Below are 60948 nucleotides of genomic sequence, written 5' to 3' on the forward strand. Positions count from 1 at the left end.
AATTCTAATCTAGTGTCACGCAAAGTCACTACCCATTTGTTTTAGTTCAGTTGGAGTGATAAACTAATGTAACTAGGCACAATGCCCACTCTGAGAAACCACTAATTGTCAGCATGAAGACAGCTATCAGCATGACTGACATAATGACAGTTGGCTTGTGGGCACACTCATCACCTGTGCCTTCCATGATTCTATTTAAAGAAGCAGTTATGGAAGCTTGGGAAGTAACAAAAAATTGTTCTTTATCTATAATTGGATGCATTGCATATGCTTGCTTTGCTGGTGGCAACCTTTTATGAAGAGAATTATAGCTGTTGTTTTTGGATTGAGTTTGCATGAGAAATTTTAGTTCACTGGCAAAGATGGACAGAACACAAACATCTCCCCTGCTGAAATCATTCTAATAGAAGAGGGAACGGTTTGAATTACTTTGTGCTAAAATAAAGGGATAGATGGCTTTTTAAAATTTGACGTTTAAATTTTTTGTTTTTTAAAATGCTGGCTCATGTTTTCAAACAATGTAAAAGGACGGGAAGCTACAGTGAAATTAGCATGCATATTGCATTTGTTAAAATGTGGCCTAAATATTGTGCTTCAACAATTGTGATTTGCAGCTGTAATGGGCCACAGAAAGCTAGCCCCGTGCTATTCCCACACACAGATCATTGCCAGTTACAGTATTTGAGATGTTAACATACAGTGTTTGCATGTATAAAATCTTTGTTTCACCACAGTGGCTGATGGGATGGTAAACAGGGGCAATGGTAATTTTTTTCTAGTCAATTGCACAAAATATCCACAGCAACCCACCTTCAATCCCCTTTTTCTTTGCCATGGCCAAATCGTTGTGCATTTAGCTTGCTCGCGCTCTGAGGCCCTTCCTCTTGATTGACACTCTCAGAGGGAAATCCTGCTTCGGCCTCAATGGCTTCAGATGACTATTCTGTTGTCTCTCACAAAAAAGCAAGTACTGGTGTTCATGCATTATAGAGCAGAACAGTACATGCTTGTATACTGTATATATCCTTTCCCTCTTCGCAGTTCATAGAGTTACTATGGGACTAAGAAATGAGTTATGACAAACGTAGGTTTGGAATTTGTAATCTAATGCCTAAAAGCACAGATTCTTTATGTAGGTCATGTACCTAGTTCTCCATTGTATAAGGGAACTGGGCTTATTTAGTCTTCAGAAGAAGAGTGAGGGAGGATTTGTTATGTAGCCTTCAACTACCTAAAGGGGGGTTCCAAAGAGGATGGAGCTCGGCTGTTCTCAGTGGTGGCAGATGACCGAACAAGGAGCAATGGTCTCAAGTTGCAGTTGGGGCGGTCTAGGTTGGATATTAGGAAAACTATTACACTAGGAGAGTGGTGAAGCCCTGGAATGGTTTACCTAGGAGAGTGGTGGAATCTCTATCCTTAGAGGTTTTTAAGGTCCAGCTTTACAAAGCCCTGGCTGGGATGATTTAGTTGAGGTTGGTCCTGCTTTGAGCAGGGGGTTGGACTAGATGACCTCCTGAGGTCTCTTCCAACCCTAATCTTCTATGAGTCTATGATTCTAAAGAATATTTTACAACATTTAAGATATTTAAGGATTGTAAGATTATCAACCTGAAAGGCTAACGTGTACACACAAATGAGTCAAAAACAGGAAATATTAATGAAATGTAAAACAACAAGTTTTCACAAGTTTTATCGGGCATAATTTGTCTTTCCTTTTCTAGTGGCTATCATACAGGCCTAGAGGAATAAAATAAAATAGGAAACACAGTAAAGAAATATTACATCATTTTTTCCCCATAACAGTCATAGTCTTCATTGAGATAACAGTAGCAGACAAGCTGTGGTGAGCAGGATGTTGTAAAGATTTGAAGTTTTTCACTTGTGTACACTAGAAGCAATGCAGTGGCGCAGCTGCAGCGCATTTGGTGAAGATGCTCTATGCTGACCGGAGAGAGCTCTCCCGTCGGCCTAATAAATCCACCTCCATGAGAGCTAGTAGCTATGTTGGCAGGAGAAGCTCTCCTATTGACATAGCACTGACTGCACTAGTGCTTAGGTCAGTGTAGCTTACTTCGCTCATGGAGGTAGCCTGCAGCAACATAAGTTATATCAACATAAGTGGTAGAGTAGACCAAGTCTTAAACTTGGGGTGACCACAGTATTGGCAGTTGAGTATACAGGCAGATTCCACCACCCACCACCTTCCCTTCACAAAATGCATAATCAAAACGTTAGGAAGAAAGAGCAAATCAAGTCAGATCGGAAATAACTGCTGGCATTGCCAGCATTCTCCTTCAGTGAAGTTTGGTTTGAGCATCTGCTGAAATTAGCAAATATGCAATCCTTACGTAGTCCGTCAATTCGACAATGATGTTTTCATGCTCTCTCTTTTTATGGATTCTGGAGTGACTCTGTAGTCCAAAGCATGACGCACATTCTCATGAGCAGATCAGGCAGACAAAGTCATTGGTGAGCATCTTGGTAGCTATAGCAGTGGTATGACACTTTTTTCTCTTGCAGCTAACAGTCGATTATTTCTGTCCTCTTCAAAAGCTTGGAAAGCTCTGAGTGCTGTGTGTTGCCATGCTGCTCTATTTGATGCAGCCTTTTCAACATCATTCGGTTTTATTGCACCAAAGTGTGTGCTGTTCTTGATGCTATCCTTGTAGCACTTTCTGGGGTGGCCTTGATTCCAGTGACCTTGTGCCAATTCTTATTGGAAATTTTTTCTGAGGAGTCAATATTCAGGCATCCTAATGATGTGTCTAACCCAGCATAGTTGGGCTTTTATCAGCATAGCTTTGATGCTTATGGTATTTGACTTTTGGAGACCCTCCAGTTTGGTAATTTTGTCTTGCCAGCGGATTCCCATAATGACACGCAGATGGAAGGCCTCTAGCTGTTTGATGCTCCATTTGTATGGTGTCTAGGTCTCAGAGCCATAAAGGAGAGATGTGAGCACAAAAGCATGATAAATTTTTTTTTTGTTGTTGAGAGGGTTATGTTGTGGGATTTCAGGACTTTGCTACATAGCTTTCCTAATGGTTGAGAAGCTTTCTCTATCCTGTTCGTGATTCCTTTGTCAAGAGATCCATCTGTGGAGATGTTGCTGCTGAGATAGGTAAAACTGCCAACTTGCTTTAGTTGAATTCCACTAATGGATATGCTAGGGGATATTGCATGTAGTGGTGAAGATGACTCGCGCAACACCAGTTTTCTCTAGGTTTATTGTGAGGCCAAACAATTTTGATGCTTCAGCGAAGCGATCTGTGATGCATTGGAGCTCTCCCTCGGTGTGTGCTAGGAGGGCACAATCATCCGCAAAGAGTGCTTCTCTTATTAGTAGTTCTATTACTTTTGTTTTTGCTTTAAGCTGTGTAAGACTGAAGACTGAGCCATCGTGTCTGTGTCTGATGTATATGCTAATGCTGAGCCCATTTGTAGCATTGTTGAGAATTTGGATGAAGAAAAGGTTGAATAGTACAGGGGCAAGAACACAGCCTTGTTTGACTCCATTTGAAATGGGAAAGGAGTCAGTGAGATCTTGACCTTGCAGCCCCTCATGGAATAAATGAATTATCTTTACCAGTTTTGCTGGGCAACCAAGTTTGCTGAGGATCATCAAATATGCAATAGGCAAAAAGTAAAGCATGGAAAAGATAATTTTACTATTTTCATTCAATGAGTAAAATTGACTGTAGCAAAACTTTGGCCACCCTGTACTGTGCCCACACATCATGGCCCTCAGAATTTCCTGACAACTGGGGATTTAAAAATGCTCTCCTCCCACGGAACCAGGTAAAAGAGAATGGTAAAAGCTGTTAGCAGCATAGGACAGTTACCTAGACCTGGGCAAATAATTGAAAAAGAACTTGAGTATTTGAATGGTTAATGGCCTGATCCAAGTCTCAGGTTAATGAGAATCTCTCCATTAATATCTATGGATGTGGATTGAGGACCTTGAACTGATGACTGATCTATTCACTTGTATTTCCCCCGCCCCCTTTTTGAGTATTGGAATGACTGCCACAAAAACTTTCACCGATGGCATAAATTTGGAGTATTTTGCTGCAAATGATCATTTGCCTGAAAACTCATCCTAGACATAGAAAGGGAAGGAGAGAGGTTTGTCAGAAGGAAAAGAAGGTATGGAAGAATGAAAAATAAATAAAGAAATAATGCAATTAACACAATAATAAGATTGTTCCCCTGGATGCCACGCCCAGGCCAATAAATAATACAGCAAGGACATAGGAACACCATTAACAAAGACACAAGTGGTGTGGTGAATGGGTTGTGACTGACAATATAATATAAAATGGAGACCAGCTCATTCATTCCATGCATATGACAGATATATGTGATTATGCAGAGGACAGGAGGAATATACAGTAGCTCATTGGTCAGAGCACTATCTCTCAAGCAGTTAGGACTATCCACGTACAGAGTTTCCAGGTCTGAATGTGACAAGCGAAAATTAAAGTCTGCTAAATTGTAAATATAGCACTTAAGATTTCCTTTTGCTTCAGTCAGGAAGGAAGTAGCTTAGCTATTTCAAGTTCTGCGGCCCAGGACATAGATGTGTATATAATGTTCATTCTGATGCAAAAGAGAATGGAAAAAAAATGCAAATGTTCTAAAGTTTGCCAGGTCTGTCTGTTAAGTCTTAAAGTGTACCCTTTCCCGAGAGTATTAATTTCCCTGTTTATTTCCTCATGACCTAACTTCTTTTTTGTGACGATTAGGCACACAGTCAAGGAATATAAACCATCACATGTGACTTGTGTCCAGTCATTGCTGAATTGTGAACACTGCATTCTGCGTACACAATGAAATACAGTTCACTAAACCTCCATCGGGTGAAATATACTGATTTGAAATGACTGAGGAATTATGAATAATGGATGATTGACACAATAATACTCATAATTTAATAAACAGCTCACAAAGAAGATAGAAGGTCAAATTTGATGAACAAATTGTTTCTAAGATACTTTGACTAGCTCAGACTATTTTGGGCAAGTAAGCAAGTCTGTTTCCTTTCAGTACAATATAGTAGTGTGTGTACACACACACACACACACACACACACACACACACACACACACACACACACACACATATCTGAGCAAATATATTGATTTTTTTTTTTCAGTTTGGGAGGCAATCCAAAAAAATATTGGTTCAGTTCAAAACTATATTGATTTTTTTTTCTCGCCAACATTTTTTAACATCATTTTGAGCTGCACAAAATGTTTTGTTTGACCCAAAATATTTTTTTCCCCAGTTTTTCATTTTGGATAATTTTTCAGTGTTTTTCACCATTTGTTTGTTTTTAACAAACAAAAAAACCCCCCTAAATTTCAAAACAAAACACTGTTTCAAAATTAAAAGTCTAAATATGTGGATTTTCCACACTCCTGAGCGACGTAGTTATACCAACATAAGTTGGTAGTTTAGACCAAATCTCTAAGGTTAGGTCTACATCTAAAACAGTGCGTCGGTGCAGCTGCACCACTGTATCACTTGAGTGAAGATACTTCTTTGGTAATGAAAGAGCTGCTCCCATTGCCATAGTTAATCCACTTCCACAAGAAGTGACAGCTATGTTGATAGGAGAAGCTCTTTCGACTACATAGAGCTGTATACAGTGTCTCTAATCAGTCCATGATTTTAATGTCTAGCAAAATTATGAATCTAAGTTCCCAGTCTCGTCTGTTGAAAGTGCTGTGCAGGTTTCCTTTGAGAATGAGAACTGATAGGTCAGATATAGAGTCATTGCTTTGTGAGATGTGTTTACCTACAGGTGATATAGTTATTATGTCTTTTATCATTTTCCTGTGAGTTCATTTGACAGTATAGTGATTGTCTGGTTTCACCCACATAGTTGCTATTGGGGCATTTAGGCTATGTTTACATTGCACTTTTGTCAGTCGTGGTTCCCAGCCAATGGGAGCTGTGGAGCCAGTGCTTGGGGTGGGGGCAGTACTCGGAGCCATCTAGCCAGGCCTGTTCCTAGGAGCAGCAGGGACATGTCACCACTTGCAGGGAGCTACCCGAGGTGAGCACCGCCCGCATTCGGCACCCGAACTCCCACCTGTACACCAACCTCCTGCCCCATGCCCCCTCCAACATCCAAATTCCCTCCCAGAGCCTGTGCCCCTGCACCTCCTCCCATGCCCCAACCCTCACTCTGAACCCCTCATGGCCGTTCCTCCACCTAGGAGCGGCAGGGACATGTCGCTGCTTCTTGGGAGCCACACAGAACTGGGTAGGGAGCCTGCTGGCCCCGTGCCAACCAGACTATATACTTTATAGGATCTGATAGCCTGTCAGTGCCTAATCCCTCATTTCTTCCTGGTCCTCTGTCTGCTGAGCCTCCAGCCAGCCCACAAAGGCCTTACCTCTGTCGTCTTCTAGCTGTGAGGCATTATATTAAAACTTAGAATCATTTAATGTGATGATAAAAATATTCCTTAACATCTCTTTAAGTCCCACTTAACCAATAGAACAGAAGAGTTTCTCCCCACACCCAGCATTCAATAACTGTCTTCCAGGGGACAAAAAGCATCCTTCACCTTTGACCCCGGAAGACAGCAGGAGTGCAGAAGCTCCTTTGGCAGCTGGCTGCTATACTGAGCACCCCAAAAGACTGAACCCTGATCTACACTGCAGTATTACTTTGATATGACTGTTGCTCGGGTGTGAATAATGGTTTATTACAACAATCTATAACCCACTCAACAGCTGCTTCTCTCCTCCCCTCTCTTCATTTCCTCCCTATGACTGGAGGGGTGTTAATGGGCCATTCCACCTTGAATGGTGCCTTGAAATGTGTGTTAACTGCTTAGGCTAAACAATCTTATTCACATTGTATTTAGCTGTGACACACTGATTCAGTTTCCCAGACCTGAAGAGCTCTGTGTCAGCTCGAAAACGTGACTCTCTCACCAACAGAAGTTCGTCCAATAAAAGATATTACCACACCTACCGGTTTCTCTGAGACAAGTGAGAATGGCTTCTGCTGACCCTTTTTAGCACATTGGCAGGCTCAGCCAATTAGGGGGCCATAAGAGATAATGTTTTACTTCAGCCATTCAATTTTTTGCATCACATAGCCAATCCCTGCTCAAAATTTGAATATCCCATGGAAACCTGCCTTCACGTGTTCATGGAAAACTAAATAGTGCCCCAAATGTTGTGCGCAACTTGTTCAAGTTTCATTGATGCATAAAACGTGTTATAAACCTGCTGGGCCCAATTCTTTGCGGGTATGTATCAAAAGAGCTACTCCGACTTACATTGGCTGAGGATCTGGCCTTGCATGTTTGTGGAAGCTCTGAACTTAGAGAAGCAAATTTTTATTGTTTTTTTTTAATTTTGCATTTACCGGTACTATCTTGTCCGCTTCCTTTGGAAACCATGTGCTTTACTGGGGAAGACTACTTAATGAAATGTAGTGGCAACACTCACAAGAAGCCGCTCAGAAAAGCCTAAAACTTTCATCTAGTTTTGCTCAACTCCATTTTTCTGATGTTAGAAATGAGACATTTAAGATTTATTAAAAGAATTATAAAGCCCAAACTTTCATAAACCAGCAGCTGCCTTGTAGGAAAAACCCAGCAGTGCCCATTAGTCACTCGGGGCTGAACTGTCACAGCCTTTACTCAGCCATACAGGGGAGGTAGGGATGTGAGGCCTCCCTTTGCTCTTCAGTTTAGCTCTGTTCATATTATGACTGACTAAGGTTGGAGGTGGGTGAGGAGCTATTCACCTGATACTTCCCACCTCAGAGAGGGAACAGAGAGGAATGGGAGGAACTTTCTCTACTCGTCAGCCAGAGCGCTGGCTGAGTGCATGGTGCAGACTAAGCCCTGGTCTACACTATGAGTTTAGGTCGAATTTATCAGTGTTAAGTCGATTTAACCCCACACGACCAAACCTGTTTTGTCGACTTAAAGGACTCTTAAAATCGATTTCTGTACTCCTCCCCGGTGAGGGGTTTAGCACTAAAATCAACCTTGTTGGGTCAAATTTGGGGTGGTGTGGACACAATTCGACGGTATTAGCCTCCGGGAGCTATCCCACAGTGCTCCATTGTGACTGCTCTGGACAGCACTCTCAACTCAGATGCACTGACCAGGTGGACAGGAAAAGCCCCAGGGAACTTTTGAATTTCATTTCCTGTTTGGCCAGCATAGCGAGCTGATCAGCACAGGTGACCATGGAGTCCCAGAATCACAAGAGAGCTCCAGCATGGACTGAACGGAAAGTACTGGATCCGATTGCTGTATGGGGAGAAGACTCCATGCAGGCAGAACTCCATTCCAAAAGATGAAATGCCAATATATTTGCCAAAATCTCCAAGGACATGATGAACAGAGGCTACAACAGGGACACACAGCAGTGCCACGTGAAAGTTAAGGAGCTGAGGCAAGCCTACCAAAAAACAAAGGATGCAAATGGTCGCTCTGGGTCAGAGCCCCATACATGCCGGTTTATGATGAACCACATGCAATTCTGGGAGTGGTCCCCCTGTCCGGGGACACCTGCAAGGGGGAAATCTTATGCAACAGAGATGAGGAGAAGGTGGTGGTTGAGGATAGTGCACAGCAGGCAAGCGGATAATTCCTTCTCCCTGGCAGCCAGGAACTGTTCATCACCCTGGAGCCAGTACCCTCCCAATCCTCCCAAGGAGGGCTCCCGGACCATGAAGCCAGCGAAGGCACCTCTGGTGAGTGTACCTTTGTAAATATAATACAGGGTTTAAAAGCAAGCGTGTTTAATGATTAATTTACCGTGCCAAGCCAGTAGCAAGTAGTTTGGAATCATTGCAGAATAAAACCTTGCAGCAAATGGGCCCGGGCTTTGGCTGTTTGCCTTTGGCAGTGCGGGGAGGCCCGTTCATGGCTGACCGGGATCTTCCCTTATACTAGCCACACGTTTGGGGGGGGTGTGTGTGTGTGTGTGTGTGTGTGTGTGTAGCGATCATCCCAGAGAATTGGGAGGTGTGGATTGTGCTGCACATTCTCTCTAAAACCATAACCCTTCCTTTTAAATGGCCAACCCAACGGGCTTTGCTTGGTATGGGAAAGGAGGGCGCTGCTGTTTGAAACCGTTCCCATGTGTTATGAAGGTTGAAGAAGTCAAAACCCTTTGCCTTACCATGGCTGCCTGCAAGCCGAATTCTGTTGCCCAGCTGAGTGTGTGTGATCTCTCACATCAAACTGGCAGGCACTCAATATAAGAGGCAAAATGTGACCTTGTACCAAAAGCACATGTGCTATGTAATGTGAATCACTTGATTCAGTGCGAAATAGTCTTCCCTTTGTTCTCTAAAATGTATCTTTTTACATGCTACTCTCCCTTTTTTAACTCCTGCTGCTGCAAATGTTTCTATGCTCCCCCATCATCTCCGTCCCTCAGGCTAGTGCAGATTAGAAGGTGAAAAACACACACTCCCGACGAGATGTTCTCAGAGCTCATACAGTCCTCCTGCACTGAAAGAGCTCAGCAGAATGCGTGGCAGAAAACAATGGCAGAGTCCAGGAAAGCATTAAATGAACGCGATGAGAGGAGGGAGGAACACACTGAGAGGAGGCGGGATGCAATGCTGAGGCTAATAGGGAAGCAAAATGACATGCTCAGGCATCTGGTGGAGCTGCAGAAAGGCAGCAGGAGGACAGACCACCACTGCAGTCTGCCCTCCTCCCCAGGTTCCATATCCTCCTCATGCAGACGCTCAAGAACGGAGGCGGGGGGCGGGGAGGAAGGCTACGGGCAACCAGCCACTCCACCCCAGAGGATTGCCCAAGCAACAGAAGGCTGGCATTCAATAAGTTTTGAACTGTAGTGTGGCCTTGTCCTTCCCTCCTCGCCTCATCCACCACCCTATCCAGTGCTTCCCTCCTCACCTACCCCTCCCAGGCTACCTTGCGAGTTTTCCCCATTTGTGTGATGAATTAATAAAAAAATGCATGATTTGGAAACAATAATGACTTTATGCCTCTGAAAGGGGTGATTGAAGGGGGGAGGTCGGTTGGCTTACAGGGAAGTAGAGTCAACCAAAGGGGCGGGTTTTCATCAAGGAGAAACAAAGAGAACTGTCACACTGTAGCCTGGCCAGTCATAAAACTGGTTTTCAAAGCTTCTCTGATGTGCAGGGCGCCCAGCTGTGCTCTTCTAATCGTCCTGGTGTCTGGCTGTGTGTAATCAGCCGCCAGGCGATTTGCCTCGACCTCCCACCCCACCATAAACATTGTGACGGTGCCACCCATAAGGCTTTATGGAAATATGCTTTTGAATGTGTACATATATAAAATAACTAGAATGTGTTTTATGCTACATATGCCATGTAACATATTTCTGTAAAGGTCATGATCTACTGAATCTATTAATCCTATTTTTATGCATGTATCATTTTTGTATTCAAAGTTATAAATACTGGCTGCATACTTGTTTGATTCTAAGTAGGCTATAGTGAAGCAGTTGGTCAGCTTCCTCAGAAAAGACTATTCTCAGTAAGTGCCCAATCAAGAAACACTTAAGCCAATGAACTTGGAGACAGCAGTTCACATCTGGGCTTTCTCAGAAATGTGGCTTGGCTGGTAAGGAACTCAGTCATGCATGCCCAGGTGACTCCAAAACTCCATTTTGTAGCTGGACTTTGCATAGGAGAGAGGAGGGGGTCTCCACCCACAAGAGAAAGTCTATTTAAGCCCAGGGGAGACCCCTCCATTTGGTCTTCAGCTGGCTAAAGAGAGAGCCTCTCCACCCTCAGATACCTGAAAGAAACTGGAACAAAGGACAGTGACTGCAAGGGGTGTGAGTGATTGCTGGACCCAGACTAAAAGAAGATTAGTCTGTAAAAGGAAGCATTCTGGAACTGGTGAGGATCTTATCTGTATTCACTTTCTTACTGTATTAGAGAGAGATTTTATTTTGCTTCATAATTCACTTTGTTCTGGCTGTTACTACTTGGAAGCACTTAAATCCTGCTTTCTTTATTTAATAAAATCACTTTTTACTTATTAATTAACCCAGAGTGTGTATTAATACCTGGGGGGGGGCACGGATGGGACAAACAGCAGATATATCTCTCTATCAGTATTATGGAGGGTGAACAATTTATGAGTTTACCTTGTATAAGCTTTATACAGGGTAAAACAGATTTATTTGGGTTTAGACCCCATTGGGAGTTGGGCGTCTGAGTGTTAAAGACAGGAACACTTCTGTAAGCTGCTTTCAGTTAAGTCTACAGCTGTGGGGCAAGTAATTCAGACCCTGGGTTTGTGTTGGAACAGACGGGAGTGTCTGGCGCAGCAAGACAGGGTGCTGGGGTCCCGAGCTGGCAGGGAAAGCAGGGGCAGAAGTAGTCTTGGCACATCACTTGGCAGTTCGCAAGGGGGTTTCTGTGATCCAACCCATCACAAACGTCTTCCCCCTTACTCTCTCAGATATTGTGGAGCACAAAGCAAGCAGCAATAACAATGGGAATATTGGTTTTGCAGAGGTCTAACCTAGTCAGTAATCTGTGCCAGTGAGCTTTAAACATCCAAAGGCACATTCTACCACTATTCTGCACTTGCTCAGCCTATAGTTGAACTGCTCCTTACTACTGTCCAGGGTGCCTGTATATGGGCTTCATGACCCATGGCATTAAGGGGTAGGCTGGGTCCCCAAGGATAACTAAAGGCATTTCAACATCCCCAATGGTTATTTTCTGGTCTGGGAAGTAAGTTTCTTCCTGTTCAAACAGACCAGAGTTCCTGAAGATGCGAGTGTCATGCACCTTTCCCACCCATCCCATGTTGATGTTGGTGAAATGTCCCTTGTGATCCACCAGTGCTTGCCACACCATTGAAAAGTACCCCTTGCGGTTTAGGTACTGGCTGCCAAGGTGGTCTGGTCCCAAGATACGGATATGCATTCTGTCTAGTGCCCTACCACAGTTAGGGAACACCATTGCAGCAAAGCCATCCACTATGACCTGCACATTTCCCAGAGTCACTACCCTTGATAGCAGCAATTCAGTGATTTCCTTTGGCTACTTGAATCACAGCAGCCCCCACAGTAGGTTTACCCACTCCAAATTGATCCCCAACTGACCGGTAGCTGTCTGGCGTTGCAAGCTTCCAGAGGGCTATCGCCACTTGCTTCTCAACTGTGAGGGCTGCTTTCATCTTGGTATTCTTGGGCCTCAGGGCAGGGGAAAGGAAGTCACAAAGTTCCATGAAAGTGCCCTTATGCATGCGAAAGTTTATCAGCCACTGGAAATCATCCCAGACCTGCGGTCCCACCAGTCTGTGCTTGTTTCCCGGGCCCAGAATCGGCGTTCCACGGCAGGAACCTGCCCCATTACCACCATGATGTTCAAATTGCCAGGGCCCGTGCTTTGAGAGAAGTCTATGTCCATGTCCTCATTACTATTGTGATTGCGCTGTCGTCGCCGCCTTGCCTGTTTTTGAAGGTTCTGCATATACTGCAGGATAATGTGTGAGGTGTTTACAATGTTCGCAGCAGCGGCGAGCTGAGCAGGCTCCATGCTTGCCATGGTATGGCATCTGCAGGAGAGCAGAGTTGCAGCGGAAGTGGTGGAGGACGAATGTTATCACCACACACATTTCCCAAGGAAGAACACACGTGCCCATGACAGACAACATGGAAAATTCGCTATCGAGGCAATAGCAGCAGAGCAGAGTTGCAGCGGAAGCGGTGTATGATAATGGTTTGCAGGCCTACTGCACCGTCTGCTGCCAGCAGCACCCAGGACACAACAGCGGTGGTGTCAGTGAACTGAACTGAGTGGGCTGCACACTTTCCGTGGTATGGCACCTGCACAGAAAAAGGCGCGAAATGATTGTCTGCCGTTGTTTTCATGGAGGGAGGGTAGACTGACGACATGTACCCAAAACCACCCATGACAATGTTTTTGCCCCATCAGGCATTGGGAGCTTAACCCAAAATTCCAGTGGGCGGCAGAGACTGCAGGAACTGTGGGATAGCTACCCACAGTGCACTGTTCTGTAAGTCGATGCTAGCCACGGTAGTGAGGATGCACTCCGCCAACTTAATGCACTTAGTGTGGACATATGCAATTGACTCTATAAAATTGATTTCTAAAAATCGACTTCTATAAAATGGACCTAGTTTTGTAGTGTAGACATACCGTTAGAGTGTAGCATGGAAGGAAATCTGTAAAGAAGTCATGCAGCCTGTGTCGGGCTTGTAATTGAATTAGTATAGCTTACTCCTGTTAGTCGTCATGCACCAGCTACATAAGAACTCAGCAAGAGCCAGTTTGTGTCTGCTCGACACAACAGCTGCCTGGGTCCTTCCCCACTAGGTGCTGTGTTGTGTTCTCAGAATACAGCCTGATACTGCTTCAGCGGAATCTGAGCCTGTTGTGAGAGTTGTCTTGTTCCAAGGCAAAATGTGACTCAGAGTCATTATTGGTTCCGTTCTTGGGGATGTGCCACTGCATGCCGCCCCTGAGTGTAAAGTCTCAGTCTCACTCTGAATAATGAAAACACAAATTGTGCCTGACTTCTTCCACTTTGAAAGGGTTTCAAGACAATTTGAAGTAATCGACTGGTGACACTGAATAGCTTCACTTCTGACATTTGTTCAAGGAATAGAAAAGAATGAGGTGGGAGTAAAGAGTTGTGATTTCCTCCTTTATTCAGGAAAGCACTTAAGCACATGCCTAACTGAAGTCTGAAAGACCATGGTTTTTCAATGTGTCATTTGAAGCTAACACTTTGGACTTGACTCCCTGCTACTTAGGCCTTTGAGTGAAATGCATTCATGTAAGTAATGGTGGTTATAAAAGTGTGTGGAGTGAAAAATTATTTAATAAAGAAAAAGGTGAATAAAAGTGTATTCTGTCTGCTTTACAAGTAGGGGAGAAGGGTTCACAAAATGCTGCTTTCTATTGGTGCTATATCTGCCCTGTGAAAGGATATTGCGAGATACTGAAGGTGGTCACTACTGTAGTGTCTTTCTTAGGAACAGTTAAGTATGAGCATGGTCTGACAATATTTTCATACATCAAAATTGAATAGAAAAGGTTGCTTAGTTCAATTATGTATGGAAAGCCAAATAAATAAATAAATAAACTAGACGATCCAAATCACTTTAGTTCAATGCCTGCTATTCTCAATATGTCAGTATGTTATTTTGTGGGCGTTAATTTGTATATTTTCTGCTGACTCACAAAATCTTTTGTTGCTCAAGATCTCCATCTCCAGCTGATATGAAAGAATGTGTACGTTTAAGATTGGTGACCCAATACTTTGGCAGCACCAAGCTACCCCGTGTGATATCTGAGCAACCTGGAGTCTTGACTACCCTGTGGAGAATTCCCCATCATTGCTAATACTGATTTAGCTCCACTGGCATCAGCTGCATTGAGAGCCCTATTGCAGGTCTAAAAATAGTCTGATTATGTCAAGGGAGGATGAGGACTCATTGGTGTTAGAGCTGCCTTGTCTAAACCTTATCAGTAATCTTCCCAAACCAGTGAAGGTTAGGAACAGGAGGCTCAGCTAAGCTCAGTACAAGCATACACAATTGTGGGTGCTTATTAGAACAAAAGCGAAGCGCTGAACTCTTGACATTCATCCATTTCCCTCATCATTTCTGCTTTTGTGGAGTACTAGCAAAGGCAGTAGCAGAGAAAATACAATAGGCCATTGAACCCTAGTATAACATCAGAGCAGGCTCCAGGATGTTTCTAGGCAACCAAGTGCTGGTATAGCCTGGTAAACTGGTAAATTCCTTTAACTGTACCTGCAAAGCTAGTTTTCTTCTTTCTGAACGCATGTACCTCTCTCTCCGCTGGCCACCATATGTGGAGTACTGCGTATTAGGTTCACATGTGAGAACAGAGAAGGACACAGTGCCCCTGCAGCCTGTTGCTCCCAGCAAATTAAGATAATCAGTCACATAATGACAGTTACAAGTTCTATTCTCATACTCTATAAAGCCTGCCAGCTTGAGGGCAAGGCCACATTGTGTTTCAGAGCCTCTGAGCGCCTGCTGTGTTCTGAGCTTCCCCTCACCTGCTATACACACTTCCTCTGAGTTGGTGTGTCCTGGTCTCTGAGCTTGGAGCGCTTGGGTGGGTGTTTGAAGGCCAGAAGAGGGGGTTCAGAAAAGATTTTTCAGGATGGGATCCCTGCTGAGTATGAGTTGTGGTTGATTGGTACCCCATATGGACTCCAGTGTGGGGTGGTAAGTGACAACTAGGGGTGTGTGGTCAGAGGGGTATTGTATTGTATTCGGTATTGAAGCAGGTTCTCTCGGGGTATTTGGGTGGCCCTTATGTGATGTGATCTACTTCTCTGGAAAAGCCAGTTTTGAGTGTGTTAAGATGTATGTCCCAGACTTTCTCCTCAGAACATATTCTTGTGATATCTGAATGTCTGGCTGTAGATAACAGATTTCCTTGTGTTTGGGGTAGTTACTGGATCTATGAAGATAGTTGTGGTGATCCCTGGGTTTCTTGTATATAGATGTTGTAAGGTTCTTCCATTGTGGAAGCTGATCATGGTGTCCAGGAAATTGATGCTGGTGTAGGAGTGTTGCAGAGAGAGTTTAATGGATGGATTGTGGTTGTTGAAGTTGTGGTGGAAATCTATGAGGAAGTTTAAGTTGTCTATCTAGAGCAGGGTGGAGAACCTCTGACCTGTTGCTTCATTTCTTCTGACCCATGGCAAGTCTCCATGCCACGGGCTGAAAGCCCCAAACCTTGGCACCCTCCCCACCCCCCGTGGGACTGGAGCCACGAGCACTAGCTCGCCAGCATGTCCCCATAGCTCCTAGGCAGAGGAGTGATCAGGGAAGCTCCGGGTCCTGCTCTTACTCCCAGCACTGGCTCTGCAGCTCCCGTTGGCCAGGAATCGCGGTCAGTGAGAGCTACAGGTGGGACATCCACGGGCATGGGCAATGTGCACCATGCAGAGCTGCCTGGACTCTCCAGCTAGGGGCGGGACATGCCGGCCGCTTCCAGGAGCAGAGCAGCGCAGAGCTAGGGCGGGCGGGCAGGGAGTCTGCCTTAGCCCTGCTGTGCTGCTGACCAGGAGCTGCCTGAAGTAAGTACCACCCAGCCAGAGCCCAAACCCCATCCTGCACCCCTGCCCCATGTTGGAACCCCCTTCCGCACCCTAACTCCCTCCCAGACCCCAACCTCCTGTCCCAGCCCTGAGCCCCCTCCCACACCCAAACTCCCTACCCAGACCCCGCACCACAAACCTCCGCCACGGGTCCCAACCCCCTGTCCCATCCCAGACCCCACCCCACAGCCCACACCCCCATCTGGAGCCACACCCCCTCCCGCACCCTAATCCCCTGCCCCAGCCCTGAGCCTGCTCCCACACTCCAACCCCCTTGGCCTCAGCCTGGAGCCCCCTCCTGCACCCCAAACCTCTCATCCTCAGCCTCACCCCAGAGCCCGCACCCCCAGCCGAAGGCCTCAACCCCTCCACCCCAATCTCCTGCCCCAGCCCAGAGCCCGCTCCTGCATGCTGAACCCCTTATTTCTGGCCTCATCTCAGAGCCTAGGGGAAGCCCCGAGCATCTGTCCCCACCCCCACCTCCACAGTGCTGTGTGTGGCCCCTGACTGATTTTTTTCTGTGGGTCAATGGTCCCTGATAGAAAAAAGGTTCCCCCTCCCCCCAATCTAGAGGATGAAAGTCTTAAAGTATCTCGGGTATATCATTGATTTTGTGGTGCATTTGTCCAAAAATTCTTTTTCAAGATGGCATGAAGAGGTTGGCACAGTGGGGAGCCATTCTAGTATCCCTGGCTGTTCCCATGGTTTGGACAAAATGTTTGTTGTTGAATGTAAAATTGTTATGAGTGAGGATGAAATGGGTGTATTTGGGGTGGATATCTGAGGGTTGACTTGTAAATATTTATGCTGTCATTGTGAGAGATGTTGGTGTATAGGGAGATGACATCAGTGGTGGAAAGGATGGTGTTCTGAGGGAGGTTGTTAATGTTGCAGAGTTTGTGAAGGAAATCAGTTGTGTCCTAGAGGAAACAGCCCCTTTGTGGGGTGAGTAGTTTAAAGTGGGTTTCTATGAGTCTTGATATTCCTTCAGTAAGAGTGCCATGAACAGATATGATGGGTGTGCTTGGGTTCCCTTGCTTGTGTATCTTGGGAAAGTCCCTGGGGTGGGTTCATGGGGGATAAGGTTGTAGAATTTCTCTTGGATTTGTTTGGTGAAGGATTTGACGATATCCTTAAATTCCTGGGTAAATTGTGGTATGGGATCTTTTACTGTGCCGTCTCTGAGAGAGTCTGAAGAAAACAAGGGCCTATTTATTCCATTCAGGCATCAAAATTTGAAAGCACAATACTGCACCCACAATTCATTCAGCTCTTTTCTGGCAATTTACTGTGGGTACAAAATTGTGGGAGTCATTCACTGTGACTCTAAAACTATGCCTGCAAAAACATAAGGAGGGGGATCAGTTTGAAAATTATATTCTAGTTTATACTGGCCCTGGGTAGGAACCATTCCCAAGGGGCTTTTGAGTCATGTTTCTACTATGAGTACACAGTTGGTAATCCTCCAGGAGCAGGTTGCTGCTGCTCCTGCTCTCGGCTACAAGGTGGTGGGCAGGGCCAATCCAAAAGACCATCCTGGGACAGAGCGAGTGGGAATAGGCCTGCTGAATAGTTCCTTAGTAGACAAATCAAGTGAGTCTGTTATCTATCAAAGATGCCAGAACACAGTAGCAGGCCATAGGTCCACTTCACCAGACACTGCAGGGGGAGAAGGAAGGGGGTGGAATTTTTTCAGAGAAAAAAGGAGTAGAGAAGGGTGGCATCAGCTAGCTCAGATATTCTCCCAGATGCATGACTCATTACTTTAGAAGTTAACCCATCTGTCCTGGTGAAATATAGGGGCAATAATTGGCATGATGAACAGTTCAATCCCAAGTAATGTTAATGGGAGCATCAAGGCTACTTTTCTATATCTCAGTCTAGATAAGTCACCCTTTTGTGGCCACAAGAAGCCACAACCTCAGAAATGCTGGTTTGGTTGGCAGTGAAATTTAATTTCCATAATTACTCTTTTTGGAATCAATAATTCATGGCAGCAGCCTGCAGTCTATGGCTTGCAGTAGAGATGTTTGACACATGCATAAGGAAATCCCAAAGCCGAATGAGACTTGCCTTTTATGGGGTTTTATTCCAAATCTGAAACTCAGGCTGGGTTTACCTAAAGATTTGCCCAGGCCCTCAGCCCTATCTTCAAACCTGGAATGGTTTATGGTTTCTGATATAACACGTACATTGGTGTGGTCTCTCATTCCTACCCAAAAATAAGCAAAAGAGGATACACTTGGCTTGCATTTTCTATTTGAATCTGAATCTTTGAAGCAAATCTCAAAGGGCACTTAGCCCATGTGAACCAAATTCTGAGGGAGAAATAATAATTAATAATAAATATTTGCACAAATCCCTGAGTGGAGAAGTAGGACACTTTGCCCAGGGAACTGCAGACCTTGTGAACCAAAACCTCTGAGATCTATGCAATTCCATTCTACCAAGAGGTATGTGTTTAAAGAACAAAAGAGGATTCTAAGCAGAGAATATGTGTAGGTAGTACTGTTCTTACCTACCGGGTTGTAAGGTATTGTTCAATACAATTAAAATAAGTCTGGGTAAAATTCTAGCCCCACTGAAATGAAAGGCAAAACTCTTATTATCTTCATTGGGTGAGAATTTCTCCCAAGATTCCAATGGGAAATGGATCTTATCTCTGACTAAACCTTATTTCTAAAATACAAACTCTGCTTATACAATAGTGGGCTAGACACTGAGTCTAGCTAGGCAAAAGTCTGTCTGCAAAGATATTGCAACAGCTCTAAGCAGCTGCAATCTTATTTGTACTTGGAGAGGAGAAGGACAATGACTAGGAAGGGGGCATAGCCAGGGCAGATGGGGATACCCTGATTCATCACATCCCCTCGTTGTATCCAGATAATCAACTCAAGGTGCTAACCCCCAGCAAAAATCCCATAGGTGATGGAAGTAGCACTGCTGGCCCTCTGCCAGTAGGTATACCTCCTGGAATGCAGGGGACTTCGTTGTTGCAAGGTGTCATTTACACGTCCCTATGCCAGTGCTAGTGAATCTGGCCCATTATTTTTAGACAGCGTTTTGTTTCCCATAGATAGGTTTCTTTTTGTTTCTTTCAGATGAACAGCCTGCACTTCCTGCCTTACACAGTATTAGTTCTACCAGAATTTCAGGAAGTGAATCTATTATCAGTCTTTACAGATGTTTCTTCAACTTGCCCCTCTATGAAGCTAATCTGTTTCCTTTAAAGATGCAGTGCCCCTTTCCGCTGCTGCTTACGGTGATTCAGAAGCTTCCCAAGTTGTGGCTGCAACTTGCCTCAGCAGCATCTTTCTAAAATTAGGAATGAACATGTGTATGTATCTTTGTCACCTCAGGAAAGGTACGTCACTGTGGTTTCCTCAGTAATAAATGTGTTTCTATTGAAAAGTAAGTATATTTTCATTAAAAACCCCACAAAAATCAAGCCAAGCCCAGAAGTACCCCTTTTTAATACGATCCTAGTATGCAAGGATGAAATACAGGCCTATGAACCATGTACATTCCATTTAAGTTCTGTTTTGAAGGCTTAAGAGGAATTTCTATAGACTTTGTTCTGGTCCTCTGCACAGTGATGAATTTCTCCTTGAGAGATTTTTTTTGAGAGATCATCAAAAGATCCTCTATCGTTTATCTTGCTAGATGAAACATCCCCTTGTGAAAATGTTGGACTAATACGCTAATAATACCTAGCTATTCTAGAGCATTTTTCATCATTAAATATCAAAGCATTTTACAAAAATGATAAGTATTGTTGTATCATTGTTGCCATTTTATAGAGAGGGAAACTGAGGCACAGAACAATGAAGTGACTTATACAAGCTCTCCCAGCAGGACAGTGGCAGAGATGGGAATAGAATCAAAGGGGCTGTCCATAAATGATATAACTCATTCTTTTTTACTTTTTTTCAAGACCCACCCACCCCTTGTAATCCTGAAACAAACACCCTGTCATGCAAAATTAAAGACCCAGCCACCCTCAATGAATTATGTTATTTATGGAGAGCTCCAAAGTCCCTGAGTCCCAGTCCAGTGTACTGTCCAAGTAGGCCACCCTACCTCTTCCCTAGGGATGTTTGATTAGAAATGCATGCTGTTCTCAAAAAATGCCAATGTGGTGTTTATCTCAAAGCCAACTAATGAGTTAGATAGCAATATTCATCCAATTTTTGCAGTATGTCCTGACCCTGGTGCCAAAACTCCTTGATATAACCTATTGTTCTAGGGGAATTTTTTAAAATAGGTTTCCCACTTTGCCCTCCTGTGGAAAACTGACCGAGTTCATTTTTTAATGTCTTTTAGCAAAGGTCAGTGGAAGCCCTTTCATTTTATATATATATATATATATATATATATATATATAAGTTTAGATAACAAAAGGATACATTAATCTTGTTACATTTCAAATTGGGTACTCTATCAGTAGTGGTCATCCCCATTGACATGTGTGCCAATATGTTAATATTGTTGATGTTGGTGGGTATACAATGAAGCATTAACAGCAGGTTCTGTAGCTCTCAATACAAAATGCTTCATGCATGCAGATTTGACAGACAGCTAAACAAATTGTTTTCATCTAATCTCCTGGTTCACAGACCTGGGATTAAAGCATGAAGAAACCAATGATACAAATGTAGAAACTTTAATATATAGTATTGAAAAATTAATCACAATGTGTCTAGTTCATAATGACTTTGTATGATGAGCTTCGCTTTCCATTCCCGTCAGAACTATTGGTCTTGTTTTAAATTGGATGATTTAACTATTAATTTAAGGCTTAATGACCAGTGTGTATTTCTCTAGTTTCTTACCATATACAACACAGTGATTTCTGCCTAAATATTAACTCCGGGACAGAAGAGAAATTAGCTAATCAGAAGAGCATTCACTGATTTAGCTTTGCTGCTGCCGTTCTGTCTGAGGGTTAACAGCAGAGTGCAGTTTTCTAGAGAGACAAGGATGTCAGTCTTTCTGTATGGCCAGATCGTCCTTCCATTTAAGTCAATAGCAAAACTCCCAAAATGAAATTCAGTGCTGTGCAAACAATCGGTAAAGGCCTACGTGCCATTGAATCCCATGTGGGCCCTCTGCACAGGAGCAAATTTAACCTACAGTGACTTCAGTAAGGATCAAGAATAAAATAAACAGAGAGGCTGATCCTGCATTTCTTGCACTAAACTGTAAGTGGAAAAGAATAATACCTGTATTAATAATGATCAGGATTAAAATGTCTCATGATGCCTTAAAAATATCTATGTTGACTTGTGCCAGGGTTACAAGGCTGCTTGCACCACTGCCCCTTCTCCGGTCTCTGAGCGCACCCCTCAGGTGTCAGGCCTTGTGCTTTTATGTGCCTGGGATCGAATTTTGCAATTCTCCAACACTAAGATCTGCATACAACAACCCATATATGCCAACCGTTTTTGACCATGCAGGTCTGACTGGATCCCTGCATTTCTTCCCTTCAGGAGCAGGTGACCAGGGCTATACTTTGACAAGCAGCCACCTTAAAACAAGTAGGTTTATTTAGCAAATAGAACAAAGCATTAGAGAAAACAATTTTAAAACAACAGCCTACACGTATATCTAGACTCATCAAATGTTTGTTTCATTACGCACTAAGGCTATGTCTACACTACAGACCGTATAGCGGTATAGAGCTGTATTGCTGCAGCTGCAGCACTGTAAGTTCTCTCGTGTAGCCACTCTATGCCGACACGAGAGAGATCGCCCATTGGCATAATTAAACCACCCCCTATGAGCAGCAGTAGCTATGTCAGAGAGAGAGCATCTCCCACTGACGTAGCACTGTCCATACTGGCGCTTTTGTCAGTAAAATTTATGTCAGTCGGGGGGGGACATATCCTAGGTGGGTTAAAATTGAGTAGGAGACAGTGTTGCCTAGTAGATAGCACTGGATTGAGACTCAGGAGACCTGGGTTCTGCCATTGGTCAGCTGGGCCATTTACTTCCCTGTGCCTGAGTTTACCCATATGCAAAATGGAGGTAATTTTACTGGCCACCTTTGTAAAGCCCTTTGAGATCTATGGATGAAAGCTAGTGGTGGTGGCAGTAGTATAAGTGTAGTGTATTTTTAGGCAATTTTTAGAATATATCTTTTATGGCCAGTATTTAGTCCTAAAGGGTTCTCCTATTGCTGTTCTTGTATATCAATAATAATAGGTGATATTTGTAACAATACCTTTGTGTTTTTAGAAGTTAGACCAAAATAACCAAAAGGGGTGCATTAATTCTCTATCCCACATATTAATAGGAATAAATACTAATATTTCAAAAGAAAATTCGTGTTGCTTAAGTCAGAGAGAGAGTCAGAATTTTCCAGCGCTGAATATCAATGTAGTTCTGAAGAAACATTTGTACTTAGTAACAAAAATAAATAAATAAATAAAACAGTCAGCAAGGAAAGTCATAACACCCACCATTCATCAGAGTTTCAATTCACTTTTGAATTGACAAAATTTGAAAACACTATGTTGGCAACTCAAAAACACTGCAGACATAGTCATAGATCTGGCAAACCTTCTTAGATTTATAGGCCAACAGTTTACATGAGGCCTGCTCTTGCTCAGGATCAGGCCCAGTGTAAATTGTACGCCTTTGATCAAGCCTACAGAATTGCCCAATTAAATGTAGGTGCATGCAGAATAGGGTAAAAGACCCAATGACTTCAGTTTGTCCTCATGGTTAACAAAATTAGATTCTCTCAACCCCCTTCCCACCATTAGTGTAGAAGATACTGTCTTCCTGGATGCAGGTCAGGTGATCAACTTTGAGTCCAAGAGGGTTCCTTGGTATTGTTTTTTCCCATTTCTTTATTTTTCATTTTCTTCTATCTTTTCATTTGTTTTTGCTACTCGGTTTCAATCCTATCTTGCAAAGAGACCACTGCAACCAAACAGAGCACAACTAACTTCATTGGGTCATTAGGTTGGCACAAGGGGCTGGCCACGTAAATCTAGTTGTAGTATTGGGGCCTTTTATGTCGACGTTCTGAACCAGTGCATAGAAGGATCCACATGTTAACATACCTCACTCATGAACATATTATTTGCAAAAGTGCCGTGTCTTTTATTTTATTTTATTTTATTAATGGGCGACGGGGATGGATCACTTGATGATTACCTGTTCGGTTCATTCCTTCTGGGGAAATTGGCATTGGCCACTGTTGGAAGACAGGATACTGGGCTAGATGGACCTTTGGTCTGACCCAGTAGGGACATTCTTATGTTCTTATATGTAAAAATTAGTGTGTTTTTTAAAGTAAAATATGGAACCATGAATAAAACCACATCATTAGTTAAGATGATCACAGTTGACTAATCGCTGATGAGTAAACATTCTAGTTCCAGACAACAAAGCTCTCTGTTATAGTATTCTTCATGTGAGGAGCTCTATAATCCTACAACTGTTACTATTGCTGGAACCTCCTCAGCCATTAGTCCTGTTTGCAGTCCTCTGCCTCATGATCCTATGTATGTTTTGGTGGTGGTTCACTTTGGGAAGGGGAGAGATGCAGCTTCCCAAAGAGACCTGGACTCTGTAGGAGTAGGATCTAGACCTGGGTGGGCCTGAGATATTGGACTTCAAATCATGACCATTTTCTGTGCAGAAAAACTATTTTAAGTCATTTTAGAGGTTTTTATTTTGCCCTCTAAGCCCTGTATGGTTAGGTTCCTCAGTTACCATAAACCCACCTTTACAGAAGTAGGGATGTTTAAACATTTTATTGAGACTATTATTAGAATTCTGTAAAACATTCCTAAAGTAGATTTTCTGTAACACATAGAGAACACATGATGATGCAGTGAGGTATAAAGATTTTATTGGAACTCATTTGAGATTAACTGTGTAATGTCAGATGCACGCTACTAAACCCTTTGTACCACAAAACATTATCACGTATTCTATATACCATACAGAATATATGCATATTGAAGATTTTTATAACAAATGCTCTGTTTCATAAAATAGAAAAAAGATAGAATGAAATGGGAAAAGACTTCTTACGTTGTCCTGTCGTAAAGTGTTCTTGTAGCAGACATGCCAAAAACAAAGTTGTGTGAACCAAAGGAGATAAGAAATAATTTTAGATTAATTCTCTTGATACACTTCCCTGTTGTCAGCCTACTGGCAGTCTAAATTAAGTATCCATTTCACAATTAAATTAAAAAAAAAAGCAGTCTGTGCATTTTTTTTTATTTTTGTACTCTAAGGCAGTGTTTCCCAAACTTGGGACGCCGCTTGTGTAGGGAAAGCCCCTGTCGGGCCGGGCCGGGTTGTTTACCTGCCACGTCCGCAGGTTCAGCCGATCGCAGCTCCCACTGGCCGCGGTTCACTGCTCCAGGCCAATGGGAACTGCTGGAAGCAGCGGCCACTATGTCCCTCAGCCCATGACACTTCCAGCAGTTCCCATTGACCTGGAGCAGCGAACCGTGGCCAGTGGGAGCCACGATCGGCCGGACCTGGGGACATGTCAGGCAAACAAACCGGCCCAGCCTGACAGGGGCTTTCCCTAAACAAGCGGTGTCCCAAGTTTGGGAAACACTGCTCTAAGGCAATCAAGAACCTGTATGCCTGAAATCAATTTTATAATAACTAAAAAGTCACTGCAACGTTTATAGGATCTGTTACAGCTTACAATAAAATGCAGTGGCATTTGTGAAGTTCCAATTAAAATGGATCTTTTGGGTACTGGTGGTTCCTGTCCTTAGAGACTACAAAATTAAACATTTAGAGCTGCACTTCTCTAATTGTAGCAGTCACAGGGGTTAGACCATCCAATCAATACCTGCCGGCCCTAAACATTTGTATACCCCTGCCCTCTATAGGGTTGATCCTGCGCTCATTTAAGTCAACAGCAAAACTCCCTTTGTCTTTAGTGGTGGAAGTGTTGTGATGCTGTGTATAAGAAAGGTGACCATTTACGTCACTGTTGTTTACTGTTACACAATTTCCATAAATTTTCTACAAAGTATGTCATGTAAGGTATCAATAGAAAAGTTTTTAATTGCTAAGTATGATGATCTTGTTTATATACATGTCATGTTTGTAGCTGGAGTTATGAATCATAGAATCATAGAATTGGAGGGGACCTTGAGAAGTCATCTAGTCCCGTCCCCTGCACTCATGGCAGGACCAATTATCTAGACCATTCCTGACAGGTGTTCATCTAACCTGCTCTTAAAAATCTCCAATGATGGAGATTCCACAACCTCGCTACACAATTTATTCCAGTGCTTGATCATCCTGACAGGAAGTTTTTCCTAATGTCCAACCTAAACCTCCCTTGCTGCAATTTAAGCCCATTGCTTCTTGTCCTATCCTCAGACATTAAGAAATACATTTTTTCTTCCTCCTCCTTGTAACAACCTTTTACGTACTTGAAAACTGTTATCACATTCCCCCTCAGTCTTCTCTTTTCCAAACCAAGCAAACCCAATTTTTCCAATCCTCCCTCATAGGTCATATTTTCTAGACCATTAATCATTTTTGTTGCTCTTCTCTGGACTCTCTCCAATTTGTCCACATCCTTCCTGAAATGTGTCACCCAGAACTGGACACAATATTCAAGTTGAGGCCTAATGAGAGCAGAGTACAGTGGAAGAATCACTTCTTGTGTCTTGCTTACAACACTCCCGCTAATACATCCCAGAATGATGTTTGCTTTTTTTGCAACAGCATTACACTGTTGACTCATATTTAGCTTGTGAGCCTCTAGGTCCCCCAGATCCCTTTCCGCAGTACTCCTTCCTAGGCGGCCATTTCCCATTTTGTATGTGTGCAACTGATTTTTCCTTCCCAAATGGAGAACTTTGCATTTGTCCTTATTGAATTTCATCCTATTTACTTCAGATCATTTCTCCAGTTTGTCATGATCATTTTGAATTTTAATCCTATCCTCCAAAGCACTTGAAACCCATCTGTGTATTTGTATTTGTAACCCCTCCCTGGCTATGTATTTGTATCTTAAACATGTGGTGTTGTCCTGGGTGACACCCCCCAGATAGATTTACATTAGGGCTAGAGATATGTACTGAAGACCCATTAAGGACACTCCACTCTCAACAATAAGACATTGAAGAATCTCATCCCACCTAGTAGGCCTTTCCTGTGGATGCCTCAGACAGCGAGGAGTCAATAGCCACCCCCTGTGATTCAGCAAAACATATAGGGGCATGTGATATGCTCATGTGACCCTGGACTCCACCTTGGGCCAGTAATTTTCCATACACCGGGACTGTGGTCTTTGGGACAGTGAATTTCCATGCACATGGCAAAGAATATAAAAGACACCTGAGACATCTCCATTTGGCCTCTTTCCTACTCCAACTTCTCTGGACTGTGGATTTACAATTAAAAGGAGCATCTTGAACTATGGACTGAGGAATCTTCCAATATTTTGGAAGTTACCAGAGAGACTTTTGCAAGCCAGCAGTCCATTCCATCACTGCTACAAACCCTATTTAAGGACTTTGCAATCATTTGTATATATATGATCTATTAACCATGTATAACTGTTCTTTTATTAATAAATCTTTAGTTAGTTTACTAAGGATTGGCTGACAGCATGATATTTGGGTAAGATCTTAGGTTCATACTGACCTGGGGATAAGCGTCTGATCCTTTGAGATTAGTAAGAACCTCAAATATGGTGAAATGGGTTTTCAATAACCTCCCACTATATCAGACTTGATTGTCTGGATGGGAGCCAATGGCTAGAATGCTTAAAGGAGCCTGTTTGGCTTCTGGTTAACCAGTGTGGTTCTGCAGAAGCTTTTTTTTGTTACTGGCTTGGTGAATCTAATTCTAGAATAAACTACTAGCTTTGGGGATTGTCCGCACAATTTCTTGCCATCTGCCCTGAGTGTGGTATTCTCAGTGTGGTCCATCCCAGGTACCAGATTTATTCTTAAACTTTTAGTTTTACAGCAACATTAAACTGCTGCAAAAACAGCTCTGAGATCAAATGACTGCAGCACCCCTCCTCCTCTCCTGCACAGTAATCATTGCTTTTCAGAGTCTTCTCATGCACAGTCACTTAGAAAATCTAGTTATATAAAGATTATGCAATATGCACAATAGAAGATATATCAAATATACAGTGTCGTGGCTTTCACTGAGAAGCACGCTAATTAAATGACAGTTAAAATTATTGTGCACTGTTGTAGCCACACTGTTGATTGTTTTCCTCATTAGATTTGCAAATTCACATCCCGTACATCATATATTTTTAGGCAATAAAAAAATGAGATTTTTTTTTGTTATTGTCAATGAAAATTCTCAGGATACAGCACTGGTATCCTGCAGTAGTTCACAGAACATTTTTCAAATAACTAAAACAATGGTTCTCAAGATGTCACAAAACTATGGGTGAAATCCTGACTTCAGTGGGAGTTTTCCCATTGTTTTAAGTGGGGCCAGGAATTCATCTTACACCACTCTGGGCTTTTTCATATTCTCTGAAGGCCTTGCCATCCTAGCCTACCTTATTAGCCAGATTGATATTTTTATTTATATAGAGTAGCACTTTATTTCACAAGTGGTCTTATTGACTTCAATGGCACAATACATGAAGTAAGGTACAGTGTGAGTAAGGGTATCAGAATCTGGCCCTATGCAGGTATTTACATTGATTTAATTGAACGCCTAAGTGCCAGTCTTACAAAACACTCATGCAAACAGCTAGTAAATGGAAGGCAGCAAACAAGGGAGTCTGAGAAGAAGTGTGTAGGAGGGAGAAAAAATAAAATCAGCATGATCCGGAAAGGCCACATTGCCAATGCCAACATTGCTCCTGGCTTCCCCACCTGCATCCAGACAGAGAACACGACCATGGATGCTTCTACCTGGGTCCTGCTGTGGATTTGCAGAGACTGGCCTGCATTTTCCCCTCATAGAAAGCCAGGCTGGGGAGACCATCCAGTGTGAGAGGTGTCTCCTGGTAGAATCTCTCAGGAAGCAAGTGGGAGAGCTACAGGAGGTGGCCTAGGCTGAGGAGCATCCATGCATAGGAGGAGTTCATTGAAAACATGCATCTGGAGACCTCCAAATATGAGGAAGAAATCCAGCTGGAGAGGAGTGCAATAGCACCCCCCCAATGGAGGAGAAAGCTGCTCCTTCACAGGGAAGCTGTTCCACCTCTGCTCCCAGAATGCACCATATAAAACAGGTGTGCTGCCCTGGCAACGAGGGATGAGGAATCTTCCCCCAAAGAGGGAGGAGAAGAAGCCATGTACCCCCAAGCCTGGGTGGATTGCAGCCACCACTCCTAAGAGGAAACAAAGGGTTGTGGTGGTCAGTGACTGCCTTCTAAGGAGAATGGAAGCAACCATCCGCAGGCCTGACCTGGCATCCTGGGAGGTGTGCTGCCTGCCGGGGCCTGTATCCAAGACATTACTGAGGGGTTATCAAAGATCATCTGGCTCTCTGACGACTATCTCATGCCGCTCATCCTTGTGTGCACTAATGGTGTCACCAGGAGGGCTTTGGCTTCCTTGACCATGGGATCGTGTTTTGAGAAGGACTGCTGGGCAGTGATGGGGTCCACCTATCAAGGAAGGGGAAGAGTATCTTTGGATACAGGCTGGCTAACCTAGTGTGGTAGACTTTAAACTAGGTTCGATGGGGGCAGGAGACACAAGCCCACAGATAAGTCCAAATAGTGGACACCTGGATGAAGGGTCGGAATCGGGGGGTGGGGGAGGCGGGGAACATGGGCAAGCACCGCAGGGACAAAGGGGAAATGAAGGATTACAGAGGGGAAATCTAATAGACACCTAAGATGTCTGTATACTAATACAAGGAGTATGGGGAATAAACAGGAAGAACTAGAAATACTAATGAATAATCACAATTATGACATGATTGGCATCACAGAAACTTGGTGAGATAATTCACATGACTGGAATATTGGTATAGAAGGTACAGTTTGTTCAGGAAGGACAGCCGGGGGGAAAAGGGAGGAGGTGTTGCACTATATATCTGAGATGTAAACACTTGTACTGAGGTTGAGGAAGATGTAGGAGGCAGACCTGTTGAAAGTCTCTGTTTAAGGATAAAAGGGTTTAAAAGCAAGGATGTCGTCATGGTAAATGTCTACTATAGACCACCTAAGTAGGAAGAAGAGATGGATGAGGCTTTTTTTAAACAACTAACAAAATCATCCAAAACACAGGACTTGGTGGTGATGCCCATTTGCCCATCTCTGTAATGAGTATCCACACTGAAGAACTACATTGGTGCAGCTGTTCTGCCATATCATTTCAAGTGTAGACATACCCTGACTCTGGGAACTGAGGCTTTAAGAAAAACAGTAAATATTGTAAGAATTGTGTTAAAATTTTGAGTGTTGTCAACAAATATAAGTAGATCCCATTGACTTAATTGGGACTGTTCTCATGCAAAAAAATGAAGCACATGTGTATTTGCAGTTCCATGGCACAAGTGGGGTGCTACAATGTGTTCTATAATGTGTGTTATGATTTTTAAAAACAATTTTCCCAATCCTGGAGAGTCTCATTTAGTCAATGAAAGTTTTCCATGCAAAACAGTGACAGGATTGGTCCCATTATTTTTAAAATGTCTGGTACATACTACTTATAACAGCTCACTTTGCAGCATCTTTAGATGTGTGGGGTTTTATGAAACCGGTTACATTTTTTGTGTTCACAATTGTTGTTGCATGGAGACTAATGTTTCTAAAAGGTTTCTAAATGAATTGTCATTTCTGTGAAGTACAGAGAGTTTAGTGTGAATAATGGAACGTTGTTATACTTTTCATTTACTTGGTTTAGACAACAGATGACGTGTCCCTTTATAGGTTAAGTAGGACATCTTGTCTTGGAAAAGCAGAAAGTGAAGTTTTTGAAATGCTAGTTCAAGTTACAAGGGCACGAGAACAACCACTGGATTTTTTTGCATCTGTCTAGCAGGTCAAGGCATCTGTTTTTTGATGGAGGTAAGTTTCTCTTGTAAACAAGTTGCATTTGAAAACCACATGTTTATAAAATAAAGGGAGATGCTTTGTACGTGCCACACAGATCACTCATCATACCAAGTTGTTTGAAAAATGGCTAAAAACATGGTCCTCTGAAGGGAGCTATTTGCAGTAAGGTTGATAAAGTACCACAGATTGGTGATACATGGAGTAATTCTTCTAGTGAGACTATAAAGAAGAGCTTCCGATTAAAAGAAGGAAAGAATCCATAACGTAACCTTTTGCAGAAAGCCTGCGTGTTTAGTTTATCTACATAAATCAAATATACATAAATCTTTATATTTTGGAATTGACAATGATTTTTTAGGTCCCCAGAATACTTCAATAATAAAAAGGGAAAATGGGGGCTTTAATGAAGATCCTAGTTTTCCTGCTTATCTTCTTTTAAAGAAATAGCTTTCTGAAATTTTTTTTTAATTAAGTCTTGTGAAATGAATAGTTACTCATTATCCTTATTTTATAGCTGGTGCTACAACGTGGCTTTCCTTCTGTTCCTGTGTTACAAAGACCATTCAGTTACAACATGAACAAAACAGTAATACAAGCAGCAGAAGTCTACAGTGAATTGTATAACACTATGGGCCAAATTACAGCCCTGAGGCTACGACTACACTTGAAGCTAGGGGTGTGATTCCCAGCTCACATAGACATACTTGTGCTAACTCTCATTGAGCTAGCATGCTCAAAGCAGTAGTGAGTGCCTGGCTGCCCGAGTGCATACCCATGGGGTCCTAGTGAATTTATGCTCAGGGCAGCTAGCCTGTGCTGCTGCTCCTGTGTTACCACAGCTACACTACGATTTTCAGTGTGCTAGCTCAACGACAGCTTGCATGAGTGTGAATACACAAACTGGGACTCAAACCCCTAGTTCTGAGTGTAGACGTACCCAGACACTGGTGCACAGTGCGTAGCAGTGGTGCATGTGTGGGCAGTATAGCGTTCAGGTGGTGGACAAAGGAGGCACTGTGGACTTGATCCTGTTTCCAGTCAAGTCAATGGATCAAAAGTTAACATTATAGAGCAGGATCAATCCCTTTGCGTAAGGTCTAATGCCTCCATGAGGAGTGCCTTCCAAAGCAGTGATTGCTGAACCTGTACTAAAAATGCAGTATGCACTCTCTGTCCCTCCAGCTCTTCAATCATTATCTGGTACGCGAGAGGGCCAGGCTGTAGGCATGTAGCTGCATAGTGCTGCCAGCAACGCTGGTAGGACCCTATCCTTGCATTCTCTAGATCAGAGGGCCAGTGAAAAGCCTTTAAGCTCTTGCTCGTGCCCTCTGCACTGGGATTAACTTCACCCTGGGAGCATGAGTGGCTTCGTTGTGGCTGTGTTTTGCACTGGTGTGCTGAACTGGGAGAGGCTTCCAGCTCCCTCTCCCATGGGCGGCAGGTTTGTATAATTTTTGGTGGTGCCCAAGTGGATCCGTCCCATCCATAGGATGCCTACCCCTACTTTATGCTTCAGGGGGACGTGGGGTCCAGGGTGGCCTGGCGCCAACAGCAGCAAGCAACCCTGTTCCGTCCAGCCTCTTCCCACACCGCCCCCCCACTCCACCTCTTCCCTGAAGGCCCTGCCCCTGAGCAATGCCGGGAGCTGGCGAGGTTGAGCAGAGTGGGCTGGGGCCAGGTCACTCACTGCTGCCAGTGCCAGGCCCCCCCGCTAACGCCCCAGGCTGCCCTGGACCACATCACCCCCTGAAGCACAAGGTAGGGGTAGGCACCACCATGTTGTGCGACAAACACTTGACAAAATTACTGGACTTGGACAATGCGGGCAGGTGGGTATTATGTCATTCAACCCATAAAATTGCACACATTTTGCCTCAGTGAAATTAAATATCCAGAGAATTACTGGGCCTGTGATGATGATGACCAGGGCTTGCTCACCTGTGGCTCCCCTTCCCTGTGCTGTGGAGGCACAGGCAGGTCTGCATCTGCAAGCAGCCCCCTGCCTCAGGTGCAGCTCCCATGGACCCTGCTAGCCAATAGACTGGGAGCCTCCCGGCCAATGGAATGGGCTGGGCTGGGGGGGCGGAAGGCAAAGGGGGAGATTGTAGGGAGCTTTGGAGGAGGGGAGGCAGTGGGGGAGGGGAGTGGTCTGGCACAAAGGGGAGGGCTCTCTGGAGAGGAGTGACAGGGGCACAGGGGTCATTGGGTCTCTCGAGGGGGCAGAGGGTTGTGTGGCTCTCTGTGGGGCAGGGGGCTGTGATGAGCGGAGCCAGCTGCAACCTGGGTCTGCTGTGAGGGGGGTGTTGCTATAGTCCCCTCAGGAAGCCCCTCCCGTCCTGTGTATTTTATGCCAGCCCCGAGGTGCCCATTGCTGCTTCTTTCCCCCACCCACGGCTCCATCTGTCTGTCCACAACACCCCCGGCTGTGTCCATCTGTCTGTCTGTCCCCACAACCCCCGGCTGTGTCCGTCTGTCTGTCTGTCCCCAACACCCCCGGCTGTGTCCATCTGTCTGTCTGTCCCCACAACCCCCTGGCTGTGTCCCTGTGTCTGGCTGCCCCCACAGCTCACCGGCTGTGTCAGTCCGACAGGAACAGACCCTGCTGCTCGCTCTGCCCAGGGCTCAGAGCCGCTGCCTGTGGCTCCCTCCCCCTCCCTGCAGTGGAGGCGTGGCCAGGCAGCTCTGGCACCACCCCCTGCAACTCCCATTGGCTGGGGTTCCCGGCCAATGGGCTGTAAGCTGAGTCAGCGCTGGGGCCTCTCCGGGGCTGGGGGGAGCTGCCCCTGAGGTGAGAGCGCCCACATTGCCGACCCCTGGTGTGGGGACCCCCAAAGCACAGGGCCTGGGGCCCAAACGTTGGTGGAGCTGGGCCCACCTTCGGGAATATTGCTGGAGCATGGGCCCCACGGGCCTATATAACTCGCCACCCTCTCCTTCCCCATTTCTAAACAAGTAGAGGGCTGAGACCGCCAAGCTTTGACCCCATTGGAATGATGTCAGGCAATATTTAATTTTTTTTCCAGTAAGCATTTTTCTGACAGCCTTCTAATTTTTAACATGCTGTTCACATACTGTATAGATAGTAATCTCTCTGTCTGAAGAGGCCTTTAAGTGTTTTTCAGACAAACATATGTATACTGCTTCCTTTTCTTTCCCCAGTGAGCCTCTCTGTATTTTGACATTTCTTGGCTCCAGTGTACGCTGGGTGATTTATTCTTGCATTTTGTTTTGTCCATGTTTGTTCAATGACTTTTGCCACCCTTACAAACACCATGATTATTCTCTTGCACTTGTTGCATACTATTAATGACTGGTCCCTCCTTTTTCTGTTTGCAGTAAAACTAATGTAAGCAAAATATTAGATTAACAAGAGAATTGCTGCCCCTATGCTAAAATTCATATATACTAGTGTAACATTTTTGTAAAGCTGCATTAGATTTGGTATAATGTGGTTGCTAGGCTAAGAAACATTATTAAGGTTATCTGAGGTCAGAACTGGATGTTTAATTAAATTCCTTTTTCAAATCCATCAATCACATTAGAAATAATGAGCTTACACTTAATACCTGTAAAGTGCCTTTTATTTAATGATGAATTAAAATTAAAGATGTAGAAAATATCTGTACAGATATTTGAAATGCTTGAAATGTTAGCAGACTTAAAAGTCCAAACTGGGCCTTTAAAAAAAATAAAATTGCACTAAATCAGAATAATTTTCATTTAAAAATGAGCCCATATCTAAAAGAAATAGTTACTAAGTAGCTTGCAGGCAAATTCCTGTTTCCTTGAAATTACCTGCAAATGGGAAACTTCAGGTGCATAAAAATTGGCAAAACTAAAATATTTCTCAAAAATATCCACAATTTCACATAAAACTAAATATTACAATGTTTCTTTTACAGTTTTCTAGTACAGAAATGTTTACTGCCTCACTTTAACTATTGGCAGTTAAACCTGGAAATAGCCCTATCAAGTACTCTTTCAAACAACAGTCCACAAGACTACCAGTTTTGCAAACTCCCTTCTGCTGCTGTGCAAGCCCCAGGCTCTCTAAGGGCTTGGCTACACTTACAAATTTGCAGCGCTGCAGCAGGGTGAAAACACACCCTCTCCAGCGCTGCAAATTGCGGCGCTGCAAAGCGCCAGTGTGGTCAAAGCCCCAGTGCTGGGAGCACGGCTCCCAGCGCTGTCCGTTATTCCCCACAGGGAGGTGGAGTACGGACAGCGCTGGGAGAGCTTTCTCCCAGCGCTGGCGCTTTGACTACACTTAGCGCTTCAAAGCGCTGCCGCGGCAGCGCTTTGAAGCGCTAAGTGTAGCCACAGCCTAAAAGAGAGAATCCTAGGAAAAGGTGTGGGAATCTGGGAGTGAAGTGGGGTTTTCTCCAGTATGAAGTGGTATAAAAAGTTGGACCACCACCAGTTTAGGAAAAAACCTGATATACTATTTATGGGAGACTCTCGCTAATCCTCACTTTGTTAAAGCACCTACATAGTCATTTGCACACAGGAAAGGTCTATCTCCTTGCACTTCTCAGGAAAGATTTAATAATAGAGGCACTGCTTTAGAGAGGTTCCATACTTCTAAGGGTATGTCCACACTTGGAGCTGGTAGTGTAAATTCCAGCTGGAGCAGACATATCTGTCTAGGTGCGCTTGAGCTAGTGTGTTAAAAATAGAGCATAGCTGTGACAGCACCAGCAGTGGCAGGAGCTAGCTGCCCCAAGTACGTGCTTAGTGTCTTGGTCAGGATTGTACTCAGACAATTAGCACCTCCCACCCCACATGGTGCTGTGGCTACACTCTACTTTTAGTGTGCTAGCTCGATCAGAGCTAGATGGGTATGTCTCCTCCACCACTTTAGGGCAGACTAATGCACCATGTAGACTAGCCCTTAGTCCACTTGAAAGTGTACTAAGCTAAACCACCAGAAGCCTCTTGGGGCTAGTCTACACTTACCAGCCGGGTCGACGTGGTGAGTTTGACTTCTCGGAATTCCAACTATCGCGTCTAATCTGGACGCGATAGTTCGAACTCCGGAAGCGCCACGGTCGACTCCGGTACTCCACCACTGCAAACGGCGGTGGCGGAGTCGACTTTGGAGCCGCGGACTTCGATTCCGCGGCGTCTGGATGGGTGAGTAGTTCGAACTAGGGTACTTCGAATTCAGCTACGCTATTCACGTAGCTGAATTTGCGTACCCTAATTCGACCCCGCTTCTTAGTGTGGACCAGCCCCACTAGAGTATGTCCATGCTGCATTTTAAAGCTTTTGGCAGCAAGTCTCAGAGCCAGGGTCTACAGACACGGGCTCACGCTATGGTGTTAAGAATAGCTATTTAGAAGCTCAGGCTGTTCTTAACATCATAGTGTGAGCCCAAAACTGTTGACCTAGGCTCTGAGACTTGCTGCACACATTTTAAAATGTAGCGTAGACACATACCTTTAGTGCCAATGTGCAGTAAAAATGTTCACGGGGGGAGTTAGTGCAGCATAGCCAGTGTGCTCTAAATTCACGCCCTAACTTTTGGGGCACTAACTTCCTTAAGTAGACAAGCCCTTAGACTTCACCATTCTACGAAATATACTGTAGCCTTTTTACTACTTTCTATTATGAAGAAAAATAGAGGGTGTGACAAAGTCAGACCTGATAGTTCTGGAAGAGTAGTTGAAGACAGGTATATCAGTCTTAGAATGGTTAAAGCCCTTTTTCCTATGAATTGAAAAAGGTTACATTAGGTTAATTATGGACACCTGAATCTAATTAAGGGCAGTCTGTGACCTTTAAAAACCTCTTCCAGGGAGATAGAAAAGAGAAGGAATGAGAAGCATGCTGCAGAAAGGTTGTGTGCAGTGAGGGGAAAAAGGCTTCTCCTAGGTAAAGAGCTGTTTTTCCTGTAAGAGGAAATCTTGTGTTTATTTCTGTCTGGGGAGCAGGCTTTAGTTCCCAGCATAGCTGGGCCCAAAATGGGTTAGAGAGGGTGGCTGGCAACAGTATAAGAAGAGGCAGTACTCCAGGGGGGGTTAGGCAATGCAAGTTTTTTGTTTAAAGCAGCCCTAAGGTATACCCTGTGAAATATTGTAAGTAAACCACCATGAAATATTTACATCAGGCCCCCTCAATGCCGGAGGAAGAAAAGCTGATCCCTGAGGTGATGAAAGAGGCATGTTGTCACAGGAAACAATGTGTTTTCCCAGGTAATGGCTCTGGGGAGTTCCTGAATTTCCTTTATATTCTCTCCCAATCAACAGTGGGCTGACCCCTCTCAGACCATCCAGTCCCACAACCTTCTCCCCCCAGCTAGCATCGTTGGAAGGAAGCAATAGTGTTGATCACAATCTGGCACACACAGAAAAACATCACAGCTAACCAGGGGCAAATAAATTAAAGCACCTGTTTGCCAAAGCCTTGTGTATTTACTGAGTCTTTACTGAGGCAAAACTCCCATGGAAATCAATGAAAGCTTTGCCTCAGAAGAGACTTCAGAATTAGAACACCAGAAAATACGAATTTGTTTAGCTAGTTCCTCATCAGTGGCCTGTAAATGTTAATTATTAAATCATCTATTTTCTGGTAGGTTATCACTCCCCTGTACTTTTTTTTTTTTTTTTTTTTTTTTTTTTTGCTCTTGTAAATAGCATTCCAGCGGCTCCAACTAGTGAATATTTTTATGATTTCCCAACATCAACATCATGCACTCATCTCTTCTAGGAATATGATCTGGATACTATTTTAGCTCTGCTGGCATGAAGACATTCTACCGCAAACAGAAACAAGGAAGTCTTCACAGAAGTAAAGAGGTAAGTGAAAATTGAATAAAAGGCAAATTACAGTACCTATGTGATGGGGTATTCGCTTACTGAAACTTGGTCCAAGACATTTTTTCCACCATTGGGATTATTTTTTGAAAAACTCTGAAGCCCCATAATAAACTGCAACAGGAGATATAAGGAGCAAGTCAGGCCAAACAAACTTCACTGCATTTTTAAAGGAAATAAATACAGATTTAGACAAAGTGTAAAATATAGTTAAAATCAATTCATATTGGCTTGGATAGAAAACAGATTGAAGAATTGTAAAAATGAAGGGTCCTGGGCAGCCATGTGTCAAGTCTGAGGGAGCTGATTCAGGAAATTTGTTTGTTTGTTTGTTTGTTTGTTTTCTGAAAGGGGAAAAAAAGGTAAGTTAAAGTCTCAGATGATACTTAAAACCCATCCATATATCCAGAGGCGGCTCTAGCAATTTGGCCACCCCAAGCAGTCATGCGTGCGGGAGGTGCACCAGAGCCGGGGGACCAGTGGACCTCCCGCAGGCATGATTGCGGAGGATCCGCTGGTCCCGCGGCTCCAGTGGACCTCCCGCAGCTGCAGGGAGGGTTCACTGGTCCGGCGGCTCCGGTGGAGTATCTGCAGGCATGTCTGCGGGAGGTTCACCCGAGCCGCGGGACCAGCGCACCCTCCGCAGTCATGCCTGCGGGAGGTCCGCTGTCCCGCAGCTCCGGTGGACCTCCCGCAGGCATGACTGCGGAAGGTCCGCCGGACCCGCCTGCCACCCTCCAGGGAAAATGCCGCCCCACGCACGCGCTTGGCGCGCTGGGGTCTGGAGCCGGCCCTGCATATATCCTATTGCTGACTCAGCTGTAAGGGCATCATTTAAATGCTTTTATTCCAGTGGTGCCCATTCCCTCTCCAAGATCCCATGTTCAGAGAGGGAACTAAGGAACAGAGACACTAAGTGACTTGCCTAGGTTCACACAGGAACTCTGCGGTGGAGTAGGGACTCAAACCTGGGTCTCCTACATACCAGGCCAGTGCCCCAACTACCAGAGCCTCAGTCCTCTCCATATTTAAAACCAGTCAGGACAAAAAAGAGTGAAAAGGGCACAAAGAGGTAAGGAATACATAGCCCTCCCACAGCAATATTTCTAGAAGAGGCCTTGGGACATGTAAACTCTGCCCCGTTCCCATCTTGGTGTTCCCTCTAAATACTTTTCTCGAGGCCCCACTGTATAAACTCTACTGCTCCCCAAGAACAGGTGGATGCAGAACTGATGAGGCTTCTTCAAACTGGCTGCCTCTAGGAGCTCCATGAATTGAGTTTCCACCACACAGAGGTGGCCATTGAAAAGGTAATTCAACCTGGGGCTGTATCACTGGCTCAGGAGGATTCCCACTGAGTCCAAGCAATGATGCACATTCCTGGCTCCCGATTTCCCCCCAAGGTAGAGCAGTATTGCTGGGTCTTCAGCAGGTGCTTGGGGATGTTGTTGAAGTGGGAGCCAACATCTTCGCCCTCAGGAGGGGTGAGATTTGTGCAGTAGGGTTCCCCTCTCAGCACACATTTATGGGGAACACACCCCTCCCACCCACATAGATAGGTACAGGCTAATTAACCATTGGAACATTTTAGCAAGGGAAGAGGTAAACTTGTCACCTGGGGTCACTAATGGAGATACACTCTAATTCATCCACAGGTTGGAAGGCTTGGTGGTATTCCCTTACATACTAGGGAAGAATAACTGGCTCCACTGCAGGAATTACTATGGCCTGTGTTAAGCAATATGATTTAGATTAGATGATCATAATGATTCCTTCTAGTCTTAAAAATATATAAAATTCCACCTAAAAAACAGTCGTTAATATACCTGGAAAAACTCTAAGACACAACTAGCCCGTAAAAGAGAGTGTGGGCTGATGAGTCAATGGAACAGTGCCCCCTCTGGCTGGATAGAGCATTGCGCCAGAGTTTGCTTGGTCTGGCAGGGCAGTCAGTCAGTTCCCCTTGTCTGAGTCCCACTTGGGTGTTTGGGTTTCCTCTTTATTCTTGGTGGGGTCAGCTGGTCCTGATGCCAAGGGAGTCCAGAAATCCGCTCAGTTCTTAAGTTTCTCAAAGTGTTGGTAGGGGAACCCAGGCCCACCCTCTCCACTGGTTTCCAGCTCAGGGCCCTTAAGTGAGACAGGCAGAATCAGGACTTAGTGACTCTGGCTGTACCCTGAACTTCCTTCCTTCCTCCCCTGGTTTCCATGGGCTTTCCAGCCTGTTGGCCTGGTCATTCATTCTCAGGGTGCTGCCTCTGAGTGGCTTCTCAGCAGCTTGCTTGCTCCTGAGTCTGACAGCCACCCTGCCCCACTGCTTTCCAGATTTTTTTATCCCCATGCTGCTGTCAGGCTGCCAAGCAGCACCTAGATTAACCCCTTTGTTGTAGGCTAGCATGGGTTATATACACTCCATGAAAAGGAGATAGTTGGAAAGTAGTAATATTGAAGATGATGTACCATGAGGTGGTCATATATATATGAATGATGATGGCTGAAAAGGGGAAATACGTTGAACAACTAGCTGAGATTTTGTGTCCTCTCCCATCAAAGGCATACAGCCCCTATTCAATACAATGGTGTGAAGCCTCGGGATTTTGCTTAGCTCTTACTAAGCTTGGATGACCAAGCAGCATCAATTCTAAAAATGTCTTCTTTCACCTCCACCTTGCTAGGAAATTTTGTCCCTTCCTCCCAGACAGTGACCTAGCCACACTGTTTCTTGCATTTGTCACCTCCAGATGGATTGCTGTAATTCACTGTATCCGAAGGTGAATGCATAGATGATGCATAAGCTCTACCTGGTACAGAATGCAGCTGCCCACCTTCTCTGTGACGTAAGCCCCTATGAGCACATCAGGCCTATACTCAAGTCCCTCCCCTGGCCCCCAGTCAGCTTCTGACAGCAGTTGAAGGCTTTAATCCTAATCTTCAAAGCTATTAATGGATCAAGCCACACCTACATCAAAGACCAAATTTTGATCTATGAACCACAACAACAGCTGCACACCTCTGGAACAATGCAGCTCACAAAGTGCAGGACAAAGTGTTACTCCTGAGGGCATTCTGTGCCAAAAAATTGAAGATTCTGTGCACAATATTTAAAATTTCTGCAAGTTATATTTGTCAAATAAATGCAGAGGCTCCAGCATGGCAGGGTGGAGCACAAGCCATTGGCTGCATGAAGGAGGGAGATCACCCTGCAGGTCCCCCCACCCCCACCACTGAGACATGGACTCAGTGGTGAGGTTACACTCGACCCTGACACAGCACAAGGCCTGGGCCTGCCCCTCTGCACCAGGCACACCAGGTGTGGAGCAGGCAGGCTCAACCAGGCAGGGCCGCCCAGACGGGGGGGGGGGGCAAGAGGGGCAATTTGCCCCGAGCTCCACAGGGGCCCCCACGAGAGTTTTTTGGGGCCCCTGGAGCGGGGTCCCTCACTCGCTCCGGGGGGCCCGGAAAACTCTTGCGGGGCCGGGCGCAGGAGCTTCTTCACTCCCGGTCTTCGCCGGCGGGGGGGTCCTTCCGCTCCGGGGCGGAAGGACCCCCCACTGGCGAATTACCGCTGAAGACGGAGCGGGACCCGCCGCCGAAGTTCAGCTCGGTCTTCGGCGGTAATTCGGCGGCAGGGGGCCCTTCCGTTCCGGGACCCGCCACCGAAGTGCCCTGAAGACCCGCGGCGGGGGGCCCCCCACCGCCGAATTACCGCCGAAGACCGGGCTGCATTTCAGCGGCAGGTCCCACTTCGGCGGTAATTCGGTGGGGGGGGAGCCCTGCCGCGGGTCTTCGGGGCACTTTGGCGGCGTGTCCCGGAACGGAAGGGCCCCCCCGCCGCCGAATACCCCGGGCCCCCGGAATCGTCTGGGCAGCCCTGCAACCAGGCAGGATCCAAGTGTGAAGGGGCTCAGTGGGGGGGGATCCAGGTGTGGGGTGAGAGGGTTCTGTGTGGGACAATCTGGGTGCAGGCAGCTCTGGGAGGGTCTAGGTGTCAGGGCCACCCAGGGGATTCAGGGGGCCTGGGGCAAAAGTGGGGGATCTGCAGTGTTTGTACTCACCTGTCGGCGGTCCATGTCTTCGGCAGCATTTTGGCGGTGGGGGCCCTTCAGTCGCTTGGCGTCTTCGGCAGCACTGAAGGGCCCCCTGCCGCTGAAATGCCGCCAAAGACCCGGACTGTTGCGGGGCCCCTGCGGAGCCCGGGGCCAATTGCCCCACTTGCACGCACCCCGGCCCCCTCGGGCAGCCCTGCTAGGTGGGGGGGGGGGATCTGGATGCACAGAGGCTCACTCGGGGGTGGGGTTCCAAGTGCAGGGGCAATGGGACTCTGTAGGGGCTTCCAGGTGAAGGTGGTTGGGGCTCAGGAGAGGGGTCTGGGTGCTGGTGGGGGGGTCTGGGTGCAGCTAGTTGGTGGTCAGTGGCATGGGGGTCTGGATGTGGGAGCTCAGAGTGGTGTAGGGGAGTAGTGCTCATCAGTGTCAGGGTTTGAGTGCAAGAAGCTCACTGGGGGGTGGTATGGGTGCAAGGGTGGGGGTCTAGAGGCTGGGGGCAGAGGGGCTCTAGATGCAGGAGTTGAGGTTCAGTTGGGTGGGATTTGGGTATGGAGGGCTAGGGGGGTTCTGGGTGTACAGGGTGAGGCTTGGTAGGGGTATCTGGGTATGGGAGGTCCAGATGCACGGAGTTGGGTGGAGGGGAAAGCAGCTCCCCATACAGTGACCCCTCCTCCTGCAGCCAAGAAGCGATGGAGGCAGGAAGCAGGGGATGGCTGTCGCAATGAAAAAGAAAACCTATGCAAATTTGTGCTGCACGTGGCAAGACACTTTGCCAAGGAGCATGGCCCTTCTCTATACATATCGCATAAGATGGTCCTTGGGACACAGAGTACAGCACATGGCCCTGAAGCATCTGAAAAATCAGAAGAAATTTGAGAGAATTCAAACAGCAGCAAACAATAGTTAAAGGCCTGCAGAGATTGATGTAGTAGGAGAACTATTAAAAGAACTAAATATAGTTGCTCCCAAAAGTTTTTTACTATGGAGCTGAAAATGAAGCTCTAGTGATATTTGCCATGTTCTCTCCATATTATCTACTTTTACTAAATATCAAGGCACAAACTTCACTTGACCAACAGGATAAGGAAGAAAGCAATTTATCTCCCTTACTAGTCAATCAGAGAATTAAAATTCCTTTCTGTTCTGAAAGCAGCAAAAGATCATAATCCTAGAAGAGTGGAGTGCATGGTGATGATATTGGGAAATCCTAAAAATGGCTTGGATCATCCTTGCCCATGTGAGAGAGTGAAGGGGAAGATAATAGGGCTGAATAATATGAATTCTTATGGAAAGGGGTGAGTCTTTCCCCCTTGCAAAGACGAATTAGGAGCTCAGCCTCAGAAACCCAATGATCTTTGAGACCAACTCTGAGCTCAAGGAATCTAAGACTGGAAAATGGCCATGTGTAGGCCATGTAGCCCCTCTTCTGTGACATCCCCCAGTCCCCATAGCCAGTGCAATTAGAAGCAGTAACTGTTATCACAATAATTTTCTGGGGCACGAACTTATTTCCCTCAAAAGCTGCCATGGAACACGCAAGAATAAATCATTTCACTTTGGTCTTTGTTCCTTTCCTGAGTTTTTAATCATTTAATCAATAACATAACTCCTCTAGTAATGTGTTTGTAAGCCTAAATGTGAGACTGTTGAGGTGAGACCAGGATTTATACATATGGTTAAAGCAAAATAGATTTTGATTTTTATATAGCACCATTCATACAGAGGGTAAAGCATATTGCCTTCTTGTTGACTGGTGTGTGAAAAGAAGATGATAAACTAGCAGTACTATATAAAATATGGAGACGTTAACAAAAGCTTAGTCGCTTGGCATCAGATTATGTCCTTTGACAGGACCTTAAAACCTCTCTGGAGCAGAAACAATAGGTTCGCTTAAAAAAAAAAAAAAGGTTGAAAGTACTCCAGGCAACTGTGCAGTTTGAGGGTGTTTTAGTCACTAAAAAGAAAACAAATATATACTAGCTGTAGCCTATGTGACATCGGCTTGTATATGTGTTCTAATTGGGCTCACGGGCTGAGAACCAATGATATTTCAGTTAGGGGCTGTTAAATTCTTACCAAAATAGCCCTAGTGTAGATACAATTATATTGGTAAAAAGATGCCTTGTATAATTATTCTCCTTTCTGTATGGTAAAAGAGAGACCTATATAATAATGATATACCTTCAGCCACACTAGTGAGGTACTGCTTCAGCTATATTGATGTAGTTAAAGCAGTACAATTTTCTAGTGTAGACAAGTGTGACGGGTTGGATCACAGAAAACCCCTTGGGATTGCCAATTGATGTGCTGAGACTACCTCTGAGCCCGTTTTCCCTGGCAGCTTGGGACTTCAGAACCTTGCCTTGTTTGAGCCAGACACGCTAGCTTGCTACAAACACAGACCCAGGTCTGAACCACATCCCACAAACTTCAGGCTTAACTGAAAACAGCTTAAGAAGTACTCCTGTCTCCAACACTCAGGTACCCAGCTCCCAATGGGGTCCAAACCCCAAATAAATCCGTTTTACCCTGTATAAAGCTTATACGGGGTAAACTCGTAAATTGTTTGCCCTCTATAATACTGATATGCACCCCTTTAGGGGTGGAAAGGCTACCTCTTGAGCTAGCTGAAGACAAAATGGAGGGGTCTCCCAGGATCTTAAATAGACTTTCTCTTGTGGGTGGAGACCCTCTCCTCTCTCCTATGCAGAATCCAGCACTCCAGAAGATGGAGTTTTGGAGTCACATGGGCAAGTCACATGTCCATGCATGTCTGAGTTCCTTACCAGCCAGGCCACATTCCTGGGAAAGCCCAGATGTGGATTGGTGTCTCCAAGTTCATTGTTGGCTTAAGTGTTTCTTGATTTGGCACTTACTGAGAATAGTCTTTTCTCAGGAAGCTGACCAACTGCTTCACTGAGGCTACTTAAAATTAAACAAGTACATAGCCAATATTCATAACTTCAAATACAAAAATGATACATGCATACAAATAGGATGAATATATCCAGTAGATCATAACCTTTGCAGAGATGTGTTACATGGCATATCTAGCATAAAACATATTCCAGTTATGTCATATTTACTTTCATAAACATATTCCCATAAACAAAGCATTATGGGGTGCAATGTCACAACAAGACCTTAGAAATTGAGCAAATACAGACAGACCTCGCAAGTGCTGTGCATTTCACCAATGCCCTGTGAAAACAACTACACAGGGCCATAATTCCAAACCACAGCTAGAAAAAAATATTGGTTGTTTGGTGGTAGGACTTGAACTAAGGACTTCGCGCACCAGAAGGGAAACACTTCCCCCTTGAACTACAGGGAGTGCCTCCTCTAGCTTGTAGAAGTAGTAGGTTCTTATCCTCTTATGTGAACCAGCTTCTAAAAGGGGAAGCAACATACATTGGGCCTGTGTGTTACACTTGTTTGCTTGGACCTGTTAATCCAGCTTTTTCTAGAGGCATGACATTTATTTTTCGGAGAGTGCTTTTAAAAAAAGAATGAGAGGGTGCGTAGAGGCTGAGATACTCATCTCCAACCATGGTCACTGTCTGGACTTGCTCAGCATTTGCCATGAAGCTGTCATAAATAGTAGTAATTTCTCAAAATGCCTCAGATAGAATAACTACAAATCACTTATTCCCATGGGGGTGGGGAATAAGGAGAAGAACCCCCAGGCTTCTCCCATGTAAAAGCCCAAATTACATATCTTATTACTGCTGCTGACTCTGTTATAGAGATGTCAGCTTTGTTAAACAGTCACCATTGATTCTGTTTCAATTAAAAAAAGTAGAGATATTCCTTTTAATTTGCTTAATTAAAAATGTTATCACTCAAAAGAAAAACAGATTTCCTTACCTATCTTATTCTTTTCCATTATCAACCTCATTTACCATAGAATATATTTATTTTCTATACTGTTTCACGTGCAAAATACTATTCCTGAATGAGTGCCACGTTTGCATTCTGACGTGCTAGCTATTTAGGCTTTGGCTACACTTACACTTCAAAGCGCTGCCGCGGCAGCGCTTTGAAGCGCTAAGTGTAGTCAAAGCAGAGCTCTCCCAGCGCTGTCCGTACTCCACCTCCCTGTGGGGAATAACGTACAGCGCTGGGAGCCGCGCTCCCAGCGCTGGGGCTTTGACCACACTGGCGCTTTGCAGCGCCGCAATTTGCAGCGCTGGAGAGGGTGTGTTTTCACACCCTGCTGCAACGCTGCAAATTTGTAAGTGTAGCCAAGCCCTTAAGCTTTAGGTACTCTTTGCATAGTCTTTTGACAGTGTAAAGAATATTTTGACATTTTCCCAAAACCTTTTGGGCTGAAGATACTGATAATTAATGACACGTCCAAAGTGTGAGGCCCCACCCTGCCCCACTATAGGAATGGAATGATTGTTTCTCTTTTCGCTCAGTACCTGTGTGTATTAAACTGAGCCACTTGAAACAGAACTAATTAGCCCACAGAAGATTAAAAGATTTTCTACAGATATGTTTTTCTTTCCCAGAGAATAAGAAGTGTTAAAAGTTGACACCAGTCAAATTAATTGCATGGATGTTTTGCTGAGTTACTATTGTAGTAAACTAATATAAAAGAGTATAAATGATATCACATTTTAAACCATCCTCCTGGAATTGCATTTAGTGCTGTATTTCAAAAAGTGACCTCTAAATGACTTGTTGATTCTGAGTTGAGTTTACGGTGCTAGATTCGAGTATGTGCTGAGTATAAGCGAGTTTGTTAATTCTAACATTTTCAGTGGTGGCAATAAAACAGCGATTTCAAGCTATGCTTTTAGGGCTGGGCTTTTTGAAAGAAGCTAAGGGAGTTGGAGTTGGTGCCTTGAGCTTCCTTGACAATCCCAATTCTCTGTCATTACTTGAGTTCATTTAATAGCAAGATATGCTCCTGTGTGGGCATAATATAATTCACACATGCACAGTAGGTTTGATACTTGATACAAATCTATTTATTAGATACCTGTATTTTTGACTTGGCTGAGTGAAGCAAGGTCTAACAATGACGTTTCTTTGTAACACAACCTGCGGGGAGAAGGCGGACGAGTGGAGACAGGAGGAAGTAGGAACCCGCAGTGGTAGGGGTGGGGGTAGGGGAGGAGGGGAACAGGGACCTGCAAAGAGGTAAGCGTGTGGATGCGCATTTAAGCAGGAAGTGGGGGAAGTGGAGATAGGCAGGGAAATTGGGGAATGGAGGGGGGGCAGGGACCAGGAGTGGGGGAATTGGGGGAACATAGAGGCCCTGTCATAGGAGAAATAGAGCAGCACACAGAGACCTTGGCATGAGGGGAAGGAAATAGGGGAGCATACAGAGGGCTGGGCATGGAAGGGATGGGAAAGATGGGGGGACAGGAGGGGGCATACAAAGTCCCTGCCAAGGTGTGGAAAGGGGGATTCAGAGCCTTCCTGCCACAGGGAAAGGGTATGGAAAGTGTGTTTTTGCTTGAGAAAGAGAAGGTGAAAATGCTTGATGCACATTCCAGTTTTTTATGCTCTCATGTAAAACTAGCATGTGGCATGTTACAGAGATAATGTTCTTATGTCATTAGTATTTGGAGCCATTGCCAAGCTCCAGTGACATCGTAATTGTCCAGGAATCAGTAACCATGTGAAATTAGCTTGCTCAGCTGCAAATCAGCTATTGAGGAAATGCATTCCGCAATGTGGTTGACAAAGGCTGGAATGTGAGACAATGGGACTTGCATGTTGATAACAGATACAGCGTTAACACTGTTTTTGTACAGCTGATTGCCACGTACTTGGGATTGGAACAACAGATGCTGTGTTCCACCATCTTCTTTCTCCATGGAAACTCCACCGTCAACTCCAACCTCTTTGGATTCATCCATTTACTTGTACAAAGATTTTTGCATTTGACATATCAGGATTCTAAACATACGCAGAAGCCTTCTATGTTTTTATAGTGCAGTATGAGGAAGATCAGGTAAACAAACGAATTAGCCAAATACTTTAGAGTCTGTCCTACTTTAAACTTAAAAATCTCTTTTGCACTTGAGAGAGCGATTATTTTGTACCAGGCTTCTTAAGTACAGGTGTGTGAAGTTTTCGTGCTGAAACCTGAAACCCACTGAAATGTTCTCAATTTTGTTACAAACCTCTGACTTGGGGCAGGTTAATTAAATGTTTGCCAAGATATGTGGGCTTTTGGTGAACCTGCACTGAATATTGAGTGAACACATGACGACTTGCAGTTTCCATAGTGCCTTTCCTGTGAGAATCTTGAAGTGCTTTAGGTAAGGATGATTATCCCCATTTTGCCCCTGGCAAAACTGAAGCACAGAGAGGCTCAAAGCCTGATCCAATGCCCCTGAAGTCAGTGGAATTCTCTTCAATGGACTGTGGAGTAGGCTCTAAATAAGGGTGGTTGGGATTTTTTGGACAAAATACTTTTTTGTGGGGGAAGGTGCCAGTTTGTCAAAACTGAAATTGTTCATGACAAAGGGTCAGTTTAGATTAATCTACCAACTGGAAGAAAGTTTCAAAACTATTCAGATGGCTCTTTCTGACAGTTTTGAAAGGAAGTTTTATTTTTTAGTTTGAAAATGACTCTTTATTTCAAAATTTGTTAATTGTTGGTTAATACTTAAAAGTGAAAACTGAAGCAAGGTGGCTGAGGTAAAAGATATTGGCTGTCTCTCTAATAGGCTGGAACCAACATGACTACAACTACGCTGCATAAAACTGAAACAAAACATTTTGAAACTATAAAAACAGAACATTTTGATCCAGTCTGAACTATATTTTGGATTATTGGGTATGGATTTTTTTTGCAGTTTCAGCAGTTTTTTTAGAGGTTTTTTTTTGTCCTGATTTAGGAAGGGAAATTTTTTGGAAATCTCAAATCCTCGGGGGACAGGAAAACCATTTCCCACTCAGCTGTACTCCTCAGTGACTCGGCCATACTCTCACATAAATCTGTAGAAGAGTGAGAAACAGAACTCATATCTCATGACTGTCTCCTATTCCAATCAGTTGGCATTGCTGCCTCCATTAAGTATCTTTTAAGTGTCTTTTCATCATAGCTGCTAGTTTTGCGATTTATTCCTTCATACCTGCTAAGCCTCTCTAGTTCTGATATCTCCCCCAAAACTACTGCTTCCAAATTCTGGAGTCTTTGGACAGGAATGAATGTTGCAGCACTGCCTCCTCAGCCAGTGTTCTAGATCACTGTCATCCGTAGCTAGAATGAACCATTGCTGCTGAAAGCATGATTGGCATCTGTGGCCCCAGGTTAACAAGCCCCACACTGAACCAGGACAGAGAGTAAAGCAATACTGGGCTAGGGAGGCCCCACCCCTCAACAGGTGCAAGGCATGTTTGCAGTGGAGGAACACCTGAAAAGGACACTGATAGTCCAGGAAAAGGGTGGAATGAGTTGCCTGTGGCATCAAGAAGCAAGGCTGATGTGGAGAGCTGTGACCAGAGTGTCAAAGTTTTGTGAAGGCTGCTCTAGCAGAAGGGACTTGGATTCTCCCTCCTGCCCTTCTTTGGAAGCTGAAAGCCCTAAGAGAGAGTGACTGACTGAACAGGACAATTGACAGACTGAGGAGAGTCTGCTAAGCCAGCAACCATGCTGCAAACTGAGGAGCTCCAGACTGGTGGGAAGTGACCTGGGAGAAACAGTTAGGGGTAGCTCAATGAGTGGGCTGAATGATTTAGTAAACCCCTAGAGCCCCAGGTTGGACCGGGGTAGTCAGTGGGCCTGGGTCCTCCTAACTTGCCATGCCCCCTGCTCCTCCCCCTACCTTTGTAGTGACCAAGCTCTGAGGGAATAATTGGAACATGAGGGGGTGATTAGTGATCCCAGAGAGAGCCTCAGCTATGGACTCAGACTGGCCAAAACTGTAAGTCTGACCACTAGGGCAGCTGGTCATCAGACCTTCCTGCTACAGCATCACAATAGTCAGTTCGGAATGACTCCACGCAAGAGAATCCACATTTGGCAAACAAGCACAAGATTTATTTTCCTCATATGTCAGCAGGTGCATTTACTGCATAAAATGAAGGGGGCATTTTCCCTGTTCTCCTACACCTGGTACTAAATACCGGTATTTAAACAAAGCCTTTACGTAAGAGCAAAGTAGATCTGGCTCTAATACCTATCTGCCTCAGCGAATTGCCAAACCTTTAAAATCTGGGTAGCGAGAAAATCAGTCATTTTCAGTTTGCAAATAAAAGCTACTACTGCCAAATATATTTGTGCTTGTTATGCTACTTTTGTCAAGGCATATGAGTTTTGTTGTTTGCCTCATGCTCCATTGCGCTGAAATTATCCAAGTCTTTAGCATAATGGAGCTAACTTAAATAAATAACTTTATATAGATTCTATATATATATATAATCTCTATCTATCTAGATATAAAATATTATACGTTTTAACCAGTTTCTACCATCTCTACTGTATTGGCTTAATGGTATAATAATAACACTGCCAGATGGGTCAACTTAATTGCTAGTAGCATTTTGGGAAATGATGGTGAAATTGGCAAAAGGAAAAATAAGAAAAACTTGACAAAATATGTTTGAAGCATGGACAGTAGATTAATGACTATTCTACCAGGAGAAGGATTGTGGAGTACAGAGACAAACAGATTATTCTCTAAGGGTAGTGTGGGTGGGGATGGGGAGGGAGTTATCATACCAAAGTAGAGGCAAGTAGTAATAAGAAAGCAAGCATAGGGGACAGAACTGGGAAGGAACACTATCTAATCATTAGAATTTGAAACTGTGATACTGCACTGCAAAATGTACTTCGTTCTTTTATTCAGTTTTGATTACTGAATGAGAGCCAATGATGGTCTTGTGGCTAACACTAAGGACCAGGGACCAGATTTTTAAAGGTATTAAGCTGCCCTACTGAAACAGATAGGTGCTTAGTGGGATTTTCAGTAGATGCCTATCTGCAGCTCTAGGTGCCTAAAAATATTTGAAAAACTGACCCTGGGTATCAGTTGATGTGGATAATACCTCTGGGTCTGCCACAGGCTTGTTATGTGACCTTTGGCAAATCATGAGTTTAAATTCTCTGTATCTCATTTCCCCATCTGAAAAATGATGAGGATTGTAATGTTTACTCACATTAGTTTAACAAAAATATCCTCAGCTCCCTGGATGAAAAGCACTCTACTGTGTAAATACAAATTATTCTTGGGCCTGGTTGTGGAGCTGTCACTCATCCTGGCAGGACACTTAAGCCTGGTCTACACTAGGTGTTTAAACCGGTTTTAGGAGCGTAAAACCGATTTAACACCACACCCGTCCACACTAGGAGGCACCTTATATCGATTTTAATGGCTCTTTAAATCGGTTTCTGTACTCCTCCCCGACGAGAGGAGTAGCGCTAATATCGGGATTAACATATCGGAATAGGGTTAGTGTGGCCGCAAATCGACGGTATTGGCCTCCGGGCGGTATCCCACAGTGCACCAGTGACCGCTCTGGACAGCATTCTGAACTCTGATGCACTGGCCAGGTAGACAGGAAAAGCCCCGCGAACTTTTGAAATTCATTTCCTGCTTCCCCAGCGTGGAGAGCTCATCAGCACAGGTGACCACACACAGCTCATCTGCACAGGTAACAATGCAGTCTCCTGAGAATCGAAAAAGAGCCCCAGCATGGACTGCATGGGAGATACTGGATCTGATCGCTATATGGGGAGAGGATTCAGTGCTAACAGAACTGCGTTCCAAAAGACGAAATGAAAAAGTATTTGAAAGAATTTCTAAGGCTATGACGGATAAAGGCCACAGCAGGGACTCACTGCAGTGCAGAGTGAAAGTTAAGGAGCTCAGACAAGCCTACCAGAAAACCAAAGAAGCAAACGGAAGGTCCGGGGCAGGTCGAAAAACATGCCGCTTCTATGCTGAGCTGCATGCAATTTTAGGGGGCTGCGCCACAAGTACCCCACCCCTGACCGTGGATTCCGAGGTGGGGGTTGTAATCTCTGCCATGTCTGAGGATTATGCGGACGGGGAAGATGAAGATGAAGAAGAGGAGGACGACCTAGCAGAGAGCACACAGCACTCCGTGAGCCCCAGGAGCTTTTTCTCACCCTGACGGAATTACCCTCCCAGCCCTCCCAAGCAACTATCCCAGACAATGACACCATGGAAGGGACCTCTGGTGAGTGTACCTTTGCAAATAGCAAACATTGTTTTTTAAGCAAGCGTTTTTTAATGATTGATTTGCCCTGAGGACTTGGGATGCATTCGCAGACAGTATAGTAACTTAGAAAAGTTTGTTAACATGTCCGGGGATTGAGAGGAAATCCTCCAGGGACATCTCGATGAAGCGCTCCTGGAGGTACTCCAGAAGCCTTTGCAGAAGGCAGCCTTGTTCCGCCCACCATGGTAGGACACTTTACCACGCCATGAATGTAGCAAGTAATCAGGTATCCTTGCATGGCAAAGCATAGCTGCGTATGGTCCCAGTGATTGCTGGCATTCAAGAAGCATCCGTTCTTTATCTCGCTGTGTTATCCTTAGCAAAGTGATATCATTCAGGGTAACCTGGTTAAAAATCAGGAATTTAAGTAAGGGGGATGGCCATTTTCCTACTGGGTTCGTGGATTGCAGCAGCTTAAAAAAAACCCCTTTCCTGCACGTAGCCAAGCGGGGGGATGGGAGGAGTGAAATGCCGATGATCTTTTTCGTGTTTGGTCAGCGGGGATCTTCCCCAAGCTACCAGCCACGCAGTGGGTGGGGGGGTGGGAAGGGTGTTGATTAGCAGGGAGCTAGCATGGTATTAGCCATGCGTTGGGGGGAGGGGTAAATCACTACAGAAACCGAAAGACAGTGCTTACCATGGCCGCATGCAAGCTGAATTCTGATGCCCGGACCTGTGTCTGTGAGATCTGTAACTCCAGAGCTGCAGGCACTCAGTATTAAGATGAAAAATGCGACCTTGTAGGGAAATCACATGTGCTATGTAAGGTGAATAGTGCTGTTCACTGTGAAAGAGTATAACCATTGTTCTGTAAAATGTATCTTTTTAAATATTTCTCTCCCTCATGCAGCTGCAAATTTTTCAAGCCCTCCTCCATCCCAAAGGCTAGCACAGATAAGGCGGAGGAAAAAGAAGACGCGAGATGAAATGTTCTCGGATATTATGGAAGTTACACGCAAGGAAAGAGCTCATCTGAATGAGTGGAAGGATGTGGTATCAAATTACAGGAAAGATGCCAGTGAACGTGAGGACAGGAGGGACACCCGAGATGAGAGGTGGCGGCAGGAAGACCGGCAGGAAAATCAGCGGTGGCGGGATGCAACTCTGGGGCTGCTGCATGATCAAACTGACATGCTCCGGCGTCTGGTGGAGCTTCAGGAATGGCAGCAGGATCACAGAGTGCCACTGCAGCCCCTGTATAACCACCCTCAACCCTCACCATGTTCCACATCCTCCTCACCCAGACGTGTAAGAACGCGTGGGGGGAGGCTCCGTGCACCCGCCCACTCCACCCCCATGGACAGCCCAACCAGAAGGCTGTCATTACTGTGACATTTTTTAATGGCCTTCTCCATCCCTCCTATCCTCCTCCCAAACCACACCCTTACTTCTCTCCCTCTTTTTATAATTAATTAATAAAGAATTCATGATTTTTATACTATAGTGACTTTATTTGCATAAGTAAGCTGTACTTGAAGGGGGAGGGTGAGTTGCTTATAGGGAATGAGTCAATCAAGGGTGGTGGGTGTTCATCAACAAACACAGAAGTCACACTGTACCCTGGCCATTGATGAAGCTCGTTTTCAAAGCTTCTCTGATGCGCACCACTTCCTGGTGTGCTCTTCTAATCTCCCTGGTGTCTGGCTGCGCGTAATCAGCGGCCAGGTGATTTGCCTCAGCCTCCCACCCCGCCATAAAGGTCTCCCCCTTACTCTCACAGAGATTGTGGAGAATACAGCAAGCAGCAATAACATAGGGGACATTGGTTTGGCTGAGGTCTGAGCGAGTCAGTAATGTGCGCCAGCGCGCCTTTAAACGGCCAAATGCACATTCCACCACCATTCTGCACTTGCTCAGCCTGTAATTGAACAGATCCTGACCACTGTCCAGGCTGCCTGTGTATGGCTTCATGAGCCATGGCATCAAGGGGTAGGCTGGGTCCCCCAGGATAACGACAGGCATTTCAACATCTCCAACTGTTATTTTCTGGTCTGGGAAGTAATTCCCTTGCTGCAGCCATTTAAACAGAGTAGTGCTTCTGAATACGCGAGCGTCATGAACCCTCCCTGGCCATCCCACGTGGATGTTGGTGAAACGTCCCTTGTGATCCACCAGTGCTTGCAACACCATTGAAAAGTACCCCTTCCGGTTTACGTACTGGGTGCCCTGGCGCTCCGGTGCCAAGATAGGGATATGGGTTCCATCTATCGCCCCACCACAGTTAGGGAATCCCAGTGCAGCAAAGCCATCCACTATGGCCTGCACGTTTCCCAGAGTCACAACCTTTCATAGCAGCAGCTTAGTGATTGCTTTGGCTACTTGCATCACAGCAGCCCCCACAGTAGATTTTCCAACTCCAAATTGATTCCCGACTGACCGGTAGCTGTCTGGCGTTGCAAGCTTCCACAGGGCTATCGCCACTCGCTTCTCTACTGTGAGGGCTGCTCTCATCTTGCTATTATGGCGTTTCAGGGCAGGGGCAAGCAAGTCACAAAGTTCCATGAAAGTGCCCTTACGCATGCGAAAGTTTCGCAGCCACTGGGAATCGTCCCACACCTGCAACACAATGCGGTCCTACCAGTCAGTGCTTGTTTCCCGGGCCCAAAATCGGCGTTCAATGGATAGAATCTGCCCCATTACCATCAGGATCTCCAAAGCGCAGGGGCCCGCAGTTTGAGAGAATTCTGTGTCTACGTCCTCATCACTGTCATCGCCGCGCTGCCGTATCCGCCTCCTCCTCGCCTCGGTTTGAAGGTCCTGGTTCACCATATACTGCACGAGAGTGCGCGAGGTGTTTAAAACATGCACGATTGCGGTATTGAGCTGAGCAGGGTCCATGCTTGCTGTGTTATGGCGTCTGCACAGTTCACAAAGCAAAAAAGGCGCGAAACGGTTGTCTGCTGCTTTCAGGGAGGGAGGGGTGAGGCTGTACCCAGAACCACCCGCGACAATGATTTTTGCCCCATCAAGCACTGGGATCTCAACCCGGAAATTCCAAGGGGCGGGGGAGGCTGCGGGAACTATGGGATAGCTACGGAATAGCTACCCACAGTGCAACGCTCCAGAAGTCGACGCTAGCCTCGGACCGTGGACGCACACCACCGATTTAATGTGTTTAGTGTGGCCGCGCGCACTCGATTTTATACAATCTGTTTTGCTAAATCGGTTTATGTAAAATCGGAATAATCCTGTAGTGTAGACGTACCCTTACTCAGGCAAGTAGTTCCACTGAAGTAAACGGGATTTCAGTGGGACTACTCTTTGAAAGCTAAACACACGAGTAAGTCTTTACAGGATCAGGGACTATACAGCTAAGTGCTCAGTAGGGTAAGTAAGGACTCCACAATCTGGCCCTATATTGTTAATTACATATAAAAATATGTTTAAAAAAATGTTGAGGTTGCGGAGGGAAGCACTCAAAAGTTTGCCTGTGGAATCTTATTTTTTCCCATGTGTGTATACATTATGATACTGCCATTAATTGTATGATCACATATTACTTTTTCTGTAGAAAAATATTGCTGCACTTTGGTATCCCTTCAGTTCTTATCCTGGATCTTATAAATACATCCTCATAAAACAATGAGGAAGAAAGTCTGCCAAAGAAGGAAGAGTTTGTCATACCCTTTATCAAACAAACCTGGTTCCCTGCATTAATTGATGATTGCTGGTACACTCTGATATCCCTCCAACACGTATTCTTGATCTTCTTAGTATGTTGAAAAAAAAATACACAAGTGTGCCATGGAAAAAGACAAGCTATTGAAAGGGCCTGTATGTAGTTTTATTGCTACAACTCAAGGGTATTAATAATGCTTCTTACCCATGCACAAATCATGGCATCTTTCAGAGTTAGTTGAAAGATATGTTTGCAGTTAAAAGGCATAAACCTCCTTCTCCAAAACAGAAGTTCCTGACTATGGAAAAAGGAAAACCAAACTACGGAATTGTTGATGGTTCACCTCTTCCATCATGCCGGGTAGTACTGCATCAGAAACTTTGAAACCTATGGAGATATGTTTATTAAAAATGGCATTAGGAAGCAATTCTGTATCAAACCCTGAAATAAATACCACCTAGGACTCAAACCGGCACAAATTATGCCCTTGTTAAAGAAAATTGTATTCTTAATATTATTTCCATAAATCACACTAATTATTTTACAGAAAGAAGTCAATGTAATTATTATTGTATGTATGGACAATTCACCATATGCAGAAAGAACATCTTATTCCCCTACAATCTGTGCACTTGATGGAGTTTAATTTGTAGTCCTCTTATGCAGTTTCTGGATCCCCTTCCCTAATAACAATTACTGTGCATGTTGTTGTGCCTCTGGGTAATAGAATAGGACGTGGGAAGTCCCTGATGGCTGCAAAATTAAAAACTATTTTCCATTTATGTTTATCACTGTGTGATTTACAGTGCAATCTAATAAATCCTGAGACCAACAATTACATCTACATTACAGCATATAAAGTTGTACACGGTGTCCTTGGCTGAGATAGTTTTAAGAAAAGATTTCTCTCCATGCAAGATGATATTTTCTCATTTCAACTGGCTAGTGCCCCAAATATTACACTAGATACTCTTATGGTTCTTTAAAGGATTACAAGTATATTTTGACAAGATCTTTACTCATGGAATTACTAATGGCATGCTAATTACATTAGAGGCTGACAGTGTACAACCAATAAAGCTGATTAAGATAACCCTTTTCCCTATTCAAAATGATAACCAGCCTTCAAAATAATATTATAATACTTGTTTAGGAAACACTGTTAATCTCCTTGGTGTTTATTCTGTTTAACAATGAGATTAGTTCAAAATTCCCTAGGGCAGAGCTTAAATCATTATTTGTCGTTTTTGGAAAACAACTTTTTTCTTTTTATTTATTTGCATTCCTTAACTGTGATGTTGGCTTCAGTGACTGAATTTCTCCATTCTACAGTGTGTTTTGTTTGATTTGATTTTTTTCAATGTGTTTGCATTCTGTTTGTTATATGAGATGGCAGCACATCAAGATTTTCAACTCCTATTAACAACTCTAAAATCTAATGGAGCCTAATTCAATGGAAATTCCATTTCTGTGTCTGACAGCCAAAGAGCTTCTTTGGAGTTCTGTGGTTTGTTGTAGTTAAACTGGAGCCTGATACTGAATCAGCAGATGAAAATCCCTCTCTTGACCATAGGTACCGCTCTCCTTGCTTTGGATCCATCTTCCCTCTACTAGCAGAACATTGAGATATGCCATGCCATGCAATGTGACTGACAAAGGCAACGCTATATAGTATGACCTGAGCATACACTAAGAAGAACATTAGCATCACTGGGCAAAACAGCATGGGGAAAACTATGTTTATGCTGAGTCTCTATGAAAAGTGAAAAATTTGGCATATTGCCCCCTTATTCCCCGACTCTTTCATGTGGCAAGATGTTTTTCACCCACAGATTCCTTTCTGTGGGCTGGGGAAGACTACCCAGGAACAGCTTCATCAGATTCCAGAATTTGCGAGGTAAATGTTATTCCTCGAGACTATTGGTCAGCAAATGACAGTTTTTCATGTTATATAACTACTTATACTCGTATTTAATTGGTTGACTGTCTTGTCCTGCAATATCCTGATTGCAAGGTGATATGGGTGTGATTTCTGTGAAACCAGTTTGAATTGAAATTAACTCCTCATGTCATTCCGAAACTAACGTGGTTTGGGGTTTTTTTCCCCCTAATTTGCCTCAGAAAGCTTATTTTCACTCCAAACACAACAAAGAGCATTTCCCCATCCTGTGCATTCAAAACAGACTCTCATGGAAACTAGAGATAAATAAGTTGGTTTTGTCTACATTATTGCCTGGTACAGCCAAGCACATGTCATTGTTTATCATTTTGCTGACAATTTTTCCGGGGAAATTTTGGCCAGCTCTACTTCTTATTAATCAGATGAGTGAGGAAGCAAATTTCCACTTGTTAGATGGCAAGGGGTCACATCCCATGTAATTCTCAGACCCTGAAACCTTGCCATGTGTGTACTGCCTTATGTCTTCTTTATAAAAGATGTGAGGAAAACAACTCTGATTCACAGCAGGCCAGTTTTACTCGAGACTTTTCCATCTGATACTGTTTTCCCACTCACTCATAGGACAGGATGCTTCCTTCATTGTTTATTCAAAAATCAAGAACATTGTAAATGTTCCAGATGTACTCATGGCTCTCGCCAGTTCCCTGGCAGCCTGTTGGCCAATGTCCTGAGAAATGTGAAACATTAGCCTGCCATTAAGTAACTTGTATGGCAGAGATATTTCTGTCTTATCTGACAAAGAACTTCAGAAACCTTAACTGGGAAGAACAGGACATCAGGAGGAAAGAATATACCAGAGTCATCACTAGGGAAGGGCAAACTGTTCTGGATAGAATGAGTTTGTTTTCCCACCACTCTGACCCTTCACTTTGTGTTTGTGTTTAACCAAACATAAGTTGAAACATTCTGAGTTTCTGAAATGTTTGGATAATACTTCTTAAATGATAGATTGTGGTCAGAACCAGTAGTGCTAAAATTCAGCTATTGGGGCAGATCTAACACCCACTGAAGTCCTTCCATTAATTTCATTATATGTTGTTTTGGGTCCATCCACCTGCAGACTGGAATAGGGTTAGCAGGTGCAACTGAACTCAATTGGACTTAAGCGGATGTTTAAGCATGCACTTAAGTGTGCTATAGAATCAGAGCCTAAAATCATACAGTCTGTATTGGAAAATTAATCCACCACTTGGTAGAGGGCAATAAAAAAAGTCTAAGCCAATCAAAATACCCTTTGAGGACCTTCCAAAATAAAGCTTACAGTATTTGAAATGAACTATTATAATTAAAGTATTTCCCATCTGATTCAAGGATTTGTATGCCCACTTTTACATATACTCCCTTAGATTATGTTTATCCTGAAAATGCAGTCAGGCTATTTACAATAGAGGCTAAAGGAGTCGTCACTACAACACAGAAATAACATTTACTAAAGCTGGATCCAAACACAAAAAAGGTGAAACAACATTATCAAAGCACATACATTTCTTTGGATAGGGTTTACGGGCCTGCACTTATGCTCAGAATTGTGTTCTAGCTATATTGCCTTTTGCTCCAAGGCTGTAAGTAAATTCAGTGGTTGCTTATCAATTTGGCCGTACTAACAAGCTGTGAAAAGTAGGTCTAGGTCCATTAGTCTCAGTCTAAAACGTCTTTTGAAGGTTAACCTTGATGACTTGCACCTTGTGTACGGTGTTCATTGTAATGTAGAGCAAAGACTGAAGCTGATAACTTTGTGAAGGTAGTAGTGTGCCATCACCTTCCAAAGTTTGTAGAATCCACTTATGAGCAACCCATTGGTTGCTAATGAAAAGTTGCCATTAGCTGGCAGTTGCTAAGGAGCAGAAGGCAGGCTTATGGGGTTGCAGCCAGGAAAGGAAGTGCTGGGATGTGCCTGGCTTCAGCCCTGCAAACCTGCCTGCAAGCAAGACAGCAGCATAGAAGAGGGCTTCAGCCTGGATACCGGGGCTTTCCATGGGGTGCGGACTGGGCGGGGAGGCTGTGGGCAGGGGAGTATGGGGGTGCTGAGTTCCCACAGAGCTGCATGGGCAGCAGGGAGAAGTACCATACAGCTCTGTGGTCCTTCATTGCCCCTGCTCCCCGTGGAAAGCCCTGGCATCTGGGATGCAGGCAGTGGTGAGCTGGAGCAGGTTCCCACAGGTTCTCAAGAACCGGTTGCTAAAATTAGACCTCCGTGGAGAACCGGTTGTTAAAGGACCAGGGGGTGGGCAAATAACTCTGGTCCGTGGGCCGGACCATCCTGTTGCTCCCAGGATTCCCAGCAGGGGAGGCTGAGTCTCCCCCGGCCCTTCCCCCGCTTCCCCCCAGCTGCAGCGTGGCCAGCCGCCGGCACCAGCTGGGCAGCTCAGCTGAGCTCTGGAGTCATCCTGCTGCCATTTTTTGAAAGGCCGAGCAAGGTGGTGCGGGGGGGCTGCTGCAAGCTCCAGGGCTGGCCAGAGGGGAGGGGAAGGGGCAAGTGGGGCAATTGGCCCAGGCCCTGCAGGGGCCCCCAGCCCCACGAGGATCTCTCCCCTGGCCCCTCCCCCGCTCCCCCCCCCCTTAAATCAGAACTTTTTATAGGGAACCGGTTGTTAAGATTTTGGCAGCTCATCACTGGATGCAGGTCTGTTCTGTGATGCTGCCTTGCTCACAGTGCTGGGACACCCCTGGTGAGCAGGGATGCAGCCACCACCAGTCCCTTATCTCAGTGCACTCTCTGGACACAGGCAGATGTGTGGGGCTGCAGCCAGAGAAGGCAAGTCCTAGTGCTTCCTTCCCTGGCTGCTGTCCTGCAAACCTGCCTGCATCCAGGGCCTTTCTTCCCCCCCTCTTTCCCGCCACCCCCCCCCCCCCCAATTCTCAATGAGCAGCATGCTGTTGCCAATATCTGGATCCCATGAACATTAAAGTCAATGGGACGGGATTGGTTCCTGGCAGAATGTCGCTATTCACCGGAAGTCATTAATATCTTGGTTGCTATTAGGCAGCATCCACTGTAACTTCTAATTTGCTCTTCTGAAACAAGTATGAAAATGCCTGTGCATGACAGACAGAGAGGGAGAGAAAATACCTCCATGGCTGTATGCTGGAAAGGCAGAGTGTGTGTGTGTGTGTACATACTCAACTAACCTGTAGGTAACTTAAACGTAACAATTCAGTTTATATACACATGCACTAACTCTAGATTAAGGGACACTTTTTCCATGTGCAATATTTATTTCTTACGCTGTTTTAAAATAAAGTGATGCTTTCCTGAGTACTAAAACTAAACGGAGCATCAGTGTAATAAAAGCAGGAACCAGAACCGAGAGCCAGGTTCTGAATCTGTTTTTATTGTTACCACTTGCTCAAGTTACAATTCATAACTGCCAAAAACTGACAAGCAGGAAACCACACTGTGACTCAAGATATTCAGCAGTCATCTGTTCACATTTTTAATCTGTGAATTTGATATGCAAATAGTTCCTTTGCCTCTGGTACTGATGTAGCTGAATGGTGCACACTCCCTCACCGATGCATTAATGATCGACTATATGGGGGTTTTTTTCAGTCTAAACTAAGCTCTTGGCTTTATTTATACTCCAGCCATTTGGTAGAAGATTTAAAAAAAATATGGTAAAGATTGAGCATTTTGCATCCTGACATTTTATGATAGTGTTGTTACTGTAACTCAGCAGAGTCAAGAAATAGTACTTATAAAAATTATGTTAATAAAATTCAGTCATTGTCTATAAGTTTGTGCTGCATACAATACCCTGAGGCTAAATAAACTCAGAAAACCTCCTCTTTTTTAGATTCTGCCTGTGTGAAGTGTTCCTAAAATCAAGAACTTTGCTTCAAAATGCATGAGAACTATGTATCCTATTAGCTGAGCTTTTTTGTGATGCAGTTAATAACCCCTTGATTTTGCTCTTTAAGCATGTTGATATTTCACTTAAGGCTCTAAAAATGGAAAAGATACATGCCCTTCTGGCGTGTTTAACCCTGAGAAGGATACAGATTACTCGAGGAGGTCAGGCTCTGGCACCAAGGGAGGAAAAAGCCCACTTTGCAGCAAGGAGTAGCAGAGCTCCCCTGAGGGCAGGGAGTACGAGTACATGAGCCCTCCACCCACAAAAGACTGCTGTCCCCTATTGTGGTTCTCTCCCTCCCATGCCCCCCTGATAAACGCCATGGAGGGGGTGGAGAGACCCTGGCAGT

At 44.7% G+C, this 60948-nt stretch overlaps 1 long non-coding RNA gene across 1 annotated transcript; it reads left to right on the forward strand.

Annotated features, from left to right (window-relative positions):
* The first annotated feature begins 32822 nt into the window (after positions 1-32822).
* LOC123376940 lies at positions 32823-60648 on the forward strand. Its single transcript, XR_006582002.1, has 4 exons — positions 32823-32890; positions 36811-36899; positions 56621-56685; positions 60543-60648. It is a non-coding gene; the product is annotated as an uncharacterized LOC123376940 (long non-coding RNA).
* The last annotated feature ends 300 nt before the right edge of the window (positions 60649-60948 follow it).

The sequence above is a fragment of the Mauremys mutica genome, chromosome 9 (genome assembly GCF_020497125.1).
Source record: "Mauremys mutica isolate MM-2020 ecotype Southern chromosome 9, ASM2049712v1, whole genome shotgun sequence".
NCBI classification, from domain to species: domain Eukaryota; kingdom Metazoa; phylum Chordata; order Testudines; family Geoemydidae; genus Mauremys; species Mauremys mutica.